Here is a 72,089-nt window from a genome sequence, read left to right as displayed (position 1 = left end):
CACTGAAGATTATGGAGGTATTGATCAGTCTTCTCATATTTTTAAGCCTCGATTTCTCCTTTCCCCCCCCCTCTAACATCACCAGAAGTCATCATTTAAGGGGTCATTTCTCGAAAAAAATTTCCGGGGGGAAACCCCCCGGACCCCCCGGGTAGGTCACTTACGGTACGTCAAGAGCCCCACCAAAAAAAAAGACCACCGGCCGCCACTGTTGCACATACTTAACTGCATTGCTGATTGCACCCAGGTGTGTGTTCCAAGATGGCAGCACGTTGATTTGTCTCTGTTAGTCTCATTCTCGTTGTTTTTTTCTTTTGGCATTAACTACCTCTTGTGCATACTGACATTTAAAAAGAATTATTTAGCTTTTTAGACCCGTTTTTAAATTGGTCTGCTGCGCTTTTAAAAACGTTTTAAAAGCTTTTAAAAGTTTTTGGGCTGTTTTGCGTCGTTTTGTGCTGGTGCCTCGCTGTGACTGGATTGTTTGCTCTCTGCCGGAGCTGTCGCTCTTTCGGACTGTGGATTGCTGTCTGTCCTGCCGTGCTGTCGGGGGCTGGTCGACCTGAGCTGCTGATCGACCTGAGCTGCTGGGACCTGAGCTGCGGATCCTGAATTGGGTGTGTTGCAGCTAAATGTTGCCTAAAGCTACCCTTATGTTCGCTTTTTTCCTGGGATTAATTGTCAGCCCGCATGTCGGCAAAACTGACGGATTGCCTCCCAGCGATGCCTCTGTTCACTTCGGACATTCGGATGGTGGAACCTCTGGAGCGCTGACTCCATCGGATAGTTTTTACCAAAAGCTGACGTTTCATGGCACGAAATGCGCTCTCCCGTATGCCCTTTTGACTCTGGACTCGCTAATATCGAAGGATCGGAGCAGCCCCGCCCCTCTGAGGAGTGACGCGTCCAGAGCACATGTGAAAAAATCATCTTCCAGACTGTTAATATTGTTACTGCTATTACTCTCTGGTAACGTTAACATTAACCCTGGTCCTGAGTGTTTCTCTGCTTCCTTGCATCATTTGCCAACTCCGAATGAGTTTAGCTGTAGGCAAGGATTGGGTTTTCTGCATGTTAATGCTAGAAGCCTAGTGCCCAAATTAGATGTTTTCAAGACCTGGTTTTTAGTTGCTAAGCCTGATATTGTTGTAGTTTCTGAAACCTGGTTAAAACCCTCTGTCACTGACACTGTTATTCAGATTGATGGATATAATGTATTCAGAGCTGATCGTAAGGGCAGAGCTGGTGGTGTTGCAATATACACTGCTGAGAAACTACAGTGCTCTGTCCTTCACTCAATTTCAATTCCAAGGCAATTTGAGTTGCTAGCAGTCCAAATAACTATAGCAAATGCTCCTCTCACTGTTATTGGCTGTTATAGGCCTCCATCGGCCATCATGGATGCAACTACTAGCCTTACTGAATTGTTGTCTAAGTTTTCTTCTGAAATCATTTTATTGGGTGATTTAAATTGGGACTGGTTAAGTGATAAATCCTCACAGTTTAAGCAGGTTTGTGATTCTTTGAACTTAACTCAGCTTATTGATAGTCCCACTAGAATAAACCCTGCCAAACCCAATAACGATACCCTTATAGATGTCATTCTAACAAATGCAGCTCATAAGTATGTGTCTGTTGGTGTTTTTCCTAATGATATCAGTGACCATTGCACTATTGCTTGCGTTAGGAGCACTAAGTTGCCCAAAGCCAAGGGCCTTATTGTGCTCAGGCGCTGCTTCAAACACTTCTCTGAGCAGGCTTTCCTACACGATCTGGCGGAGGTTAAATGGCACTTCACAGCGTTAATTCCATCTGTTGATGTTGCCGTCCAATTTTTTATTGATCACTTTTTATCGATTATTAATAGACATGCCCCCCTTAGAAAATTCAGAGTTAAGAATAGGAACACTCCATGGTTTACTAGAGAACTATCTGATCTCATTCATGATCGAAATAAGCAATGGTCCTTAGCTAGAAAGTCTAACACTAGTGATGACTGGCTTCTTTTTCGTGTCCTCAGAAATAAATGTTCTGCCCTTATTAAAAAAGCTAAAGCTGATTACTATCTGAGCTTAACCACTGATTGTTTTAATGACCATTCCAAATTCTGGAAAACAATTAAATCACTTCAGAACAAGAAGGTTTCTAGTTTCCCACAAAAACTGAAGGTCAATGATTCTTTTATTTCAGATTCAGATGGTATGTCTAATGCCTTTAATGCTCACTTCAAAAAGGCTGGTCACATTTTTGATGAGCAAAGTCATGACTCTCTAAATGGTCGTACTCACAGCCATAGTCAAGAGTTGAACTCCCCTGTTTTTGATTTAGCTTATTTCTCGGTCTCTGAAGTCTTACAGGGTTTGCACTCGATTGATCCTAAAAAGTCTGCCGGGCCTGACGGCCTTGACCCGTTCTTTTTAAAAATTGCAGCTCAGATGATAGCACAACCAGTAACTGATATTTTTAATCTCTCCCTGTCCACTCACACACTGCCAGCTGTGTGGAAGCAAGCTCTGGTATCGCCCCTCTTGAAAGCTGGTGATCCCACGGAGTTGAATAACTATCGTCCTATCTCAAATCTTTCTGTGTTATCAAAGATTCTTGAGTCCCTTGTTTCTACTCAGCTAAAACTTTTTTTAAATTCACACAACATCCTTAACCCTATGCAATCTGGATTCAGATCAAAGCACAGTACTGTGACTGCCAGTCTGAAAGTCTTAGACGATATTAAGGCTGCTTTGGATAAGAAATCAGTTTGTGTTGCATTGTTTATTGACCTAGCCAAAGCATTTGACACTGTAGATCACCACATTATGTCTAATGTTATGTTGGTGTCTCGTTTCGGTCACAATGCCATTTGCTGGTTTCAGAGTTATCTAACCGACCGCACTCAATGCGTCAGGTTGGGTAGTACTGTCTCTGACCCTGTCACCTTGGAGAAGGGAGTTCCACAGGGCTCTATCTTGGGGCCCTTGCTCTTTTCATTATATGTAAACACTATTTGTAATCAGATGCAATTTTCTACCTATCATATGTATGCTGATGACACTATTGTATACTCGTGTGCTCCTTCTCTGGATATGGCCGTTTCCAATTTAAAATCAGATTTTATCACGCTGCAGCATGCGCTTCTTGATTCTAAACTGCTATTGAACAGTAAGAAAACCAAAGCAATGCTTTTTGCTCCCAAGTCAGCGTCCTCCTCTTGCCTCTCCATTGACACCCTTGATGGCGTTTCTGTTGAATTTGTTGATACCTACAAATATCTGGGCTTTTGGTTGGACAGTAATCTGAACTTTAAACACCATATTGAAGTTTTAACAAAGAAATTGAAATTCACTCTTGGCTTCCTTTTCAGATTTAAATGTTGTTTTTCAATTTCATCCCGTAAAAGGTTGGTCTCTGGCTTATTCCTGTCCCAGCTGGACTACGGTGATACCATTTATAGATTTGCCTGTCCCACTGTTTTGGCCAAACTTGACCCACTTTACCATGCTGCACTGCGTTATATATCAAATGCACCCTATAGGACTCATCATTGCACATTGTATAGCCTAACTGGATGGTCCTCACTTACTATGCGTAGGATGCAGCACTGGTTTTTATTAATGTATAAAGCCATTTTAGGTAAGCTTCCACTCTACATATGTGTCAGATTTGCTCCAGTTTGTGACTCTTACAAACTCAGATCCAGTGCCTGGATACGGTTCCAGGTTCCTACTGTACGGACTGAGGCTGGAAAAAGGAGTCTTTCTTATTATGGTCCTTGGTCTTGGAATGACCTTCAATCACGCCTTAAACTGAGGGCACTTGTCTCTATTTCATGTTTTAAATTGAAGTTGTCTGAAGTCCTCACCACCAGCTGCTCTTGCAGTAACAAGTAGTGTACTTTTTTTTATTGTCCTAATGTGCACAATGTAGTGACTGCTTTTTCGTCTTTTGTTTTCTTTATGTTCTCTGTATTTTATATGTTTGTGTTATGTGTTATGTGTAACGTTGCTGCCTTCTTGGCCAGGTCAGCATTGAAAATGAGATTTTATCTCAATGTTTTTTATCTGGTTAAATAAAGGTTAAATAAAAAATAAAAAATGCAGAAGTATTATTTTAAGCAACACATTAAGTTGACGAAACACTCGAGTCAAATGTAATTAAAGTCAGATCCACTCGTGTCTTGGACGGGGCAGTGATATCATAAACCTGTTAATGTACGCATTCAAACACTTTTTCTTTTACCAGCTGTATTCACCTTGCAGGTGCAGCTATGTGGCTTTTATCCTGGATAAAGTGTTTAAGTCATGGATGTTTAAAGTTTAACTTCTTCATATTTGACTAATATTAAAGTTCACTTTTCATTCAGGAAGTATGACGCTGCGCTGTCAGTACGCTTGTCCATGTTTGAGATTGGTTGAATGCTCCAAATACCACCCCTTTCATGTGAACGCGCACCTAACTAGATAGGACATGGCTGGCTTGAGCGATCCACTTGATAACCAGCGCCGTAGTACAGCATAGCGAGAGCGCGTATGTTTTGGATTGGGCCAACCGGCTAACTCAAACATATCCAGGTTAGGTTGAACCAGCTTCGTAGTACAGGCCTCTGCTCCGGAGCAGGTTAGGTTGCAGGCTAAGAGATCAACTCAGTGAAAGCACTGCCTGCTGACCAATCAGAACTCAGTGTGCGGAGTTTAAAGCGATCAATTCATATTACAGGAGAAAGGAAATACAGAAAGACGGCCGGCAAAAATCAACTGACTGTGTGAACGTGAAAATGAATAGAATATCACCTCCCATCTTCAGAGCAATCTGACTATTATAACATTAGCGTTACGAAAGCTTACTTAAATATCTGCCACAACATAAGTAACTGGATCAAAGTAACATTAAGTACAGTCCGCGGCACTGAAGGCTCGAGGATTTCTTGTAAATCACGTTTTTCTGTCAATAGGGTCAGCAATTCAAAAGTTAATCAGTATCAAACCCTGATTGTCTAACAGCACCAGGCACCAGAAAGTAAGCAGTCACTACCTGGTTCAATCAATCAATCAGAATGCTTAATTTATTCCGGGGGGAAATTATGTTTTATTACAGGTGCACCATATTGGACTAAAGTCAATAACTATTTATACAAACATAGGAAGTAAGAGTAAAAAAGTGCAATGAGAGTAGCCACTGGGACTCGTCGATTTTACCAGCCAGTGATTTTTACATTACATGATGAGAGGGGGAGACATACATCTGGACCCGGCTGTCCTTCTTTTTCCTCATTGAGAGATTTTCTTCAGAGTGGGATCACACCAGCAATGATGCCAAATTAAGAAAGGGACTTAGGGGTCACTTCCCTCCCACTTACTTCTCGTGCCATCACTTAGAACTTAAAACCATAATTATTGATATTACCAGATATATATATATCAATCAGAATATATATATATAGAGAGAGAGAGAGATATAACGGTCGGCTTCGAGGGGACTCCTTTGGTCACGACACACACAGCTCTCTTCTTGGCAATAGCTCAGTAGATTATAGCATCACAGACCTCGACCCCTTCTGTCTGAGGGCATTCAGAGTCAGCCCCCTAACACCCTTATCTGATCATAGTAAAATTACACTCTACATTGAAAAGACAGTAACAGACCCTCACGCAGCAGAACCCAGTAAACTGAACTATACAAAACAACCTTATAGATGGACAAACAATAGCATGGACGACTACCAGAAAGCAATCAGACATCAAACAATTCAATCCCAATTAGACCATTTTCTATCCACCCCATATCCCCACAGTAATGATGGCCTGAATCAGGCTGTATGGGACATTAACAGCATCTTTGACAATGTGGCAGATTTATCCAATCTGAAAAAACCACAATATCATAAATCAAAAAAGTCAGCCAATGAAAAGTGGTTTGATACAGACTGCAGACATCTGAGAAAAACCCTCAGAAGTTTATCAAATCAAAAACACAGACAACCTGACAATCCTGAGCTTCACCTCCAATATTGGGAAACACTGAAACTATACAGAAGAACACTCAGAACTAAAAGGGAGCAACATGCGCAGCACCAACTTGAAATCATTGAAGAGTCCATTGACTCAAATCATTTCTGGAAGAAATGGCACCCTTTCAGCAAACCACACAAGGAAGAACTGGCTATTCAAAATGGGGACATTTGGAAAACACACTTTGAAAACCTGTATAGTAGCGTTACACTGAATTCGGCCCAAAATGATCTCCTCAACAAACTACAAATTCTAGAATCAGTCGTTAAAGACAACCAGAACCCTTTAGACTATAACATTACTGAGGAAGAGCTCCTGGCTAAAACCCAGGCCCCACAACCAAGGAAGGCCAGCGGTCCTGATGGCATTTTAAATGAAATGCTGAAATTTAGCAGCCATAAGTTCAACACTGCCATGTTGAAACTATTCAACCTGGTTCTGAGCATTGGACATTTCCCTGACATCTGAAGCAAAGGAATCATCACACCAATATTTAAAAATGGAAATAAATTTGACCCAAACAATTACCGAGGCATATGTGTTAGCAGCAACCTGGGGAAGTTATTCTGCAGCATCCTAAACAGCCGACTGCAAGACTTCCTCAGTGAACATAATGTCCTGAGCAAGAGTCAGATTGGATTGACACCCCACCATCGGACTACAGACCATATATATACCCTCCACACCCTCATTCATAAACATGTCCACCAAAATAAGAAGATTTTTTCTTGTTTTGTAGATTTCAAAAAAGCATTCGACTCAATTTGGCATAACGGTCTGTTCCTGAAGTTGATTGAAAACGGTGTAGGGGGGAAAACATATGATATCATTAAAACAATGTATACAAATAATAAATGTGCTGTGAAAATTGGCAATATGGAAACAGATTTCTTCCCCCAAAGTAGAGGGGTGAAACAGGGCTGCAGTCTCAGCCCCACCCTATTTAACATTTATATTGATCAATTGGCTAAATCATTAGAACAATCCGATATCCCTGGACTCACCCTCTCTGACACACAAATTAAATGCCTCCTGTTTGCAGATGATCTAATATTGCTAGCTCCATCTAAGGAGGCATTACAACAGCAAATGGATCATCTGCAAAGCTTCTGTCAGACCTGGGCCCTGACAGTTAATCTGGAAAAGACCAGGATTATGGTCTTCCAGAAAAGACCCAGGGGTCAGGGAAACCCACACCGCTTCTTACTGGGCTCCACTACACACACACAGCTACACATATTTGGGACTCAAAATTACTTCAACAGGAAATTTCAATCTGGCCATTAATGATCTCAGAGACAAAGGAAGAAAGGCTTTCTATGCTATCAAAAGGTCTTACCTGTTAGAATCTGTCTCAAAATATTCAATTCAATAATAGAACCAATCATACTGTATGGTAGCGAAGTGTGGGGTCCCCTTGGAAATCAAGACTTTGATAAATGGGACAAACACCCAATAGAAACCCTACATGCTGAGATATGCAAGAGCATCCTGAGAGTCCACAGGAACACCCCCAACAATGGATGCCGCGCTGAGCTAGGCCAATTCCCCCTTTTAATTAGGATACAAAAAAGAGCAGTCAAATTCTACAACCACCTAAAAACCAGTGATCCCAACTCCTACCATTACAAAGCCCTCCATTGCCAAGAGGAGAACATAGAGAGGAGTCCCCTCAACCAGCTGGTGCTGAGGCTCACCTCCTCTAACAGCACAAGGCCTCAGGACAGCCCTCACACAATCTGGCCCAACCAAATCATAGCTAAAGCAAAAGAAAATTAAATCAACTATTGGACATGTACCACGAAAATGATGCTCTGTACACACTTTTATTTTCCCCTTCTCCTTGTACAGGTGAATATTTTTGAGTACCTGCCTTATATCACACTGGGGACTCTGGCTGTTGTTTCTACCTTTTCTGTTATTTTCCTGGCAGAGAGTTTTGGACAACCTCAAACTATTCAACAGATGCAAAAAAGAGAAAGGTGGGTAGCTTATGGGGTAAAAGATACAGTCACCGTAGCTGAAAAAAAACAAACAAGGTATTGTACCAGAGGCCTGTACTACGAAGCTGGTTCAACCTAACCTGGATATGTTGGAGTTAGCCGGTTGGCCTAAGCCAAAACATACGCGCTGGCGCTAAGCTGTACTACGACGCTGGATATCAAGTGGATCGCTCAAGCCGCCGTGTCCTATCTAGTTAGGTGCGCGTTCACATGAAAGGGGTGGTATTTGGAGCATTCGACCAATCTCAAACACGGAGAAGCGTACTGACAGCGCAGCGTCATACTTCCTGAATGAAAAGTGAACTTTAATATTAGTCAAATATGAAGAAGTTAAACTTTAAACATCCATGACTTAAACACTTTACCCAGGATAAAAGCCACATAGCTGCACCTGCAAGGTGAATACAGCTGGTAAAAGAAAAAGTGTTTGAATGCGTACATTAACAGGTTTAATGACTTTAATTAGGAGAATTTGACTCGAGTGTTTCGTCAACTTAATGTGTTGCTTAAAAGAATACTTCTGCATACAGTATGTGACACTGTGAGTGTTGCACGGCCAGATACGGCTCAAGAAGCTGACTCAAATAAGGAAATATATGATACATTATGATGTGATATGCAGTGGCGTTTTTATATGTACAAAAGTGGTGGGGCACAAAAAACTTAGATGTCTATATATAAGCTTCTGCAGTGACGTGCAGTGAGGTTCATGGCTGGTGAGGCACTGGCACTGACTCTTCAGGTTTACAAATATTATATTTTGACCTAAACCAAAATATAATATTATTTTCAAAAGCTTTTTTTGTCTGATGCTTCGATTAATTTTAAACAGACAGTTCAACAAAAGGATACCCAAAAAATGTAATTTTATCATTTAAATATTGAATTGTTCTCTCTTAGTAAGATCCCATTTTCAATCAAATGGCAGTCTTACCTTGACTTGAAGATGAAGTCCATTTGCCTATCCTTCTGGACAAACATTTCTATTACTTTTTTGTAAAAGTCCTCCTTATCTTCTTGTAGTTTCAAAAGTCTATCATAAATCTAATCCATAGATTTATGATAAAAAAATTATAAAAGTAGGGTAGACATGTGGATGTTATCCGGCTAATCAAAACGTGCATTTATCTAACAGGTACGTTTCCCACAGATCTTATTTCGAGCTATTTTCTAAAATCCTCTGGAGAAATCTCATTGCTTTTTTGTGCTTACTTCCTGGTTTTAGGACGCGTCACTGCAGCTCTCTCGTCTCCTCTTCAAGCACCACACTTTTCGCGGCACACGTACTTACAGCCAATCAGCTCTGAATGATTTGAGATGACGTATGGTGGGGATGGTAACTCCGTGCCCCTCTGGTCATTATTTTTTTGCCACACACATTACATTACAAAATACTCTGAGCATGCGCAGTGTAGTTTTTACAGTCACCGTTGACTTCACAGCGAGAGGAAGGGGCATAATCAGGTTTTGTCCCACATGGCTCTAAACAGCTCAATAGGCACACACTGTGACTGTAGACACACTAATTAGAAGAACACAGACTAAAACAGCAATGTACAGACGAATCAGATGATTAAACATGATCTTAAAATATATTTTATATATTTTTTTATTTATTTTTTTGCATTTTTGTAATCATTATTTGTAATACTTTCTGCTGACACTAGGTGGGGCTGTGCCCCACCTGCCCCTAATGACCAGTCGCCACTGGTGATATGATATGAATGATAATGGGACACATCTACGTCTGCACTCACAGTGCCGCGGACTGTACTTAATGTTACTCTGATCCGGTTACTTATGTCGTGACAGATATTTAAGTAAGCTTTCTTAACGCTAATGTTATAATAGTCAGATTGCTCTGAAGATGGGAGGGGATATTCTATTAATTTTCACGTTCACACAGTCAGTTGATTTTGGCCGGCAGTCTTTCCTGCAACGGCAGTTTTTCTGTATTTCCTCTATCCTGTAATATGAATTGATCGCTTTAAACTCCGCACACGGAGCTCTGATTGGTCAGCAGGCGGTGCTTTCACTGAGTTGATCTCTTAGCCTGCCACCTAACCTGCTCCGGAGCAGGTTTGCCGCTCAGCATAAATTACCATGGAAATCTAGCCTGCTAAAAAGAGAACCAGCGTCGTAGGACCGGAAAGCCCGAGATTTCCCTGAATTTAGCCGGCTAAGCGAAAATCCAGCTTCGTAGTACAGGCCTCAGAACAACCACAGAACTTCCTGATACTGGATGTTCAGACAAGATAATGGCAACAAAAACTGCAACAAAACATCTCATATCATTCTTTAATATAGCCACCAAAACCAACCCCTCCTTATCCTCATCATCCACATGACGACTTTTTATAGTTTACGTACATGTTTATGAGGTTAAAAATACAATTTGTAGAAATTAAACAATATTCAAATATTTCCTTTTTGCTGACAACCAAATAATGGTTTCTTTATTTGCATTTTATCCCAACAGCTTGAAGTGCCCGTGCATAACAAGAAAACAACATTCATAACTTGCCGTCTTGACGAAAGTCGCTTGATTGTCTTAAAAATTGCTTATATAAACATTGTACTATTAATTGTATACAATGCATACCGGTTACTGTTGTTCCTAATCAACATTACCTTCTGGTAATTGCAATCTGTATAAATCGATTTAATTACATTTTTTGTGAGGAGTAACTTTGAAGCAATTAAAGCTCGACCAATACATTTGAGTATTTGTACATGCACTTTATGAATGTTATCACAAATCACATAGATATACAGTATACAACATATTAACATGGATGTGCTTTGCAACATGAGTGTTTGGTGCTAATTCTAAAAAAACAACACAATTGTGTTGTTTGAATAACTGTCAAACTCCATGGTGCAGTTGAAGTCAAATGCTTTCACTAATCTAGTGACATAAATGATTATTATTCTCAGGTATTATAAGTGGAAGGAGATAAGATGGTTATCCAGTTTTTGCTTCAGGCAGATAACAGTGAGGCTCCTTGTTCAAGGGAAAACTGGAGACTTCCCTTCTGCAACCTTTTCCTTTTCTTCAGTGTTTGTGAGTTTATAGGGTTTCTTCTTACAACATCTAGGGTTAATAAAGAAAACATTGATTCAGATGCGGTAATGGTTCACAGATACTGAACAGTGCTTTTGAGGCCTGAATGCACTGTGTGTGAATTACCACACACGTTTAATGTAATGTGTTGAGTTTGTGTGACTGGCTTACTTATGACCTACCAGAGGTGCAGTTTAGTTTCTAATTAAAGTGCAGTTAAGTCAAGCACTGTTAAGCAATGACTGACACTACTATGTGACACAAAGTTAAAATATCATAAAAAAAAACACAATCACTGCCAAGATTTTTGTTTATTTAAAGACTAATTTGCTAAGTCTGAGCAATATAATTATAATATCTATATCATTTGGAAATACATATATTTGCCTTCTGGTATTGATCTTCTCATCAGACTGTCAGAAAATAAAGAAGCGTATTTCATAAAATGTTTAAGTGATTCTTCATGTTAAGCTGGCTTTGCTATAGTGTGTCGTTTGCCTTCATCTGGTCACATATAATTATGGCTGTGGTGAGTATATCATTTTTAGTTTCTGTAATAAATGTCCCTGGTGGGTTGAAGCCGAGTGCAGGAATAAAGCAGGGACAATTATAATTTTGCTAGAATACAGACCTAGACTATTCTGCCTTTTTTCTTTTTTATAAAAGCAATTGATAACGTGAAAAGATCATTCTTGAAGGCACAAGAAAAGGAAATTACCAAGTGGAAGTTATATGGTGGCAATATGAGGACATATCCTAGCCTGCTTTTTTATAATGTTTGCCATCAAGTTTTAATCCAGCTTAAAGGTGGGGTAGGTAAATTTGAGAAACCGGCTCGAGATACATACACTTTTTGTTATATTCCATGGAATGCTCTTAACATCCCGATAGCAATGAATATCTTAAGTGCTTTGACGGCCCGGCTAAAATAACTGGATGGCCTACCTGCCTGTCAACCTTCCATCTGTGCACAAACTTATCTCGTGCCCTCATTGGTCATGTGCGCGTTCATGTGTGTTGGAGGAGGGGCTCTATAAGGAAGTAGCAGATTTTCTCCGGTTGTGTATTTTCAAATTCTAGCGATCTCGAGCCGGTTTCTCAAACGTACCTACCCCACCTTTAAGAGCATTCCATGGAATATAACAAAAAGTATTTCTGAAATAAATTACATACCCCACCTTTAATATGTTAATATATAATCCTCTTTATTATGAATCTGATGAATTGTAATTTATTATTATTTGTAGTAAATAAATTATTTGAACTGTTTTTATTATTTATTTATGGAGGCCATATGTTTTTGTTTTCTTATCTATTTAATTGTATTTTCTGTCTTTCATTCACATACAAATATATATTTCAGATTTAAAGCATACAGTTAGCCATGTTTCTTTCTTTTGATTTACTTGTAATGCCTGTAGACAAATGAGTTTTGAGCCAAGAACATATTTGCTTTTAAAAAAAGAAAATTAGAAAACCAAATCCAGTCAATTTTTATGTTAATTGTAATTAAAATACAAATGATTATTTTTAATAAATAATATCAATGATTTCTGGGAGATTTGGTGACAGGAAGGTGCAGTTTTACCCGGGGAAGTGTTGCATGTGACTGATGGTGTCAGGCAGAGGCATTCCATAGCTCTCGGGCAGCAGGAGGCTCAGCAACCCGGAAGCAACTGTAATGCTTCCCATAAGGATGTAAGGCAGTGAAACGGAATAGCTTCCTGTGGCAGCACATCAAAGAAGGAGACAGTGAAAAACGACCATGGCCACAGCAAATAAAAACAACAAAAAGACAAAAGGTATAGCGACTGTAAGGATTGTATCTGCATCAGTACTTTAAATCAAATCTTTAAATAGAAGCCTCTAAATTTGAAGAGAAAGAGTTAGGTTTTCAGCATAATGGTCTATCCGATGTGGTTGCTAATCAAGCCTGCTTTTAGATTCTTTGTTCTTGTGACTTTTGTTCTGTTTTGTTTCAGTGGAGGCACCAGCTTGTTCTAACAAGAGGTCAGTTGGGTAAGAAACAGCTTTGTGCATCCAAATAATTATATGCTTAGGAAAATGTGAGAAGTGTAAAATAAGGCAGAGGTGAGAGCCTCCTTACTTAAGTAAATGAAGTATGGGGCAATGATGCTGCCTATTCTGGAGGCCATGGAGCAGGCCCCCAAGGCCGTATTCCTCAACACTGTTGGGTAGAGTTCAGCTGTGTATGCGTACACAATAGCAAATGCTGTCGTCACCGCACACTTCCCCATCATCTCCAGTGTTATGGAGAGATAAACCAGGTCTAGAGCGGGTAAAGCATTCAATCAGAGGTTACATGTAAGTTGAGTTATATAAGATGCAAATTCAATTATCTGCAATTATGTTTGCTTGCAATTGAGAAATCAGACACATTTTGCATCTGAAAATACTATATAATGAGTGATCCTACATAGACAAACAAATAACAAAAGGCACAAAGCTTTATTAATAAAAAGTGCTTCCTCTAAGGGTCATACTTGCTGGCATGAGCTGTACGGAGAGTAGAAACAATCCTCCCATGAAGAGGGTTGATGAGAGACTCAGTCGTCTGGACCACCAGCGAAACATTACCCAAGACAAAGTGTAGGCTGGTATCTCAACCAAAGCCGACACGAAACAGTTGAAGTAAGCGTTACCGTGAAGGTTTGCCGTGTTTAGGGAAAGAGCAAAGTAAGCAATGGTCAAGGTGTTCCTGTGGGGATACATTTTAAACATTAATATCAATTTAGAATATGTTTTTAGTTAGTAGCTCTCAGGCATGACACAACAGCGTAGTCAGAAAACAAATTAAACTCATATTATTGGTGTTCCTTTTCTAGAAATTCTCATCTAGTGTTTCACAAATGTACCACAGCAAATTGGGGCCACTAAATATTACCAACCCATTCCCAGCGTTGATTTATTTTTCAAACGTAATTACAATGGCCCTTATAAGCCACTTGAGGTGTGATACAGTCTATGGTGATGACTGATACAAAAACTGAAATGTTAGTTCATGATTCTTATTTGGATTAGAAAGTGTTTCTTTTAGAAAGAATGTCCATGCTGCTTGTAACTTATCAACCTGCTATGATGAAGGATATGGAGGTTACGACTTATTTCCCGTCAGACTAAGTTAAACTGTTTCTAAATCAAACTGCATCGGTTTTCAGTAAGGAAGTGAGCACAGGATTAATACAGGCATACTGTGCAGTTATGAAACCTGATTTTGATCTGAGTTGCAGGCTTCACAGCACCTGACAGGTCATTATTTGTTGTTAGTTCAATGGACTGTCATTGGGCCTGAACAGTGTATGTGCGTTTGGAACAGCATGTGTTCAGTATATGTCTGTGTGTGTGTGTATTTGTGCATGCAGGGTCACTGTACTGAATGTGGGGGTCAGCAGGGACTCACCAGACCAGCCACAGCGTGAGGGAGATCCAGCGGATGTTTGGGGAACGGAGCAGGTCACAGATGTTGAGGGCCTTACTCTCGCATTGAAGTTCTTTCTGTAGGGCAGCAGAGCCCTCAGAATAACAAACACTTAGCAAGCAGAGGCATCGCTCTAGAAATAATTTCATTAGAGAGATGCTTGTGTATGAATGGCCACTTGCTGAGTGAACACATGCATGTGCACGTGTTCACACATGCATGTGCACGTGTTCACACATGTAGTACCCAAACGTCTGGATCAGGATTAAAGGCAAAAGTTAAATGTGCAATGAAGACTGGGGGGGGGGGGGATTCTTGTAGTAATTAGGAGTAGAGGTAAAGCAAACAGATTTCTCCAGTTTATGTTTAAATTGTAACATGTCCTATTTGTTATCTCCCCTTAGTCATAATTCTCTAAAAATACAAATCATATAGTGATTGGCAGTGTGATCATATTTCTTAATGTGAGTGTTGTAGTGTTGACAGTTTTTTCTGAGGTTGTCCAGTTCCTAAATTGTTGATAATTAACAACCCAACACAACATCTTTTGAGTACATTTTTACAAAAGTTTTAAGTATTCCAAAAAAGAAAAGAAAAGTGAAACAATCTTTGGGTTCATACCGGCAGAAAATGTTGCTCCATAATGTTTACCGGAAAACTGTAAATTATTACATCACAGGCAGTGAACCATTAAGGATGTTCTAACACTTTTAAGTAAACTCTGCAAGAGTATAGTAAGAGTAAACAAATATGATACTGGCTTATCATATTAGGAAAATGCCCTGTGCCCAGTTTTTATGCATTTACATGAACAGTTTTTTTTCAGTGAGATCTCACCTGCAAAGGACTAAAGATGACCGGCGGAGGCTTGATTTTGTTCTTTTTAGCAGCATCTCTCACTATGGCCTCTGCCTCCTCCACTCTGCCCCGAGACAGCAGCCAGCGAGGAGACTCTGGGATGAACCTGCCTCAGTACACAACAGAGAGAGAGACAGATGTTGAATCCCCCCAGAAGAGAGAAAATTATTTTACCTTATTCCGAGTCCTTTGACTGCTCAAATGATCCTCCATAAAAGTAAAACATACCTAACCTCAACCTTGATAAAGTTGAAAAAGGCTGATGCTGTTGCAATGCTGTTACTGTTATTACATTGTGAATATAGTGACCATATCTATGTATGACACTTTTTCTTAAATGTATACCTAATCCGAAAATTATGCATGCATTTTAATATGATAACAAATACATTAAAAATTATTTGTCATAATGTCATCGTCACAAGTTTAATGTCACAACACCACAGCCCTATACAATTTATATGTTATTATCAAAGAAGGACTGTATTTATTATGTTTATCAACTACGTGATTAATAGGCAAATTCTTTCAGCTTTAAAAAAAAAATCTGTTTAGCTTTTGACAGGAACTATGTTGATTAATTGATTGACCTTCATGAACGTAATACTTAAAGCAACGCTGTACTTTATACACCACTCAACACTGTAGAAAATAAAACACTTGAAATGAAACACAGCCAGAGATAAAATCAACTAGAAAAATAAGAACCCCACACATTCAAGCAAACACACACCTACCTACCACCAGAGAGGCACATAGAGGAAGCCAGGCAGGGTGAGGCCTAGGAGAAGCATCCTCCAGTCTCTCAAAAAGTAGGCTAACAGTGGCAGGAACATGTAGCCTGCAGCAAAGAAAAGACTCACACCTGCGGTGGAATAAATTGTCCGAACTTTTGGGCTCAATATCTCTGTCCCTGAAGCACAGGAGAAAAGGGGGGAGATTCAAAGCACAGGCAATGAATGACACATTATTTTTCATGGACAAGTTAGCAACTAAATACACCTGAAATCATCGAATAGAGGCAAACAAAAGTACCTAGCACAAACGCAGCCACATAATTAGAGATTGTTGCCATCCCGACAATAAAGAACAGGGCACAGAACACGGGCCAGGATGGAGCGAAGACCATGATGAATGTGAACACTGTCTGGACTGCCATGGTAACAAACAACACTATTTTTCTCCCATACCTAAAAATGATGCAAAGCACAGGTAAATGACCATGTAAGTAGATGCAAAGGTCAACCAATGGAACCCTCAAATCTACTGTATAGTATGATTCACTGAAGTCGACAAAACACTGAAAAATCCAGTAAGTACAACACAGTAGTAGAACTTGTTTACCAGAGTTTGCATAGCTGTTGAAGTTAAACATTTAGCCGAGAGTCAGCATTTGTGAGAAGGTCAACACATGACAGTTGGGAAAATGCTTTACTGATGCGGCTTCATTTTTTACTACTTTTTTTTCCATTTAGTGAACTGTCAGACTTTGATCAGCACTGACGGCTAAAAAAAGAGAAGTAGGTTCTTGTTGAGTTGTTTGAGTACGAGAATATCATTGTAACATTAATATCATTAAAACATCTATTCATTGACAGTGGGGCACACTTGTTGCTGTTGGAAATTTGACTTGGCAGATCATTTGTTACAATAAGTGCTTACTTAGTGATTAACGTTTTGAAAAACTAAAGTTAATCCTTCATCACCTGTCAGAGAGCTGCCCCGAAACGAAGGAGCCAGTGAGAACACCACAGAAGAAGATGGAAGAAGTTAGCGGGTTCTTCCACCTGTCGTCACACACCAGGTCCCACTGCAAACACACACACGCACACAAAAAGTAGCAATTTCTTAACGAAAAACTGTCTAAAAAGTACCACAGGAGTGCATTTGTATGTGTATGTATAATCATAACAATTATCATAGTTATATCAAAATAAACTTACTTTGCAGAAATTTGAAATGTTGGCTTTTTTTAACAATTATAACCTAATGGCTTATTTATTTGTTATTACTGGAAATAAAAAGTGTTTTCTTTATTATGTCTAAATATGCACCTAACGAGAGTGGAACAAATATTAGACACATCTTTGAAAATGTAATACATTATTGTTTTAGTTTCCCAATGATTGATAACTTGGTGGCTGAACAATTAATGTTATATGTGAGGCAATTTCTTGTGTAGATGTTGAAAATATCTCTGAATCTATTGCAACATCAAGATGAAATGTAGTTTTCGCACTTAATTTAAAAACTCTAAATTACTAAGTAGGCTACTGTACTTGAGTAAAATGTTGAGAATTTGACAATTGTATGCTACGTCGTACTCGTACTTCACTACAATTCGACAGTAAATATTGTAGGCTACTTTCACTCGACTACATTTATTTAATACCTTTAGTTACTACGCAGATTTTCATTAATAATGTGAAATAATTTATAATTGAGTTACAATTGGAGTAAATACAAAAGCTACCTTGCAGTATACAGAGTAATTACAACTAGCTGTAACTGTACCAGCTTTGATAACACTTTAATGTATCAATAATTATAATGAAAACATATGATACATATTATTCTGGGATGGGCCAATCTGCATAATGAGTAGGTACCACCTTAAGTATATTTTGAAGCTTATTATTTTTGTACTTTTACTTCAGTTACATTTCAAATGAAGGAATGTTCTTGTAGTTATCCTACACACTCCGGTTCTTTCACTCAAGTACAAGATCTGAGAACCTTTTCCACCTCTGCTTATACTTCCTGTATGAATATCATATACATTTCTCATGCGTCATCTCAGTGTCAGCTGCATCCCAGAAGCTATACGCAGACCTGTGCACAAACCTCCGTTATGATGGTAGAAATGTACACGCTTTGGTCATACTCCCACCCATCCAAGCAGCTCTCAGTCGGCACATTAGACATGTTAACATCGACCCCGGGCAGAAAGCCTCTGTCCGAGAAACTCAGCACATCTCCCAGCCTGTATCTGGAGCACTTGCTGGGCACCAACGCGCCGCTGTTGCTGTCCAGCTCCAGCGGGATGCTGCGGTTCCTCCACGCCGCCGTCAGGTTCACGTTTGCGGGAATGACGCAGCGGTGGGGCGGAGTGTCGGCGACGAAGACGATGAACATGCCGGTGAAACCGTTAGGGATGACGGTGAGACAGAGTAGGAAAAACACCTGCTGCTGGAAATGTCCCCATTCCCCGAGAAAGGCAGTTGCAACCTCATAGTCAGTCATGTTGTTTGTGTTGGCTTTTTGCTCCTTGCACACTAAGTGGAAGGATTTTGAAGTGGCAGTGGTTTTGTTACAGCTTCTAAACCATCCCACCCATCACCTGCTGTATTCAGTGTTGGCTGCGGTTTTCCTAATTAACCGATATTGAGAAGATTAACAGGTGTGATGCCCCTGTGGGATCATCAGTGGAGAAGGTGTGGCTGCACTGATTGCAGTGATTCAGGACACCTGGGTCTGGTGCCCTGGAGCTATTTAAAGCCTCTTTGCTCCTCTCTGGTTGCGGTCGAATAGTCCATTTAGCTTATAGATATTAGGAACCTTTACCCCTAGATTCCACCGGGTCCGTCTGCGGCGCGTTACGGACGCGTTACGGCTGCGCCGCGGTGCTCAAGGTGATCGCGGCCACTCTAGTCAATGGGTGCTATTCCACCACACGCGGCGCGTTACGGCTCAGACGCGTCCCAGAAGCGTCCCAGAAGCGGCTCGGCGCAGGGCTTTTCTAAAATTAGGATCGAATCCTATTTTTGTCGCGGCGCAGCCGTAACGTAAGGTCGGGCAGGCAGGAAGTGGAACGTTCAGAGCTATATAGACCTATATATATACACACACACAAACTAATTTTGCAGACCCTATCCCTCCGTAGTCTTTCAAGTAGGAGGAGAAATGCCAGCGTTCTCCTCCGGTTTACTGGCACTGTGTAAATTATATATATATAGAATAATTATGATGACGAATGCATTTTTTTGCCACTAAAATACAGCAACACATCTTTGATTCATGTCGTTTATAACTGGAATATTACAGTTATTATTAACTTTGTCTGTACAAAGTAGCCTGTCCAGGAAATATGCCCAAATCAACAAAAACTGCGCGGCGCAGACGGACCAGGTGGAATCTAGGGGTAACGGAGTGAAATGACCCGGAAGTCCCTCAGTGGCAGCCATGATAAGTGCCGTTCGAATTCTCTAAATGAAAGGAAAGGAGGTTTCAAACTTCCTTTATAACCTCCTTTAGCTTAGGAACCACTGGACCTCCCTAACCGAAAGGAGAGGAGAAAATGCTGCCCCACAATGCCTTGCGGCCGCGGCATTTGCCGTCACACAACAGTCGGCCGTTCACGGAAACAACCGATTATGAACGAGAAATGATATCATGAAAGTTACGGTGCTTATTAAACATTTTAAAAGGTATGTGGTAAGTTGCCAAAGTGCTTTGTTTTGAACGTTCATCAGTATTATAATCAAAAAGAGAAATATGAACGTTAGTTTTTACTGAAATGATCAAATAAAGTCAACATTTCACAGTCTTAACTGAGCTGTGTGGGGTCTTTTAAAAGATGTTTGAATGGTGATATACACAGTGATAGATGTTAAGGACTAACGTTTATAATAAATACATTTGTATTGATTTTAAGATCTTTTCATACAATCATACTTATTGGGATCATTTGTATTAATGTGGACCGGAGGGAGAGGGTGACGAGCATAAGTTTCACTTTCCTTTTTTATTTCAATTCCAACTTTGGTCATGAAGAATATGTTTCTCTGTTGTCCCCGTTCAGAAAGCATAAAACAACAGCATCAGAGCACGGTGCAGAGTCTCTAGATGAGATTACAGTAGTCCCTCGTTCTTATTAAACATCCATGTTGTAGTCCGCTGTATAGAAAACTGTAGTTTCCATAGTTTCCCCACAGCAGCAGACGCACATTTGTGACGTCCGCTGGCGCATCTTAAACACGTCGGATAGTGAAAGTGCAGTCGGATTCTCTAAAGTACCGCAGTCTCTTCTCCTAAATCCTTTTGAATTCTCCTATCCACTATCCCTTAACCCCATGACGTTTCACTCAGAGGTCAAGGAATAGACGATAGGGTTAGAATTTAGGAGCTGATTTTTGGATTATTCGACCGCAACCTCGGTCTCTCTCTGCTCCTCCCTGCAGGCACCTCACTTACTCAAATGTAATTAAAGTCAGATCCACTCGTGTCTTGGACGGGGCAGTGATATCATAAACCTGTTAATGTACGCATTCAAACGCTTTTTCTTTTACCAGCTGTATTCACCTTGCAGGTGCAGCTATGTGTCTTTTATCCTGGATAAAGTGTTTAAGTCATGGATGTTTAAAGTTTAACTTCTTCATATTTGACTAATATTAAAGTTCACTTCTCATTCAGGAAGTATGACGCTTCGCTGTCAGTACGCTTGTCCATGTTTGAGATTGGTCGAATGCTCCAAATACCACCCCTTTCATGTGAACGCGCACCTAACTAGATAGGACACGGCTGGCTTGAGCGATCCACTTGATAACCAGCGTCGTAGTGCAGCTTAGCGAGAGCGCGTATGTTTTGGATTGGGCCAACCGGCTAACTCAAACATATGCTAAACTCCGTCCCACACTCTCCCTGTCAGATGCAGAACAACTGGTCCATGCCTTCGTCTCCTCAAGGCTCGATTACTGCAACGCTCTCCTCATCGGGACTCCTAGCGGGAGCCTTCAGAAGCTCCAATATGTACAGAACAGTGCCGCTAGGATCCTGATGAGGGTGAGAAAATACAACCACATCACACCCGTTCTTCATTCCCTCCACTGGCGTCCTGTCTCATTCAGGATCGACTACAAGATCGCACTACTGACCCATCAATGCATCCACGGGAACGCTCCTCCATACCTGAAGGAACTTCTCACATCTCAAACCTCCACACGCAACCTCCGCTCCACAACCAACCATCTGCTTCGCCCCCCCAGGACCAAACTACGCACAATGGGGGATCGGGCATTCTGTGCAGCTGCTCCTCGCCTGTGGAATTCCCTCCCAGACCACCTGAGGACTCCACAGACCACTGACGCCTTCAAGAAAGCCCTAAAAACCTTTCTTTAAAAAAAAGCTTTTGATTAAAACTTTTGTTTGTTTTTATTATGCCTCCTGTAGCACCTTGGGATTGCTGCTAGCAATGAAAGGTGCTTTATAAATTGAATTTATTATTATTATTATTATTATTATATCCAGGTTAGGTTGAACCAACTTCGTAGTACAGGCCTCCGGTTTTGTTGAGTATGTTATGAGTTTTCTTAGTTGTTTCACTTTGTGCACTTCAACACTCTCACACATACATGTCCATACAATCCTCACCCTGCATTTACACGACTGATACCACTGATATTCACACCTCATGCCTTATGTTAGTTTTGCACTTGATTAATTTGGTTAATTTGAACTACTTGTTTAAATAAACATCTTTTTCTACCCGTGAACATGTTGTGTCTCCTCTTTGTTGTGGCCTTTTGAGCCAGGTCGCAACAACAGGCCACATACAGTTCCTGGATAAAAAAAAAAGAGTTACACAATGAAACAGGCCTACTGTATAGCCTACTGTCCACTTTGCGCCAAATAAACATAAAGTACGATCTACATCTACAGTATGTCAACATGTTAGCTTAGATACGTGTCAAAATATAGCTTTTTTCAGTTCCAACATAACGTTTAGCTCTGTCTCAGAATTTATAACGATGACCTATTGACCTGAGTGTGTGTCTGCACCTACTCCATAAAATATTAGGGTGAGCGGTCATCTTATATTTTTCCTGAGGGGTACTTTTATTGCTTATATCAAATCCGCTAAATGTGTCCCTGGAATTATAAATAATAAGATTGTATGTTGCATTGGTCTAATTAGAATTTGTATGAGATCATTTGGTCAATCACACAAAATCAGAAGCTCCAGTTGACCCATACAGGTGTATCAAAGAGCAAATATCAAATCGGATATTTGTGCTATGAGTAATTAATGATGATTTCCACTTTGTACTTGCCGCACAAGACTCTGCAGGAACCAGACAAAAGATCTGCACATATTTAATCTCCCAGCAACTGTAACTGTTCACATTTGATCTATCAGATACCTTTGTCTGGCATTTAAATCTCTGTTAGATTGAAATGTTGCACAGTAAAAATAGCTGGAAGCTTTTAATGAAGTGTGCTGATCTTTAGTTTGATTCCTGATCTTTTAATTCTTTCCTGAAAGGTTTTAATGATGCCAAACAACTCTTTACCCTTTTTTCTCTATAATGGCATATCTATTTGGTTTAAAGTCCAAATATAAATCACGGTCCAATCCTTTGTTACAACTACTTTAAGGTCTGCCCTCTGCTTTCCAAGAATAGCAGACCCGTTTGTCAAGGGTGTGACAATAACCTGAAACAATCTTGATCATGGTTAAACATTATCTCAAAAGCTGATTATATGTTACAATAAATATTCTGAGGAAAATTGTTTTGCCAACAGTAACACAATCCACCCACAATTAATTTCACTCCACTGACGCTTTTAAATTTGTATATCGTTCTCTCTCTGTGTAAGACTGTTACAACCTTATGTTGTAGTGGTGTTGTAGACCACCCAAATACTGTGCAAGCTTTTTTGATGATTTTACTGAACTGCTGTCTATAGTGTGTATTGACTTTGACCGTCTAGTCATTGTTGGTGATTTTAACATCCATGTTGACAACCCCCAGGACAGAGGGGCTAAAGAACTGTTTTGTGTTCTTGATAACTATGGACTGACTCAGCATGTGGCGGAGCCCACGCACAATAAGGGGCACACTCTGGACTTAATTATCTCAAAGGGTCTGAATATCTCAAAGGTTGTGGTGACTGATGTTGCACTCTCTGATCATTCCTGTGTTTTCTTTGAGAGCTCTATTTCGGTTCACAAAAATGTTCAGAAAGAGGTAACCACAAAGCGATATTTAACTGAAAATACTAGGGAAATGTTTACTCATAATTTTTCATCCACACTTGCCCCTGCTAACATCTCAGTAAATGAGCTAGTAGATCATTTTAATTCAAAAATTAAAAATGTTATAGATACCATTGCTCCAACTAAGGTAAAGGAAGTGATTGGCAAGAAAATATCTCCATGGAGAAAGGCCATGACCGTGAGAACAGAAAAAAGAGAGTGTCGAAAAGCTGAACGCAGGTGGCGAAAAACAAATCTCCAGGTTCACTTTGAAATCTATAAAGAGAGACTTGGCCTTTATAATTTGGAATTGAAAAACGCACAACAGTCTTTCTTCTCTGACATCATTACCAAAAACAAAAACAACGCACGTGCCTTGTTTGCTACCGTTGACAGACTAACTAACCCCCCAGTGTCAGTCACCTCTGAATTTCTATCCACCAGGGCATGCAATGATTTTGCCTCCTTCTTCACTGACAAAATTCAGAAAATTAGACAAGCAGTCAGTGCCTCTGCATCAGGTACAGCAAATGTGTTGTCCCTATGTCCACCTAATATCAATTCAAACACCATGACACAATTCCATCAGATTAATGGTAAAAACTTAGAGGACATTATTCAACTTCTGAAATCCTCCTCCTGCTGCCTTGATATTATTCCAACAGGATTTTTCAAAGATGTTTTTCATTGCATGGCCTCAGATCTACTTCATATAGTAAACACATCTCTTCACTCAGGTATTTTTCCAGAGGCCCTGAAAACTGCAGTCATTAAACCGCTCTTAAAAAAGAATAATCTAGATGCTTCAGTAATGAACAATTACAGGCCCATATCAAACCTGCCATTTCTAGGTAAAATCATTGAAAAAGTAGTTTTTCAACAGTTGAGTAACTTCTTGCATTTAAATAACTCTTTGGATGTGTTCCAGTCAGGATTTCGTCCAAACCACAGCACTGAGACTGCTCTTGTAAAGGTCTTCAATGACATCCACTTAAACACAGACAGTGGCAGAACTTCAGTGTTAGTATTATTAGATCTCAGTGCTGCGTTTGACACTGTTGACCACAACATATTACTAGACCGACTAGAAAACTGGGTGGGACTTTCGGCAACAGTTCTAAATTGGTTTGAGTCCTACTTAAAGGACAGAAAAAACTTTGTTTCTATAGGTAAATACACATCTGAGTTGACAAATATGACATGTGGGGTACCTCAAGGCTCCATCTTGGGGCCTCTTCTCTTTAACATCTACATGCTACCACTGGCTCAGATAATGAAAAACAACAAAATAAGTTACCATAGCTATGGGGACGACACACAAATTTACGTAACAATTTCACCAGGAGATTATGCTCCAATTCAAACACTGAGTAAGTGCATTGAACAAATCAATGACTGGATGTGTCAGAACTTTCTCCAATTAAACATAGATAAAACTGAGGTAATGGTTTTTGGAGCCAAGGCAGAACGTATAAAAGTTAGCGCTGAGCTTCAGTCTGCAATGTTCAAAACAACAGATAAAGCCAGAAATCTAGGTGTAGTCATGGACTCTGACCTGAGTTTCAACAGTCACATTAAAACAGTTATTAAATCAGCCTACTATCACCTAAAGAACATACCTAGGATTAAAAGACTAATGTCACAGCAGGATTTGGAAAAACTTGTCCATGCTTTTATCTTCAGTAGACTCGACTACTGCAATGGTGTCTTTACAGGTCTCACTAAAAAATCTATTAGAAAGCTGCAGCTAATTCAGAACGCCGTTGCTCGAGTCCTCACTGACACTAAGAAAGTGAATCACATCACTCCTGTTCTGAAGTCCTTACACTGGCTTCCTGTGTGTCAAAGAATAGATTTCAAAAATATTGTTGCTGGTTTATAAAGCTTTGAATGGTTTAGGCCCAAAATACATGTCTGACCTACTGCTAAATTATGAACCATCCAGAACTCTCAGGTCTTCAGGGACTGGTCAGCTTTCTGTCCCCAGAGTCAGAACTAAACATGGTAAAGCAGCATTCAGTTATTATGCTCCAAATATCTGGAACAAACTCCCAGAAACCTGCAGGTCCGCTGCAACTCTTACTACTTTTAAATCCAGGCTGAAGACTTTTCTTTTTGCCGCTGCTTTTAATTGAACTATTCACATCTTAAACTGCACTGTAACTTTTATCTATGTATTTTTTCTTTTAATGTTTATTTTATTATCTTTTCTTTTTAATGACTGATTTTAAATGCCATTTTCTTAATGTCTTCCATTTTTGTAAAGCACTTTGAATTGCCTTGTGTTGAAAGGTGCTATATAAATAAACTTGCCTTGCCTTGCCTTGCCTTATGTTGAGAGCAAGCTGTGAAAACCCCAGGTTAACGATTACACACGTTTGTTTCCCAACTTTGTTACATAATGGATGTTCTGTCATTGATTGCTTTACTCCTACCATGACAGATTTTTGTAAGGTTAGATAACAACAGAGAAACTTATCTGTGTTTTAACTATAAAATAGATATATGATTTACAGGTAGAGTGGTTTCTTAGTGTTACAGGGTCGTGCACAGACATTGATCGCGGACACTTTGGACTGACAGTGCTATATCGCCTGCCAGACAGAATAATTTGAACAGGTTGTGTTCAGGGTGGGATTGACGTGCGTGTTTCCTGCTTGTTTCCTGACTCAGGAGGAAGCCCTGAATAGATAGATAGATAGATAGATCGTACTTTATTGATCCCAAATTGGGAAATGGTTTTGTTACAGCAGCATAAAAGGCATTTTACAATAAAACAAAATATACAAGAATAGAAATAAAATAAAATAAAATATAAAATATAAAATATACATGTCGAAATAGAAAATATACATGCAGATATTATATATATATACAAATATATATATATATATATATTCAAAATATATGGAATATGGAGTATTAAATATGAAACAGTATGAGTGAAATGTACAACGTGGTTTTATTTCTAGAGAAACTATGGAGCAGAGAGTTCTCTTCCAGCCAGAGGTGATTTATTGTACAGTGTTATTGCAGTGGGCAGGAATGTTTTCCAGTATCTGTCCTTGTGACAGGGGAGCTGCAGCAGTCTGTTGGAGAAGGAGCTCCGTTGACTGTCCAGCTGCAGGTGGAGAGGATGGAATGGAGGGCAGGTTGGCGCCATTTCTTTCTGCAGTCCTCACTGTAAATTATAGTCTGTTCCCTATGCTGTTAAATGGCTGAACCAAACCAAACACTGATGCACAAGCATGGGAACAGACCGCATGATTTTAGATTGAATTTGCATCAGTATAAAAAAAGCATAATGCTGAAGGCCGGGCACTGAATTAAATATTTTCCATCTCCTGAATAATTGACATAAGCACAACCAATTTCCCTCCTTTCAATTATACAGTGTAGTGGTCAGTTCGGAGGTCAGTCCCCTGTATTGGTAAGCTTTTTATCCCTAGAGAAACTGTTGTTGGGTTGTCACATGACTATCATAACTTAATTCATTTAATCTTAACCACTTTAAAAACATGGTTTGGATGCAGTGACTACAATTGTGAGCTATTCACTTTTGGTTTACCTTTGGCAACCAATTATTTTCTTGCTTTTTGCGAGTAGATTATGTCTTCTGTTGACTTTTGAAGAGTCGTTAGTGAAAGCCATTAGGTGTCTTCACTGATTAAGGATGATTACCTAATGTTGTCATGCATAATGGCGCATTTCCACTACACAGCCTCGCTCTGCCTCGCTCGGTATGGCTAGGCCTCGTTAGGCCTTGTTAGGACCAGCTCACTTTATGCTGCGTTTCCATTACAGTTTAGGAACTGGGGTAGTAACTATAGTAACGCAGTGTAGGCGGAGCCGTGACGTCATCTTCAATGAGAACCCCAGAAAAACAACACAGCCGTTAGCTGTTAGAACTCAAGCTCACAGCTCCTCATATCTGTTCAGAAACTAGACAAAAGTTAAACAAGTACAAACCACAGACTGTCTGTGTCATGGCGAATACAGTCGCTGGTTTATTTATGTCTGTATAGGCCGTTGTTGTGAGTGTGGACGGTCGGAGCATACACTGCGTTAGCTTAGCCGATCTCCATTAGACAACACGCATTTTAAAAGGTTTTTCGCCTGCCGTCTGTCTGCAGACTTGTCAAAGCATTAATTCATGGTTTTTACTAACCGGTATCAGTATGTTGTTACTTCGGCATCATTTTGAAACGTGTATTACAATTAAATCACGGTCAAATATGTTCATTTTGTTGTAGTTGTAGCCCCCTTGCCAGCGATTCTCTCTCTAGTTTAGCATACTCAGCCCGACTCAGCCTGGTTGTTCCTGGCCCTAGAACCACGATTTTATGGGGCCAGAAAAACTGTGAATAAGGACCCGCTAGCCGGTACTAGGCCAAGTGGAAACGCAACCAAAAACGGGCCGCTGACGTCACAGCTCTCTTAAACGGGGCTCCGCGCTGCAGTGGAAATGCACCATAAATGGTCTAATGGTCATTGGAGCGAGGGGCGGGGCGAAACTCACGGAAGTGATTTCAAAACAAAAGCACTCGTTTGCTAAAATCACGCTTTGAATCACTACAGTATCCTGCTGAAGGAACGGTGATTATTATAAACAAGGGGAATTTAGCGATCACAATGAAAACGGCCAAGACACATATTGAACCCAGAAAATTGATGTTATTAAGGGCTGTAAATATAATAAGCCTATGTCTAAAATGTACAACATTGTTAGGAGATTTAAACTATACAGCGATTCTGCACTGCGGTCAACTCAGCCGCCTCTCGAGTTAGCTGCTCTTCATTATTCCTGCTATATTTGACGAGTGATACAAATATTTTTTACCACAAGTTCTTAAGGAAACTGACACTCTTGGACTCGGTACTAGTTTGACTTCTACCAGAAATAAAATGAAGTACTTTTACTGTGTACTATTGTGAGTAATCCTCTGTCAAAGTACCCTCCATAATGCATGTTTTTCTGCTATCTTTGATGAATGATAAAAATATAATTTTACCATTAGTTCTTAATGAAATTGATACTGTTTGACTTTGTATTAGTTAGCCTACTACTAACAATACATTGAAGTACTTTTACTGTGTATTTTTTGAGAAATACTCTGTCAAAGTCCCCTGCTGAGAACAAAATCAAGCCACTTCTGCTAAGTTTGATGAGGGAATTCTTTTTTGTTGCCATTAGTTCTTCGTGAGATTGATCCTGTACTATGAAGTACTTACTGTGTACTTTTCCAGTACTCCTCTGTCAATGTCCCCTCCTGAGAACAAGAATGCATGTTTCTCTGCTATTTTGAATAAGCGTTAAAAAACCTTTCTTCATGAGACTTATATTGTTGGACAGAGTATTTTAAGAGGATATGGTGAACATGATATCAGCAATACTTCCAGTCAGTACTCCGGCAGCAGCATTTTACACCTTGGAAAGTCTTTAGAGTCTGGCCTGGATAGCTGGTCTATCCTTCAGCACACTGACACACTCTGTCACTCTGGTTGGCCTCTTATGATGCTGCTGTCTTTTAATTTATGATTATTTCTCAGCCGCTAGTTCGTTCCTCGCAGATTCTTCAGTCTCATCAGCCTCATCCTTCCATCAGTCCCAGTCAACGCCTCCAGCACACTTCCAGTGTCTGACTCCATATGATATTGTCCTGATGCTGTAAGGGTGTGATGCCCCATGATCACAAAATGACCCCTCTAGAGTCTGAGTGCCAAGGACCTCATATTATGTATGTCATTAATGTTACATCACCCATTATAACAATTTGCTTTCCTTTTCTCTCTTCTCTTAACTGAATAGCCCTGTCTTTAAGTATAATACAATGTAAAGTCCTTTTCCTGCACCATTTTAAGGCTTCAAAACAGGCATTTTTACTGTGTGTTTTTGGAGAAATTACACAATAAATGGCCAAGAATTGTACTTTATAAACTCTGAATCTTGTGGTGCTTGAAGAAATACACTGGCTAAGCCGGCCAGGTTATATGCCTTTTTTGGAGCCCTTTTTTGCAATATTTATTCAAATGTCACTAGTTATTTAAACAAACCACTATCTGAGGATTATACAAGCAACCATAAAACACCCGTTAGAGAGCCATTGAAGCCCATGAATAATGTATCCTTCCACAAATCTTTTCAACTGCTTTATTAATAAAGTTGCCACATGTTTTCAAATTTAAAGGGGACCTATCATGCAAAATGCACCTTTGTACGTCTTTTATACATGAATATGTGTCCCCGGTGTGTCAGGGAACTCACCAAGAGTCAGAAAACACAACCCTCTCTTTTTTCCTCCATATCCAAATCTCTAAAAACGGGGCTGCAACGGATCTGATACAGACTGATACAGATTTGAACACTTTACTGACATCAGGACGGTGGCGCTACGGCTATTGGGCCAACTCCACCAATCAGGAGGAGACAGCCACGGCCATTGCCGTTCGAAAGCGCTGGAGACGCTGTAGTACATATGCTAGGCCTGTAGGTGGTGCTGTTCTCACAGAATCAGCCCTTGCAAAAACAGGGCTAAAAAAGTGCAAATTGAGCGAAGTGAGGCATGGCTAAAATGCATGATCTGTTTGGTATTTTGAAAAAAAAAAAGTATAAATATGCCTTATATAGGTATGGTCCTACACTATATTATTCAAATATAGCATGATAGGTCCACTTTAAGTTAAGGCACTATCTAGGTATTTTTTTTTAAAAGTGTTCAGAAAGACTGCATCAATGATATGCTATATATATATATATATATATATATATATATATATATATATATATATATAATATCAATATTTTTATTAACTAAACAAAGTCAATTTAAATAGCGGGCAAAAATGGGTTAATTGCCATGGATGTGGTGTTTGATATAGTTTACGTTCAATTTCAACTACTGTATTTTAGGCAGAAAAACGTATATTGACTAAACCTTTTTTAATAATTTACTATAATTTAGAAAGGTTTTTGTGAGAAATCATTTCAAAAGTAAACTTTTTTTTCATTTCATATTTAAATTTGAAATGTTTGCACACAACATTATTAAAGGTAGGGTAGGTAAGTTTGAGAAACCGGCTCGAGATCGCTAGAATTTGAAAATACACAACCGGAGAAAATCTGCCACTTCCTTATAGAGCCCCTCCTCCAACACACACGAATGTGCACATGACCAATGAGGGCACGAGATAAGTTTGTGCCCCGATGGAAGGCTGACAGGCAGGTAGGCCATCCAGTTATTTTAGCCGGGCCGGCTAAAATGATTGGTCGTACTTTTTACAGTATTACGGCTTCCACAGATGACATTTTTTTATGGATTTTTTGTCAAAGCACTTAAGATATTCATTGCTATCGGGATGTTAAGAGCATTCCATGGAATATAACAAAAAGTGTATCTCGAGCCGGTTTCTCAAACTTACCTACCCTACCTTTAAAGGTGGGGTAGGTAAGTTTGAGAAACCAGCTCGAGATCGCTAGAATTTGAAAATACACAACCGGAGAAAATCTGCCACTTCCTTACAGAGCCCCTCCTCCAACACACACAAACGCGCACATGACCAATGAGGGCACGAGATAAGTTTGTGCACAGATGGAAGGCTGACAGGCAGGTAGGCCACCCAGTTATTTTAGCCGGGCCGGCTGAACTTTTTTTATGGATTTTTTGTCAAAGCACTTAAGATATTCATTGCTATCGGGATGTTAAGAGCATTCCATGGAATATAACAAAAAGTGTATCTCGAGCCGGTTTCTCAAACTTACCTACCCCACCTTTAAGTGCAGATTTGTAACTTGATATGTTTAAATTCACATTGCATTTTTCAACTGTGCAGGACACTGTTGCATGTGTCCACCAGGTTTAAGAGAAGGAAAGAAAATAACCAAGATAATGTGAACTTGAATAATGAATCATAATTTTCTAGCAAAATGTATTGACTGGCTACTACTGCCAACATACATCAGTTTTAAGTTTGTATCTACTTTTTGCTAGCACAGCTATTGCTAGGCTTTTGTTTAAAAAGCGGCAAAGCAATCACAAAGATATCACTATCATCATATTGTATAAATGCTTCTCTCTGTGAATCACTGTTAATGATATAACATTATTTTTCTTCCAGGTTTGGGAGGAAGAAGGTGGTTTTCATCTCTCTCGTGGCCCAGAGTGTGGCAGTCATGCTTCAGTCCTTCTCTCATTCATGGCAGATGTTCTGCGTCATGTTCCTCTTTGTCGGAGCCTCACAGATTTCCCTCTATATTTCTGCGTTTGTGCTAGGTAAGAATCGTAAAATGATCCTCCTCCTATGTTTGATCTTTGATGTAGAAATGATTGTGCCTTGTGCATGAAAGGTGGGGTAGGTAATTTTGGAGAAACCAGCTCGAGTGCGCTAGAATTTGAAAATACACAGCCGGAAGAAATCTGCTACTTCCTTACAGAGCCCCTCCTCCAACACACACGAGCGTGCACATGACCAATGAGGGCACGAGATAAGTTTGTGCACAGATGGAAGGCTGACAGGCAGGTAGGCTATCCAGTTATTTTAGCCGGGCCGGCTAAAATGATTGGTCGTGCTTTTTACAGTACTACGGCTTCCACAGATGACATTTTTTTATGGATTTTTTGTCAAAGCACTTAAGATATTCATTGCTATCGGGATGTTAAGAGCATTCCATGGAATATAACAAAAAGTGTATCTCGAGCCGGTTTCTCAAACTTACCTACCCCACCTTTAAGTGCAGATTTGTAACTTGATATGTTTAAATTCACATTGCATTTTTCAACTGTGCAGGACACTGTTGCATGTGTCCACCAGGTTTAAGAGAAGGAAAGAAAATAACCAAGATAATGTGAACTTGAATAATGAATCATACTTTTCTAGCAAAATGTATTGACTGGCTACTACCGCCAACATACATCAGTTTTAAGTTTGTATCTACTTTTTGCTAGCACAGCTATTGCTAGGCTTTTGTTTAAAAAGCGACAAAGCAATCACAAAGATATCACTATCATCATATTGTATAAATGCTTCTCTCTGTGAATCACTGTTAATGATATAACATTATTTTTCTTCCAGGTTTGGGAGGAAGAAGGTGGTTTTCATCTCTCTCGTGGCCCAGAGTGTGGCAGTCATGCTTCAGTCCTTCTCTCATTCATGGCAGATGTTCTGCGTCATGTTCAACTTTGTCGGAGCCTCCCAGATTTCCCTCTATATTTCTGCGTTTGTGCTAGGTAAGAATCGTAAAATGATCCTCCTCCTATGTTTGATCTTTTATGTAGAAATGATTGTGCCTTGTGCATGAATAGATCATTAAGTGTCTCTTTTTATTCGCTCAACAACTTTGATTTTATCTCGGGCAGGAACGGAGGTTTTGAGTAAAACAATGCGAATACTCTTCACAACTCTCGGAGCCTTCCTCTTCTATTGCATTGGGTACATGACACTACCCTGGATTGCATACGGCATCAGAGAATGGAGGACTCTTCTGGCAGTTCTGTCCTCAACTGCTGTTGTCTACATCCCTCTGTGGTGGTACGTCACTCATAGTTCTCATTTATAAAGTCATATACTGACAATCTGCCAATAGTCAAACTCCTGGTTTAACAACATGATGTGATAATTCAAATATATATTTAGAAATGTAATGTTGAATCTGTATCGATTGTGCAGGTTCATCCCAGAGTCTCCTCGATGGCTGATCACCCAGGGAAGAGTGGAGGAGGCGGAGGCCATAGTGAGAGAGGCTGCACGGAAAAATAAGATTGAAGCCCCAGCTGTAATCTTTAAAGAATCTGAGGTACAGTTCACATATTGTCTGTAAAAAATATGACTGAATGTTTGTGACATGTTTAATTATAATGTCCGTTTGCCCCCAACATTTGTCTTTTTACACATGGAGACAGTAAATAAAGTGTCACTTATAAATGCTAGCTGTTGTTATGTCTGCTTCTGCCTAGCCTAAGCTGTTTCAAAATTACAAAAAATGAGTGACATCCCTCTGTCAAGTTACTAATATTGCAAATTATTGCTTTAGACAAAGACGTTATTCATTGATTTCTTGACCCTGGCACCTTAGTTAGTAATGATTAAAATAAAAACAACAGTTATCACTAAAACAATGTTGGATAGGTAATCCCTATACCCTGAAAGAATACAAATAATTTAAATGGACTATTAACATGTTTAATATAGTCTTTGTTCAAGTCAGTATAATGTAATGTAACCACATTAACTCTCTCGTTGCAATTCTTTCCGTCACAGGCATCGGCACAATTTAAGAAATACACCATGCTTGACATCCTAAAATCCAAGAAAATCAGATGCATAACTTTGATGTGTCTCATTCTGTGGTAAGTGTTAGTTGTTTTTAATAATTTTTCAATTACATAACGGTAACAAAATTACTACTGCTATCTAATTATGGGAATATGCATGTAGTGAGTTAAAAACTCAAAGTGACATAAAATGTACAATCTAACCCTGCATGTTATGTGTTTTCTGATCATTTGTTTTTTTCAGGATGGCAATAAACATCGGGTATTTCGGATTGTCCCTGAACACCTCCAACCTGAGCGGCAACCCCTTCATGAACTGTTTTTTATCAGCTACGACTGAAGTCCCTGCATATGTCGTTTCAACTGTGCTTCTAAAGAAGTGTCCGAGAAGAGCACTTCTGTCGTCGTTCCTCATCATCGGAGGAGGAGTTCTTCTTCTCATCCAGTTCATCCCTGAAGGTAAGATTTCAGACTAACAACCAAGCTACACACACACACACACACACACACACACACACACACACACACACACACACACACACACACACACACACACACACACACACACACACACACACACACACACACACACACACACACACACACACACACACACACACACACACACACGACTTATCACACATTAGAATTGCCTGTCTGTCATCATAAAATCTAAGATAAGATAGAACTGAATTTATCTCTGTAAGGAAATTGTGCTGCAACAGCTAGTGCAAAGTAGGAAGGGGTACACATATTTCACCTAAATTACATACATATGTGATAATTTGCTCAGTATTCCCTGGAAAGCTCTGCTGCATACCATATTACTGTAATTGAGTAGAATTTGCTTGTGGACCTTAGAGCATTTAAAAGTAAAACTTCAACAACTTCTCTTTTCAGACATAGTGTCTTCGTTACTCTGGGTAAACAGCAACACACTATGTATAGGTTTTTCTTTTTTTAAAGTGTGGTATGTTGACTATCCAGAGTACGAGAAACACATGTCCCTGTTGATCTATTAAAAATGTACAAAAACAAAAGGAGAACAAATTATAAATATAGAGTAATACATACATAGATTGCTGTATGAAATAATTTGTACTTTGGGTGAGTTGACTCTAATAGAAGCTGCTTGTTAGGTGGCGCATTATGTGTTTAGAGCATTCTCCCACCTCTTAAGCTAAATCAACAATTTAAACCCCTGTTGGATTAGCTTGAAACTGCATCATCACAAAGTTAAACCAGGATTGTTCTTCTTCTGAGCCCATACAACTTATATTTTTAAATACTTCAAAAGATTCGAACAGGACTGCAATGCTACAAAAATGTTATAATTGTATTGAAATCTACATCACTGCGACCTTTGTTCAGTCATAAATGTCATCGTTTCCTAAGAGGAGATCATGTTCAACGTGCAACACAGGGTATAGGTTTATATAAGAGGGGGCTGGTTGTGCAAGATTATGTCATGAACCAGGGGCATTTCCTGGACCTGGAAACATTCGGGGCTTAGCCCACAGTGGCGGCGCCAGAGACTTTCTTTTGGGGGTGCTGTGGGGTATCTTGACATTTCATAGAGTGTGCTCAAACATGTAGGGTTTCCCATTAAGGTACCGGGCGCTACAGTGGAATTTTCTACTGCAACACTCCCCACACGCACATACACAGTACACCCTCGATAATCAGCTCACGGCATATAGGTGTAAGCAGGGGTAAAGTGCTATTTTTTACAAGTGGGGGGTGGACCTAACATCCTCTAGGGGGGTCCGGGGGCATGCTCCCCCGGGAAGATTTTTTTTTTTAATATTGAAGTTAAATGCATCAATCTGGTGCACTTTGAGAGCAAAATGAAGAGATCTATGGATACATCTCTCAACACAAGTGACGCTATGCAATTCAGATTTTTGCCGTACCTGCGTACCAGTTATGTGCACCCCTGATTATATTATTGAGGGAGAATTGTCCGGGGCTACAGAAAAAACATTCGGGGCTTTAGGCGACACCACTGTCATGAACTCAGAAATGTGCAGTTTGCAGTTTTATCACATGTTAATTATTCTCTAAGCACCTAGAATAGTGGACTCTGGATTAATACATAAGTCACATCTGGAGAAAGTTGCTGTGTTACTGATGTTCCCTTGAGACAAGCAAAGAAACATCTGAAATGTACTTTCTGTCATGTTTTTAATATTCATTAGTTAAGTATTTTAGTGCTTAGAGTGTGCTACAGTGCAGTAAAGAATGATTTTATCATGTTTGTGTTTCACCAGATAAAGTGAAGCTACATATTAAACAGACCCAGTTTCCTATAGGCTTAGCAAATTGACCCTTGCACAATCACCAAACTGACCTATGGGTTCAAGAAGGTTCAAATAAAGAATCGGTGCTGATAAGATACCAGAAAAGACAGTATTCAGGCCCTTTATTGTCCCTCTTTCCCAGAAGGGACAATAAACATCTGAACTGAGGTCAAATTGCACAGTGTTTAGCTAGTTATTCCCAAATGAGATCATTTATATTTCTTTAATGCATAAGACTTCTGTTCGCTCTGCTTGGGAGAAACTTGATGATTTCATGTGACCCCTTTTTTAATATGTCATGTATTTAAAAAATATAGAAATTAGAAAATTCATTCATAACTCACTTCCAACATCCTCTCTTTCTCCTCCTCAGATCTTCAATATGTTGCTCTGGCACTGGAAATGACTGGAAAGTTTGGCTTCACCATGGCCTTCAGCATCATCTACATTTACACCGCTGAGGTTTACCCTACTGTACTCAGGAACGTGGGCATGGGGATGTGCTCCTCTGCGGCACGCATCGGCTGTCAGGGTTGAGCGAAGCAGGCAGGACCCAAATGCAGATTTAACAGAAAATACCTTTATTTCAAGCTCTCCCCCGTGAACACAGTCAACAACAAACAAGGATCTCACAAAGACTAACAGAAACGATAGTTACGGCTGTAACTACGGTTCTATGAGTCCCGGATGACCGCCAGAGGCGGTGCTTTTAGCACTGGATATGTCCATCGTGCGCATGCGCAGCTCGAGTACCAATAACAACAAAGTCACCTGTGACCCACGTGACACCGGCTATATCAGCCGGTGTCGTCAGAGGATCTGTTCCCAGAATCTTCTCGCGAGCACACAAGAGTTCTGAGTGGACAGGAAACTCTGGCGGTCATCCGGGACTCATAGAACCGTAGTTACAGCCATAACTATCGTTCTATTTCGTCCCTACTGACCGCCAGAGGCGGTGCTTTTAGCACTGGATGACTTATACCAACCATGTCATGAAGAATCCAAGCCCTGGCTCACTACTGGAAGCAGCGGAGCTCGGCAAAAGGACCACGCCCAAAGAATGGGGAGTGGCGACATTAACCCGATAACTGGAGAATGTGCCAGAAGACGCCCGCGACGCCGCGGCGCAGATGGTCTCCAGGGGCGCCCCTCTCAGGGCAGCCCAAGATGTTGAGATGCTCCTTGCAGAGTGGTATCTCAGCCCAGATGGCAAGGGGCGGCCACTGGCCCCGTAGGCATGTGAGATGGTATCGACAACCCAGTGGGATAGCCACTGGTAGAGGGCACACCTCCTTTAGTGCCGCTATGGCAAAAACAAGAGTTGCTCCGACTGCCGTATACAGGCAGTAGCCTCGATATTCGCCCTTCTGGCACCCACAGGGCACAGCCACTTCGACGTGCCGTTCTCCCGAATGTCAAAGCGTGCCAGCTGGGCAGGCTGATTGAAGTGGGTTTGTGGAAGCACCCTGGGCAGGAATGCCAAGGGCAACACCTGAGAGTCCCACCTCGGGCATGTATCGTTTATGGAGAGGACATGTAACTCCCCAACTTGCCTCCCTGAGGCCATGGCAAGCAGAAATGCTGCCTTCGTGGGCAGCCACCAAAGCCAGGGGCTCGAAGGGAGGAGATGATAGGGCATCCGGCAGCAGGAGCAGGTCCCAAGCCGGAGCCCTCGGGGTGCTAGGGGGACGCTGCCGTAAAGCCCCTCTTCAGGAAGAGGGACACCGACCTGAGGCACCCCGCCGTGGTGCCGTCGACCCGAACATGTCGGGCAGAAATAGCAGCCACATAAATTCAGAGTGGAGTGAGAACGTCCACTATCTAGAAGGGACTGCCGTCTGGGCAACAGTGTACCTGCTGTCCCAAGGAACATGCATATTCTTGCCCCTCAGTTGGGGTAGAAAGTACGTGAGTGCAAGCTGCACAGCCCGAAGCTCTAGCACGCTGACATGGCGTGCACCCTCCTGGGCAGACCACTGACCCTGAGCGGTCCTGCCCTGCCGCACTGCACCCCACCCTAAGAGACATGCACCTATGGTGACGGTCTCCTGGCAGGATGGGATGGCGCCCATGGGCACGCCCATCAGGAGATAGACCCTGCCCCTCCGGCGTGACAGGGAGTGGAGACAACGCTGCAACGCTCTGACTTTCCTGTGCCTGTGCCACTTGGCCTCCAAGAGAAGGCTGATCAGCCACATCTGCATGGGGCACAACGACAGCGGGCCTAAGGGCCCAACGGCTGAGGCAGCCGTCAGTCTGCCCAAGGGCCGGAGGAACTGAATATCAGGCACCCTCTTGCCCGGCCCACGAGGAAGTAGGCATCCCTAAAGTCCACGGTTGCAAACCACTCCCACTGTGCATGTGCTGCGGTCAGCATATGGAATGGCAGCACCTCCAGGAATCTGTCGATTCCTCTGAGGTCCAAGAGCAGGTGAATTCCGCCGACTTTCTTGGCCACGAGAAAGTACGCAGAGTAGAACCCCCTGGGCTAAGCAGAGGGTCTACTGGCTCGATTGCCTCCTTGGGCAGAAGGACGGACAACTCTTGGCTAGAGCTAGGGCATCTGCCGGATCGCTGACGACTGTCATTTTGGCCCGGCCGAAGGCTAGGGGCCGGAACTGCAGTTCATACCCCTGGGTTAAGGTGAAAACCACCCAAGGGCCGGAAGTACAGACAGCCCAGTAGCTGAGCTGCTGCTGGGGGGAGGCCGGTAAGGCTCTGAGGCACGAGGCCGCCTAGAAGGCCGGCAGCCGGGGGCACAACAGATGAGTGGGCCGCTGGGACCTGCGCAGACCACCACTGTAAGCTGGTGGCTGAGTGCGGCTGCTAGAGGGGCCCCTGGGCCTGCTGGGAGTGGGCACAGGCCTATAAAAGACCCGAGAGCTGCTGCCTGGTCTGCCTAGCTTGGGCAGCACGCTCCAGTGCCTACAGGGCAGCTGCCCCAAACAGCTCCCCTGACTCGACTGGCACACCCCGGAGGACATGTCTCCGACAGTGGTGACTAAGCAGGCCAAACCTGGCGACGAGTCTGCACCATAAGGACATGACTCGTCCCAATTCCCTAGCATTAGAGCAAAGGCTTGCAGTGATGCATCACTGAGGCCCAGCAAATAAGGCTCAGCCGGAGCCTGCTGCAGAGAGGTAGAGACAGCCAGTATCAGATGGGAGAGGGAGTTCCCGTGCCGCTGTGTCGTAGGCCTTACAGAGCAGCTCGTTTGTGACCCTGCACTGAGGCCGAGGGCGCCTGGCATTCGGGGCCAGAATCGGGGAGGTGATGGCAGGCTCAATGGATGGCAAGCGACCCAGCCCCACCCTCGCCGGATCCTGCATGGCAGCAGAGTGGGAGAGGGCCCTGGTGTGTCTCTAGCATGCATGGAGCTCCCTCAGGTACTCCTCTAAAGGAGGAACAGTGGGAATGAAAGGGGGCAGGGTTATGCCTGAAGAAGGCGCTAGCCTGGGTCGGCCTGCGGAGCCTGAAGCTGCAAGCGTACCAGGGCCGCACGAATAATGGCCGCCATGGAGCCGTCCTCCGTGCCCTGCAAAGAGCTCTGAGCAGAGGAGTGGGGAGCCTCTTCGGGGGTGAGCGGGCCCCTGCCCCCCCCCCCTTTCAAGAAGAGGTTCAGCCGGAGCCGCTAGCGACATGGCATCCTCAAGCAGAGGTGTGGCAACCGAAGGCGGGCCAGGCGGCAAGCTAGTAACCCCCACACCGGCCCCTGGCTGAAGGGCCAACAGGAGCGGCTTTGTCTGCTCCATGATGGCAGCTAACCGATCCACCTTAGGGGACAGCCCACATGAATGAGCCATTCTGTGGGTAGCCAGATGCAGCGTAGCCGGGAGCGGGTGCGGGAACACAGCCTAAAGATGTGTCAAACAGTGGGGTAACATGTTTCAAATGACAGCACACTGCTGCTTGTTGGCAGGCTGACTCACTTCACTTGTCTCACACACACCCAGGGGGAAGAAATATAACACTTGTACCCAGGAATAAGTGTTTGAAAGGCGGGGAAAAGTTGTTTGAAATAGTATAATATCTCCAGGGCGCATAACTGCACTTTACAAGCCAGAAATAATGTTTAAATGGTCGGGGAAAGTATTTTTAAATGTCTGGAAGAGAGTTTTAGACAGTCATTTTGCACGAAATCATTTAACATTGACGCTTTCCTGAAAATGCACAGAATATGTGCTTTTTCAGGAGACCGTCAATGTTAAATGATTTCGTGCAAAATGACTGGCTAAAACCCCGGAATAAGTGTTTGAAAGGCGGGGAAAAGTTGTTTAAAATAGTCTGATACCTCCAGGGCGCATCACCAAAAATGTACAAGCCAGGGAAGATGCCTGAATCCCGGATACTTTAGGTCTGTCACTTAGGGTGACCGCACCACTCCGACGCTCCCGAGAGCGGACGTCCATTGTTTGTAAGGCACCTAAGAGGGACTAGAGAAGGGAAATGAGAAGGGATTTGAGAAGGGACTTGAGAGGGGACTTGAGAAGGGACTAAAGAGGGGATTAGAGAAGGGACTTGAGAAGGAACTAGAGAGGGGATTAGAGAAGGGACTTGGAAAGGGACTTGAGTAAGGACTTGAGAAGGGACTTGAGAAGGGACTTGAGAAGGGACTTGAGAAGAGACTAGAGAAGGGACTAGAGAAGGGACTTGAGTTGGGACTTGAGTAGGGACTAGAGAAGGGACGACTTGAGTAGGGACTGGAGATGGGACTTGAGAGGGGACTTGAGAGGGGACTTGAGAGGGGTCTTGAGAGGGGACTTGAGAGGGGACTTGAGAAGGGAATTGAGTAGGGACTAGAGGAGGGACCATGGCTGCTGGGGCCGGAACCAGGGCCTGAACCATGGCTTCTGGGGCTGGGACCATGGCTGCTGGGGCCGGGACCATGGCTGCTGGGGCACGGGCTGGAATCATGGCCTTGCATTTCCTTCCATGCTGCCTTGAAGCCTTGTGGAGGCTCAGAGGTCCTCCAAAGGCCAGACGAGACCCAGCGAAAGGGTCCTTGAAAGGAGCCTTGTTGGGAACTGTGGCAGGCAGGGGGCTAGCATGCCAGGGGCTAGCATGCCAGGGGCTAGCAGGCCGGGAAACCGGTTTGACCTCAAAGCTACCGAAAAAGTCCTCCACCCACTCGGGTAGTAACTCCCTTAACAAGGGCCTCAAGGTTACTTCTTGGCGTGCCGTAGAGATGATAGACTGCCTCTCTTCTCTACTGGAGGCGTATCGACAGTCAGCAGGCAGGACCCAAATGCAGATTTAACAGAAAATACCTTTATTTCAAGGCTACAAGTAACATACAGAGCTCTCCCCCGTGAACACAGTCAACAACAAACAAGGATCTCACAAAGACTAACAGAAAAAACAGAACCTAAATGCACACAGGACTAATGAAACAAACAAGACACAGGTGAGGAGGGAGGAGAAAACACAGGGGCACCAGGTGAACACAATCAGGTAATCAGGTAAGAGGGAACACACAGACAGGAAGCAACAGGCAAGACGGGGGGGTGAACACTTTTCAAAATAAAACAGGAAACCAAAGACAGATCTAGACAAGACAAAACACAACACAGACAGATCGTGACATCGGCAGCATCACAGCTCCTTATGTCATATATTTAGGTGAGAAGATGAGTATATTATCTCACAATGTATATAAGACATCACTGCATTGACATTCTTTATGAGTCCAAAAGAACATCTGCTTTGGATAACATCAACGACATGTACACATTTATTGAAGTTTTATTTATATTCAAGTAAAATGGTGTCTTTTTATAATGAAGAATTTTGCTCCTTTTTTATTTTCAGGTAGTTATAATAAGGCTCTTCCTTATATCCTCATGGGAAGTCTCACAATTGCCTCATCTGTTGTGAACCTTTTCCTTCCGGAGACCCTCAACAGAGATCTTCCAGAAACAGTGGAGCAGATGCAGGAATGTCAGGGGTAAGTTCATTCCACTTAAAATCCTGTGTTTTTCATGTTACTATTACATATTTATTTTTGAATCAACTTTATTATTATTATTTGTATTATTTATTTTTTTATTTTTTTTATAGCAGGCTATGGTTTTCTTAAAAAATGTACATTTGGTTTTAAGATGTTTTTTGTATATATTTTAATACCCTATATTTGTGGTAGCTGTGTTGCTTAACTGCTTTTCTTGCAGGCTCCGTAGATGTTCTCAATGACCTAGTTTCCCTTAAAGAAAGAAAGAAACAGAAAGTGACAGTAATACATTTATCATGCATGACGGAAATCTGACAGATCCAAAAGTCCACTGGCAAGAGTTTTTTTTTCATCCTGTTTTCTCCTGTTTTGTTTTCAAACAGTTTTTTTTTGTACTCAGTTGATGCTTGCTAATTCGAAAAAAATGTTTTGGCAAAATTCCAAGAGAAAAGTTTAGGTTCTAAAATGTATGTATGAAATTGAAGTACATGTTTGATTGGTATGTGAGTCTGTGTTACACAATACTTGAGATTAAAATATAAACATTTGAAACCACCATGCCATTATCAGTTGTTTTTTATTTAAACATAAATAATTATCTTAAATGTTTGTTTCTCAATGTGTTCACGTTGTTGCTTTCAGTGAAAAATAGGTTTGGAGCATGCTGTGGTTGAAACACTGGGAACATATGGGAACAAAAGCACTCTCACATGCCCGAATGATACATAATAAAAGGCAGCTAGAAACAGCAAGCCTCGCTCTGTCCAAAAGGAACAAAATACAACCTCTACAGCTCAAAAATCAACATGTATTACCAAACTTATTTATCAATTATAATACAATTTACCTTTATGTAAACTGGGACAAGTGTCCAAATATATCAAATTAAAAAGACGTTATATGTCCGAGTCTACCATGCACTGACAAAAATAGTAGAGGATTGATTCCCAGCAGGAAGGTGTTCTGAATACTTTGGAAAAGGAAACATTTTATACCTTTAGGAGTTGACATGCAAACTAACACTGATCTTTATGGTTGTGCCATTAAATAATGTCCTATTCGGCAGTGACTTTAACCTGTTAAGCCCAAGAGACCCCGGTACCGGGGCCCTCCCGCAACATCTTGCAGGAAACAGTGTCTGAGGGCATGTTCATTTAATAGACTATGAATGTTTTATATCCATGTAATGGGAAGACACTCATCTTACTGATCATTTGTATTTTTTTTTCAAAAAAAAACCCCACAATGCTAACGCTGAGCCTCTGAATTAGCAACGAGCGAAAAATGCTAACAGATTACTGCACCGAAAATCACTCATAAAACCTTATTATTGATCTTTTCTGCACATCCAACACATCGATTCACATCGTGATATGACACAGAATCGATGGGTACATACATTATCACTCTATGATACGAACTCGCGACTTTATAAACAAAAACAGACATCAAAACATGTGGCGCTAGGTAGCTAAAAACGCTAACATGGCTTACCTGTGTCGTAGTCTGGTCAAAAGTGGTCTTCAATGGCATTAAAACGATAAAAACGCTGCTGAAGTTAATCCATAGGTTAATCCAATGTGTCTGTGTGCCTTTGAAATGATTTCTGATAATCCATAAGCAATAAAACTGCTTTTCCGTTTCCAGATGTTAGAGCTAGAGTATAGGTTCGCTCTGATGCAAAACTGCATGCGCGAAGCCCCCACCTTTTTTTTACCATGTGTGTGTGTGGGGAAATCCCCCTTCGATTCTATTGGCTCTAACGGTCAGAAAGAGGTGTCAACCATTAAAATCGACCAAGGGGGGCCAGAGATATGGAAAATCCACCCAAATGACCCCAGAAGTGTTTTTTTCAACCTGGTCTCACCAGAATGCGTGACTCCACCACGACTCCTTAACACCGCATTGCGTGGTGGAGTCACGAACTTTGCTACATTTACGTGTCTGCACCACGCAAACAACCCCAATGTAAAGTGAATGAGGCTCCTTTGTCGTGGTGCACACACGCATTTCTACAACGTCCAGCAGTGAGCTTTTATTCTATAAAACGTTTTTTAAATCTACTTTATAGCTTGTAGTAACTCACAGGAGGCTTCTTTTATTTTATTTGTATTCATAATCATTTTTATTTTTCGTCAGAATGTATTATGGTGCATTATTCACCAATGTTTGTTCTCAAAAAACAATGCATTGTGTGTAATACAACTGTGATTTTTATTAAATTAGTTCGTTTTTAAGGAAGGCCAGAGCTTCAGCTGTGTCAAAGATATTGTTCCCTTTAGTTAACGTTATTTAAAAGATAATTATATTCCTATTTGATTAAGTCCCCTTTATTGTATTACGGACCCAAAGAGCTGAGCGTCCATTCCCATTGGATAACAGAGCATTTTACACCCGGAAGTAAGTATTCTCCTTACTGTCCATTGATTTTATTTACAGTGATATCTGCACTACTCATCAACTCAAAAACACCAGATTATCCTTGTTAATTACACAACATTGATTGGTTTAAATTGTGTGCAATGCTTTTGTATTTTCCCCTTTCGATTCGGAGAAACAAATATTTGTTCGTAGTGTGTGGATGGCAGAAGGCACTACACTACCCAGAATCCTCAGCTATAGGACTACACCATGTGCTTAGAACGTGTCCTATCCCCCCCCTTAGGTCACAGGCTCCTCCAACAGTGCAACACAATAAAACAGATAGGCTACACAGAACAAATAGTGCAAGTAAATACAAAAAGAAAAATAGTAAAATAGTAAAAAGTGAAATAGTGCAATAAGAGTCTATATACAAGTGATTGGAATATGATATATTAGATAAATAATTTCTAAGTAGCAGCCAGATGAATGTTATGGATGTTGTTTCTAAGTTCAGGTGTTTAATAGTCTTATGGCCTGTGGGATGAAACTGTCCCTGAGTCTGGTGGTTTTAGTCCGGATGCTGCGGTACCGCCTGCCAGACGGCAGCAGACAGAACAGTTTGTGGGGTGATGGGGGTCTTTTATAATCCTGAGGGCTTTCTTTAAGGTTAACCTGGTATTTTTACTCCACTACATTTATTTTAGTTACTTTACAGATTTGGATTAATGATGTGAAATATAAACAACCCTTAAATCAGACTTTAGTTACACCGGAGTAAAATTCAGTGAATTCAGCCAACAATCAGGCGAGATATTTGGTAGTGGGTGCTTGAGAAGACTAAATATGTATCTGCAGATCCCTAAAGCATATTCATTACTCGTTATTCTCTACTAATAGTTCATTAAAAACTGTATATAATGGCTATTTTGCACATCCCTTTCAAGATTTCAAGATTTTCTAAGGTTTATTGACATATCATATACACAACTACGGTGTAGTTATGCAATGAATGAAACACTTGGGTCACAGGTTCATCAACAGTGCATCACAAGACATCTATCGATATCTGTGTACCTCCACCATTAAACATATTCTGCACATTTCTTATACTATCTACATACATCTTATAAGAGTATAATTAATATGTATAATATCAGTTAAAATAAGTGCTTCAACATAGTTAACATTGAAGGAAAGTTGATTGTCAAGTTCCAAAACAAACCATGCAATATATTAGACGTTAAGTACTTTGTCAGGCTTAATATCTGTAGATACCCCCAAAGCTTTTTTCTTATTTAAAAGACGACCTTAACCTAAAGTATTCTTTAATGTTTAAATAAAGCCTTATAAGTTTGTCTGTTTTGCACATCCTCCTATCAGGCACTAAACTGTTTTATTGTAGAGATCACTTACAGTATCTTCTTGATATTTTCTATTCTATATTATTTATATCATTGACCTTCCACTTTCCCACTATATTAAGAGTATGTACTCTTAATATTGAAATGTTTTCATCAAATATAACACATTCAAAAGTGCTTTACAAAAATGAAAGACATTAAGAAAAAGGCATTTTAAAACAGTCAATAAAAAGCAACCCAATCTACCTGCATTGCATTACTCTAAACGTGTAATAACGTGCTTTAACCAGTAGGAGGTGCGGGTTAAAAAGCTGTCAAGTTTACAGTGTTAACAAAATAAAATATACTGCTGTTTCTGGTTTAGTTTACGACGGATATATTCTGTTATTGTTTTGATATTTGTAACACAAAAGCGATGTAAAAAACCCACAGCAACACAGAAAAGATGGTCTTAACATGACCCAGCGGTCTAGTAGTTAATAAAAAACAATAATATCAAAACAAATTATTACTACTAACTTTATTGTGAAATTAAAATAGAACGGTAAAAGAATAGTTTCCGGTCCATTCTGAGGCCCGATCTCTGTAGATAAATAAAGAACTACGACAGATGTGTAATGTTTAATGCAGCCAAACCATTCATTACAATGCATTCATGTGATGACTTTCAAAGAGTAAAGCAAGCACTGCTGAATAAAGTATGATTTGATCTTTGACGAAACGTTTTTTTCATTGGAATGCAGTTGGAGGTCAGCTGAGGATTCTGGGTAGTGTAGTGTCTTCTACCATCCACACACTCCGAAAACATATTTGTTTCTCCGAATCGAAAGGGGAAAATACAAAAGCATTGTACACAATTTAAACCAATCAATGTTGTGTAATTAACAAGGATAATCTGGTGTTTTTGAGTTGATGAGTAGTGCAGATATCACTGTAAATAAAATCAATGGACAGTAAGGAGAATACTTACTTCCGGGTGTAAAATGCTCTGTTATCCAATGGGAATGGACGCTCAGCTCTTTGGGTCCGTAATACAATAAAGGGTACTTAATCAAATAGGAATATAATTATCTTTTAAATAACGTTAACTAAAGGGAACAATCTCTTTGACACAGCTGAAGCTCTGGCCTTCCTTAAAAACGAACTAATTTAATAAAAATCACAGTTGTATTACTTACAATACATTGTTTTTTGAGAACAAACATTGGTGAATAATGCACCATAATACATTCTGACGAAAAATAAAAATTATTATGAATACAAATAAAATAAAAGAAGCCTCCTGTGAGTTACTACAAGCTATACAGTAGATTTTAAAAACGTTTTATAGAATAAAAGCTCACTGCTGGACGTTGTAGAAATGCGTGTGTGCACCACGACAAAGGAGCCTCATTCACTTTACATTGGCGTTGTTTGCGTGGTGCAGACACGTAAATGTAACAAAGTTCGTGACTCCACCACGCAATGCAGTGTTAAGGAGTCGTGGTGGAGTCACGCATTCTGGTGAGATCAGGTTGGTTTTTTTTGTGCTAAATCTCTCTAGAAAGGTCAAATGTCACTTTTGCATCAATCTTGATACAGGGTACTTATTATATGTTGTACTTTGGATTCCTAAAGCTTTTAGTCTACTAACCCATCATCCAAGGGTAGTTTTCACAACACACTCTCACTCCCTAAGCGTCCAGGAGCGACGCTTGGTCAGGGTCCCGTGGCGTCCAGTTGTGACGCGCCGAGGCTCCTTCAGCTTCATAAACGGACGCAAAGAGCTTTCAACTGATTGCAATGTATTCCCATCGGCGGCGGTATTTGACGCTTAGGGAAGCACGGCATTCGTTTGTGTTTTGAATTGTACACCCGGAAGTAAGTATTCCCCTTACTGTCGATTGATTTGACAGTGATATCTCCACTACTCATCAACTCAAAAACACCAGATTATCCTTGTTAATTAAACGACATTGATAGGTTTTAGTGTGTGTACAATGCTTTTGTCACGTTTTCCCCTTCAATTCTGAGAAACAAGTCGTTTTCTATGAGTTTTGGATGGCCGAAGACATTACTTTACCCACAATCCTCTGTAGCAACCATAGACTGTATAAAACAATTAAATAATACATTATTCCGAGTGTGCTTGCTTTTCTCTTTGAAAGTCATCACATAACGGCATTGTAATACACGTTTCGGCTGCATTAAATATGACATATCTGCCGTAGTTAACTCTATTTATAGAGCCCTGATGACAAGACTTCTAGACAAACAGGAACTGCTGCCAAAACTGAAAACTTGACGTGGATCTTAAATATATAAGCAATTAAACAACATCTTACATTTCTTTTCACACAATACGGCTGACTTTTATATTTGATCCAATTGGTAGATAGGCTGTATTTACGCCATAACGGTGCACAGCTGATAGAAAGGGATACCTACTGATTAAAGCACGTTATTGCATTTTATTATTTTATTATTAGATATTAATAGGATCCCTATAAAGTATATTCTTTACTCGTTGTTATTTACAGTAAGAGATCCATATGTTTGTCTGTTTCACAAAGAGGATAGGTAGTTGGTAAAATGTTAAGTACTTATTATTTTACTATTAATATAGTCTTAATTAAAGACTGTATATAATGACTATTTTGCACATCCCATTCAAGATTTCAAGATTTGCTAAGGTTTATTGACATTAAAGACTGTATATAATGACTATTTTGCACATCCCTTTCAAGATTTCAAGATTTTCTAAGGTTTATTGACATTAAAGACTGTATATAATGACTATTTTGCACATCCCTTTCAAGATTTCAAGATTTTCTAAGGTTTATTGACATATCATATTATACACAACTACGGTGTAGTTATGCAATGAATGAAAAACTTGGGTCGCAGGTTCCTCAACAGTGCATTACAAGACATCTATCAATATGTATGTGTACCTCCACCATTACATTGTCATATTCTGCACATTTCTTATACTATCTACATACATCTTATAAGAGTATAATACATATGTATAATATCAGTTAAAAATAAGTGCTTAAACATAGTTAACATGGCAGGAAAGCAATATATTAGACGTTAAGTACTTTGTCAGGCTTAATATTTATCTGTAGATACAAATGTCACTGTGTGTGCTGTGTGCTCTGCATGTGTGACCATCAAAGAGGGTTTCATCCCTCCATATTCATCTTCTATACCCCCAAAGCTTTTTTCTTATTCAAAAGAAGACCTTAACCTAAAGTATTCTTTAATGTTTAAATAAAGCCTTATTAGTTTGTCTGTTTTGCACATCCTCCTATTAATATCTAATAATGAAATTATAAAATGCTATAACGTGCTTTAACCAGTAGGTGTCCCTTTCTATCAGCTGTGCACCGTTATGGCGTAAATACAGCCTATCTACCAATTGGATCAAATATAAAAGTCAGCCGAATTAGTGTTGATACTGCAAGGAGACGTATTGTGTGAAAAGAAATGTAAGATGTTGTTTAATTGCTTATATATTTAAGATCCACGTCAAGTTTTCAGTTTTTCGGCAGTTCCTGTTTGTCTAGAAGTCTTGTCATCAGGGCTCTATAAATAGAGTTAACTACGGCAGATATGTCATATTTAATGCAGCCGAAACGTGTATTACAATGCCGTTATGTGATGACTTTCTAAAGAGAAAAGCAAGCACACTCGGAATAATGTATTATTTAATTTTTGTATACAGTCTATGGTTGCTACGGCGTGTTACAACTGGACGCCACGGGACCCTGACCAAGCGTCGCTCCTGGACGCTTAGGGAGTGAGAGTGTGTTGAGTTTTCACTATAAGTAAAAAATAATCTTTGGACGGACACTATAATTTACAGTTTTTTACTATGTTCAATCTGAATTTTCTTTAAAATAATAAACATCTATATTGATTCTGACTTTTCTACATCCAATTCACAGGATTATCATTACTTTGAGAAAAAAGATTATTAATTTAACCCTTTTAGAAGGGAAGATATGGTCATTTGTTCTGGGAATGTCATTTTCGAGCCTGAGACCTGAAAAACAGGCTCAGGGCTTAACAGGTTAACCTCTGTTTGGCAATGATTAACTCCCCTGTCAAGGATTCTTTTCGTAACATTATATTTTATAATATTACTCAAATGTTCTTATTACTTGAGTTTGATAGAATACATCCAAATTAAACTTACTTATATTTGAAATGATTTTCTAGCACAACAAATTTAGAAACCCTACGATGTAGAACCTTTTACTTATTTCAACCATTTATCCATTAAGGTTATGCATTATTGTTTATAAAAGGCGTTGTGTTTATACAAGTGGAAGAAGTTCACATGGTTTCAGAAACGTGTGATATGGTGAAATATGCAAGGCTGCAATAACACGTTGTTAAACCAAACCCAGATTAGTGTGTAACTGTGTAACTGCAGCTCAGGTCACACTGCCATAAAAAGCCTGAACTCAGCTTAATTGCTCATATGTAGAAAGTGTGTGCAGTAGAGCACACTCTCTTGCATCTATCAGTATTCACTCAGTGTCTGCTTACCTTTTTCCTTTTTTAAATGCCAATGACTAATGAAGTAATGGACAGCTCGGAAATTAGAGATTATGACACAATCACGTCTTTTCTTGGATCTTGGGGACCCTTTCAGCTAAGGATTTTCTTAGCAATGGCCTTCAGCATCCTGCCGAATGGATTTATTGGCGCCTATATCGTATTTGTAGGTGATACCCCTCCACACAAGTGCTTTATTCCTGATAACTACAGTATCAGCGAGGTGTGGAGAAATGAGACGATCCCTTTGGAAATGGTTGATGGCATCTCAAAGAGCAGCTCTTGCTCAAGACTTAACCTGGACATTGTCAGAAACTACTCTCAGAATAATATCATCCCAAATGTGGATGTAAATGTGAGTGAAATTCCTCTGGAGAAGTGTCTGGATGGGTGGACATACAGCAAAGAAATCTACCAGTCAACCATTGTCACAGAGGTGAGTGATAATAAGTCATCAATTATTTTCAATTTGAGCATATTTTCGTGGTTTCCACAGAGACATGGTCATATCATTTGTTTTCAACACACTCTCACTCCCTAAGCGTCCAGGAGCGACGCTTGGTTAGGGTCCCGTGGCGTCCAGTTGCGACGCGCCGAGGCTCCTTCAGCTTTATAAACGGACGCAAAGGGCTTTCAACTGATTGCAATGTATTCCCATCGGCGGCAGTATTTGACGCTTAGGGAAGCACGGCATTCGTTTGTGTCGGAGGCTGTTAAAGGCAATGTGAGCGTCCATTCCCATTGGATAACGGAGAATTGAACGCCCGGAAGTAAGTATTCCCCTTACTGTCGATTGATTTGACAGTGATATCTCCACTACTCATCAACTCAAAAACACCAGATTATCCTTGTTAATTAAACGACATTGATAGGTTTTAGTGTGTGTACAATGCTTTTGTCACGTTTTCCCCTTCAATTCTGAGAAACAAGTAGTTTTCTATGAGTTTTGGATGGCCGAAGACATTACATTACCCACAATCCTCTGTAGCAACCATAGACTGTATACAAAAATGAAATAATACATTATTCCGAGTGTGCTTGCTTTTCTCTTTGAAAGTCATCACATAACAGCATTGTAATACACGTTTCGGCTGCATTAAATATGACATATCTGCCGTAGTTAACTCTATTTATAGAGCCCTGATGACAAGACTTCTAGACAAACAGGAACTGCCGCCAAAACTGAAAACTTGACGTGGATCTTAAATATATAAGCAATTAAACAACATCTTACATTTCTTTTCACACAATACGTCTCCTTGCAGTATCAACACTAATTCGGCTGACTTTTATATTTGATCCAATTGGTAGATAGGCTGTATTTACGCCATAACGGTGCACAGCTGATAGAAAGGGACACCTACTGGTTAAAGCACGTTATTGCATTTTATAATTGTATTATTAGATATTAATAGGATCCCTATAAAGTATATTCTTTACTCGTCGTTATTCTCTACTAATAGTCAGTGGCGACTGGTCATTAGGGGCAGGGGCACAGCCCCACCTAGTGTCAGCAGAAAGTATTACACATAATGATTACAAAAAATGCAAAGAGATGCAAAAAAAGAAATAAAAAAAAATATAAAATATATTTTAAGGTCATGTTTAATCATCTGATTCGTCTGTACATTGCTGTTTTAGTCTGTGTTCTTCTAATTAGTGTCTACAGTGCCGTTTTGAGCCATGTGGGACAAAACCTGATCATGCCCCAACCTCTCACTGTCAAAGTGAACGGTGACTGTAAAAACTACACTGCGCATGCTCAGAGTATTTTTCAATGTAATGTGTGTGGCAAAAAAAAAGACCATAGGGGCACAGAGCTGCCATCCCCACCATACGTCATCTCACATCATTCAGAGCTGTAAGTACGTGTGCCGCGAAAAGTGTGGTGTGTGAAGGGGAGACGAGAGAGCTGCAGTGACGCGTCCTAAAACCAGGAAGTAAGCTGCAAAAAAGCAATGAGGTTTCTCCATAGGATTTTAGAAAATAGCTCGAAATAAGATCTGTGGGAAACGTACCTGTTAGATAAATGCACGTTTTGTTCAGCCGGATAACATCCACATGTCTACCCTACTTTTATAATTTTTTTATCATAAATCTATCGATTAGATTTATGATAGACTTTTGAAACTACAAGAAGATAAGGAGGACTTTTACAAAAAAGTTATAGAAATTTTTGTCCAGAAGGATAGGCAAATGGACTTCATCTTCAAGTCAAGGTAAGACCGCAATTTTTTGAAAATGGGATCTTACTAAGAGAACAATTCAATATTTAAATGATAAAATTACATTTTTTGGGTATCCTTTTGTTGAACTGTCTGTTTAAAATTAATCGAAGCATCAGACAAAAAAAGCTTTTGAAAATAATATTGTATTTTGGTTTAGGTCAAAATATAATATTTGTAAACCTGAAGAGTCAGTGCCAGTGCCTCACCAGCCATGAACCTCACTGCACGTCACTGCAGAAGCTTATATATAGATATCTAAGTTTTTTGTGCCCCACCACTTTTGTACATATAAAAACGCCACTGCTAATAGTTAATTAAAGACTGTATATAATGACTATTTTGCACATCCCATTCAAGATTTCAAGATTTTCTAAGGTTTATTGACATTAAAGACTGTATATAATGACTATTTTGCACATCCCTTTCAAGATTTCAAGATTTTCTAAGGTTTATTGACATATCATATTATACACAACTACGGTGTAGTTATGCAATGAATGAAAAACTTGGGTCGCAGGTTCCTCAACAGTGCATTACAAGACATCTATCAATATGTGTGTACCTCCACTATTACATTGTCATATTCTGCACATTTCTTATACTATCTACATACATCTTATAAGAGTATAATACATATGTATAATATCAGTTAAAATAAGTGCTTAAACATAGTTAACATTGCAGGAAAGCAATATATTAGACGTTAAGTACTTTGTCAGGCTTAATATTTATCTGTAGATACAAATGTCACTGTGTGTGCTGTGTGCTCTGCATGTGTGACCATCAAAGAGGGTTTCATCCCTCCATATTCATCTTCTATACCCCCAAAGCTTTTTTCTTATTCAAAAGAAGACCTTAACCTAAAGTATTCTTTAATGTTTAAATAAAGCCTTATTAGTTTGTCTGTTTTGCACATCCTCCTATTAATATCTAATAATAAAATTATAAAATGCAATAACGTGCTTTAACCAGTAGGTGTCCCTTTCTATCAGCTGTGCACCGTTATGGCGTAAATACAGCCTATCTACCAATTGGATCAAATATAAAAGTCAGCCGAATTAGTGTTGATACTGCAAGGAGACGTATTGTGTGAAAAGAAATGTAAGATGTTGTTTAATTGCTTATATATTTAAGATCCACGTCAAGTTTTCAGTTTTTTCAGGCAGTTCCTTTTGTCTAGAAGTCTTGTCATCAGGGCTCTATAAATAGAGTTAACTACGGCAGATATGTCATATTTAATGCAGCCGAAACGTGTATTACAATGCCGTTATGTGATGACTTTCAAAGAGAAAAGCAAGCACACTCGGAATAATGTATTATTTAATTTTTGTATACAGTCTATGGTTGCTACAGAGGATTGTGGGTAATGTAATGTCTTCGGCCATCCAAAACTCATAGAAAACGACTTGTTTCTCAGAATTGAAGGGGAAAACGTGACAAAAGCATTGTACACTACACTAAAAACCTATCAATGTCGTTTAATTAACAAGGATAATGTTTTTGAGTTGATGAGTAGTGGAGATATCACTGTCAAATCAATCGACAGTAAGGGGAATACTTACTTCTGGGTGTACAATTCTCCGTTATCCAATGGGAATGCACGCTCACATTGCCTTTAACAGCCTCCGACACAAACGAATGCCGTGCTTCCCTAAGCGTCAAATACCGCCGCTGATGGGAATACATTGCAATCAGTTGAAAGCCCTTTGTGTCCGTTTATGAAGCTGAAGGAGCCTCGGCGCGTCACAACTGGATGCCACGGGACCCTGACCAAGCGTCGCTCCTGGACGCTTAGGGAGTGAGAGTGTGTTGGTCTGATAGGGAATTATTCATATGGCCATTTAGTTTATGTTCTAATCGTTTTAGCTTTTTGCTCTCCTCTGAATTCTCTGTCCAAACACAGGCAAACAGCCTTGGGAGAGTTACCGGTGTGATAAGGAAGGCCCTTTCTTTGTACTTGGCATTTAACCACAGCTGTGGCCTAGACATGACCATAAAATAATCACTTCTTCAGACGATAACAGGGCAGTCATGAAGTATAATATTGATTATGTTTTTAGAAGTGGTTAACATGTCAGTGACATGGGAGAACGTCAGAGTTGGTTTTGGCAGAGGCTGTGTCAATATGGTGTCTCAGAAAGTGTTTTTGTCAAGTCTACAGCCGTAACTTTCAATTAATCTTCAGTGTCTGACATCAATTCAAAGCTCTGAAGTGTAATTTTTGTGTTCCGGTTTCATCAAAGTGTCTAGTTTTCAGGAAGCTAAAAGTTGCTAGAATCAACAAAAGAAGAATAATTATTATAATTAAAGTTTACAACAATGTGATTACTACGACTGCTGCTTATAATGATGCTCACACAAAAGTGACCTGTTGTGTGTTGTTGCGGCCACTATTACTCATAATAACATTTATATGTGTTTGATATTTTGCATCAGCTACTTCTTCTACTAGGCTTTGAATATTACTACTGTTATATGATATACATTTGGTTATTGTACAGCTTTATAACTGTGATTAAACTGTGTCTTAGTTATCATAAAAATGGGACGCATATGAAATAGAGGTGATTCATTTTCACACAGCTATGCCCTAAAGAAAACGTGTTGTTTTTGCAGTGGGACTTGGTGTGTGACAATAAGTACAAACTTCCACTGTCTACCTCGATCAATTACATCGGTGTGCTAGTGGGAGCATTTATCTCAGGCCAGATGTCTGACAGGTTGGTACTTCATAGTCTGAATACTTTAACAATCAATTATAATATTAGAATTACAGTTACTAACTCACTAAACTGTATTTCATTCACAGGTATGGAAGGAGGCCAGCCCTCTTTCTCATGATGATTCTTCAGACAGTGGCGATCACTGCACAGATATTCTCTCCAAACTGGGAGATCTTCTGCTTCATTTTCTTCTTTGTTGGTGCTGGCGGGTTCTCCAACTATACCATTGCATTTGTGCTAGGTATGTTTTCAAGTCAGGATTTGGAACATGTTATATTTGATACTCATGGGCGGCGCCAGGATTCTTTTGCTGCAGTAGCTTAGCAGTTGCTATATGACAGCACGGTGTTGCTAGTTAATTTTCAAAATAAATAAACAAACAATACCAGTGGGACAAGCACGAGCCTGTTCATATTGTCGCGTTCACCGCTATTCAAGATCACAGATCACGAGCCTTCAATGTCGAAAATGTTCTCTTTATTTTATGGTATTGACGGCCACAGCCACGCCTTACAGAGCCAATCAATAGTATAACACTCATTATGACTTTTCCCCACACTCGAACACAACTCCTACCGTCTCGTACTCCCTCCACACACACCGGAAAACGCACACACACACCTGGAAGGGGCGGTCTCTCCCTATCTCCCACCAACAACATTGCCTAAATAACTTTACAAATGTACTAAACTGTGCACATCTGATAACTGAAATAACTATTAACTTGGACACGCTACAATATTATCATTAATATTTACATTAAAACATTCCTTTGACACTTATAACATTACTTTGCAAGGTAAGCACAACCAAAATAAGTTTGTAAAAGCAGAATTTGAACACTGTTTCTACAATATTTGTGTATAATACCATTACACCCTAAGCGTACAAGTGCACAATAGCGATCGTTCACTGTTTCAACTGGCATGCTGTGGCATTTAACCTCATCACCACACCGCAAACAGACTGACACACACACACACACACACACACACACACACACACACACACCACACACACACACACACACACACACACACACACACACACACACACACACACACACACACACACACACACACACACACACACACACACACACACACACACACACACACACACACACACACACACACACACACAGGGTTGTCCGGCTGGACCGGCTCCGTTGGAGATGGCGGTCGTTTACGCTGACTTGTAAGAAATCTTTCCATTTTCGATCTGTGTTCACACACTGAGAATTATAACAACATTAGCCAAGTAACAGTTCACGCTTTAACTTACAACAACCCCTGATAGATCTCGCGAGAATGTGTATAAATATATATAGATGCATTTTCATAACAAAACAATGGGGTTGCTAAGCTGTTGCTAGGCCAATTGTTGGAGTTGCTATAGCAACTCCAAGCTACCCCCTGGCGCCGCCCCTGTTAATACTGCTTGAGAAGTTTGTAGATGTCATGTTGTTCTCTCTAACCTGGTAGAGTAAAACACAAGTTTGTGATAAAAACTGTGGTGTATTCAAGTGTGTAATGCAATCTTTCAAAACACAGATCAATGTAGTGATTCTGATTCTGATTGGCTATTGATCTCACATAAAGTCCCCCAACAGAACTGACCGGCAAAATCACTCAGAAACTCCAGTCTCAGGTTTTTATTGATATTCTCTCATTTATTTTGGTACAGGAACTGAAATACTAAGCCCAAAGTCCAGAGTGATCTTCTGCTCCATGGGTGTGTTTATGAGCTCAGCCATGGGTTACCTGGCAATGCCAGCTGCAGCCTACTTCCTCCGTGATTGGCGGATGCTGCTGATTCCCATGGCTGCCTCTGGACTGATCTACGTCCCTATATGGTGGTAAGAATTAGGGAGGGACATTTAACATCAGGTCTGCATCCAACACTTTCAGAATGTGTAGTGTCTGTAGAACACTGACCTTCAACTGTGGCTCTGAATTAAATAAAAGTCTAAGAGCTTTTTGCCAGTCTGTGGTTGAAGCTATCTTTTCTGCACTTTGCGGATCAGCCATGAAATGTAACTGAACTGACCTAATACATCTTATTTGCTCTCATATGTGTTACTTCGGATCAACAGACACGATCAGCTTGTGTAAGCGTTCGTCAACAAAGCATATAAACAGGAGCATATCTCCTGCAAACTGTTCAGATGTTCATAGATAGCAGTAGCAACACTGCGTCCCATTCAAAACATTGAAAACGTTGGTAGAGAACAGGGTCAATTTATCATTGTATTTATCAATAAATAAGTGTGTATATGTAGCAAAAAAAGTGCTGTTAAACAGTATAAACTCATGGCAATCCCTAGTAAGTAATTTCTATGTATTGTATTAAAGCTTGCTCTCTCATACAGAAACCGTACGTTGCTTGCATGGTGAGAACACATTTATATTGAAAGGAACTTGTAAGTAGAAACTTTAAGAAAGTAGCATGTTCCTGTGAGATACAGTGGTGATCGACCAGATGTGTATTTGCTAAACCAACTAGTTATTCATCACTAAGGCTTTCTTTTCTCTTATAGCTAATATAATGGCTATCTCCATATGTTTTAATCTTATAGGTAAACAAGGCTTTCTTTTCTCTAATAGCTAATATAATGGCTATCTCCATATGCTTTAATCTTATAGGTAAACATTGTCAAAATGTTTTGCATTTAGTCCAAATGGTAACTATGTATGTAAATGTGCTGATATTGTTGTTTCCCTGTTCTACAGGTTAGTCCCAGAGTCTCCTCGCTGGCTGCTATCTCGGGGCAGAGTGGAGGAGGCGGAGGCCATACTGATAGGAGCTGCTAAGAGCAACAATGTAGAGCCTCCAAAGGCCATTTTCACACAAGCTGAGGTAAGCTGCTAGTTTATTTTTAACAAGTTATACAAATAAACCATTCCTGACTCAGAATGTTAGTAAAAGTAAAAAGAGTTTACTTATTGTGTTTTTTACATAGCATAGTCTTCCTGTTGTAAGATAAGATAAGAAGTACTTTATTGATCCCAAGTTGGGAAATGTTTGTGTTGCAGCAGCATAAAAATACATGGCATTGTACAATAAAAATTAAAAGAAATAAACATTCCAAAATGCCATCTCAATAGCAATAAAATAGCATTAAAAAGTAGAATATATACATATAAATATAAAGCAGGATACTATATATATATATATATATATATATATATATATATATATATATAAATACATATATATATACATACATACTTATATATGTATGTATATATATATATATACATATATAAGTATGTAAGGAATGGAATATTAAATATTACATTGGATATAAATGTAAAATGTACAGTGTGATTTTAAGTCCATGTCTTGAGAGTATTGCATTTCAGGTCAGCAATTTCATTAAGGCAATTGTAGTCAAGTATCAACTCAATATACTATTCTGTATTCTGAATTCTGTACTTTTTACTCAACTACAGTACATTTGACTGATTCTAACATCCAACTTTTTTATTTTAAAAACTGCCAGTGTCAAATGTGTGTTACATGAGTGGCAGGGCTATTTTCACAGTTTAGGATTTGATGTTTTTAATTGTTGCAAATGTATTTTCTTCTTTTTCCAAGATTGACGATGCAATGTCTAGGAAAGACAAGAGATACAACTTTTCAGTTATTGTGAGCAGCTGCAATATGTTCTCCATTACAGTGCTGTGCTCAATGCTGTGGTACGTCTACAATCTTCTCTTTAACTCAAAAAAATCACTCTACAAAACAATGTAAATATTACAGATCCATCCCAAATGTGTGTCTCCCATCCTGTGTACTCAATTTGTTGTCTTGAATGTCTCTGCAGGATTGTTGTCACCATTGGCTACTATGCGTTAGTCCTTAACACTTCAAACCTGAACGGCGACCCTTTTTTAAACTGCTTCCTGTCTGGCTTAGTACAATTGCCGGCTTACATAATAGCCTTGTTACTGCTCCAATACTGCTCCAGGCACTTGTGCCAATCTTCTACACTCTTCTTCGGAGGCGTGATGATCCTCTGTGTTCACATCATCCCAACAGGTAATACTTTGCTTTCTATAGATCAATAAAACTGTTCTGTCACACTTAATGGATGGAATGCTAAATCTTGGCAGCATAACATGAACAACAACATGTACATAGTTCTGGTTGACAACAGTTGTGATTTTAAATATATATATTAAAAAAATACCATCTTCTATTACAATGTGTATTTATATAAACGTGTTAAGTCATTTTCGCCAATTGAGATAAAATAATGATCAACCCTTGCATTTAAAGTGTTATAAATTGGATTTGTGTGGCGACATTCCAAGGACGAATCACAAGCAGCGTACACTGTTAGGATCCAAATAGATCCAAATTGTACAGCTTAGACTGTTAGGAATTTCATTAGTTTTGCTGGTGATAAAAGTATTGGACTATAGCAGAGGTGGGACCAAGTCATTGGTGTTCAAGTCCAAGTCGAGTCGCAAGTGTTTTGTGATTTTGTCAAGTCGAGTCCAAAGTCATCAAATTGGTGACTCGAGTCTGACTCGAGTCCAAGTCATGTGACTCAAGTCCACACCTCTGGACTATAGTAAAACAATTAAAATATATAATTTTCACAAGTCAGAAGGAAAAACAAGGCTTATTTAATTGGCTTTAGATGTGTTGGATGTATCGTATATTTCATATGCCTCTTCTTCTTATTGCCTTATAGATTCAGAGATTGTGCCTGTGTTGTTGGAGATTTTGGGCAGATTTGGCATGACATCTGCATTTTGTGTGGTGTACACGTTCTCATCGGAGCTCTTCCCCACCGTCATCAGAAGCACAGCGATGGGCTGCTGTTCCATGGCAGCTCGCATTGGAAGCATCGTCTCCCCTTTTATCATTTACCTGGGTAAGTAATACGTTTTATATTTTGAGCATTTAGCAAGTGTGAGGGCATGTCTTTCTGATCAATTCAGTTTATTATTATTTTCTTATTTCTGTAGTGTAGAGCTGCAGCTGTTGTACAGTTGAAGAGTTGATTTGTCCAGCCACTAAGAATGAATCGATATTCAAACAATTGATTCTGCCTTTTTGAAGCAAAAAGCCAAATATTTGATGGTTCAATCTTCTCAAATTTGACATTTTTTATGACATATGGAAAGCGTAAGTTGAACATCTGAAGCTTAAAGGTAGGGTAGGTAAGTTTGAGAAACCGGCTCGAGATCGCTAGAATTTGAAATAACACAACCGGAGAAAATCTGCCACTTCCTTATAGAGCCCCTCCTCCAACACACACGAACGCGCACATGACCAATGAGGGCACGAGATAAGTTTGTGCACAGATGGAAGGCTGACAGGCAGGTAGGCCATCCAGTTATTTTAGCCGGGCCGGCTAAAATGATTGGTCATACTTTTTACAGTATTACGGCTTCCACAGATGACATTTTTTTATGGATTTTTTGTCAAAGCACTTAAGATATTCATTGCTATCGGGATGTTAAGAGCATTCCATGGAATATAACAAAAAGTGTATCTCGAGCCGGTTTCTCAAACTTACCTACAGTACTTAAGGTATACGGTATACTTACTTTTTTAATTAAAAGTAAAGAAAAGTAAAATATGTTTTTCTCTAGCTTTAAGGATTTAATCAGACAGAATAAGCAAACCGAAGGCATTTTTGTAGCCTATGACGCACTGTGAATCACTATTGTTCACTTTTTTAACATTTCATAAAAAAAAAGTTTAAAAATCGACATCTTTAATTGAAGCCCTACTGCATTAAGAACGCCCTGGGTCTCTTCTCTTTACTTCAAGCTTTAGTTTGCTGAAAATGTGCTGAAACAAGTTTTTCTCTCAAAAATAATTGTTCAGAAAGCATAGAACCGTTGTTGTTTTTTTCATCTAAATTACAATACACACAGTCGTACAAATAATTATATTTGTTTAATGAGTCATTCCTTGCCTTTATTGTGGTATTTTCTGCTTTTTTGCAGGACAATACAACAAGGCATTACCATATATATTGATGGGTGGGTTTGCCCTTTGTGGGGCCCTCTTGTGTTTCCTGCTGCCAGAAACTTTTGGAAAGCCTTTACCAGAAACCATGGCACAAATGCAGCCGATATGCGGGTGAGCATACACGACAGCAAGTTGCACTACTCACATACTGCATGTCTACTCGTCACAGTGTTTCTTTATACACGTCTCTACTACAGATGTAGTTCCAAGTCCTCTTGATCACATTAAGATTCTGTATCATCATAGTTAAGGGGAAACTCTTTATACCACTCTCACTGATTCATAATAATCATAATAATAATAATAATATATTTATTTTACAGGTGCTCAAAGACGCTTTACAGATATAGTGAAAAGAAAAGAACAACAAATACATATATATAGTTAAAGTCAAATTAAAATCAAGCAATACAAAAACAATCACACATTAAAAGCGAAATTGAAGAGGTGAGTTTTTGTAAGTTTTTTGAAGGTGGTGAGGTCAGTGCAGTTGGCTTCTGATGAGCGGAGGCAGCAGGAGGGGGTGTGGTGGTGCAGCAGGTCTGTGAGGTAGGGGGGGCAGGGCCGTGGGAAGTAGGGGTGCTGCAGCACCCCCTGGTGGAGGACAGGGGATCTGCACTTCCACAAGATTAAATACAAATATAATAGAGAGAGAGAGAGAGAGAGAGAGAGAGAGAGATTCTACAATAATGTGGAGGGAGAGTTCTCTCTCCTGTCAGACTGAGAGGCTCAGTGAGGTAAAGGACTCTGAGTGTTTAGATAGTTCACTTTAGTCTTAGTTATCTCAGTGGGTCTCAAACGTTTTGATCACAATTTATGTAAACAAATATTTCCAAGGCACACCTTTATAATTATTAGGATAAATAACAACAGGTTTGAAATCATTCCAATCAGTGGCGGCCGGTCCATAGGGGCGCTAGGGGCGCCGCCCCACCTCTTCCCATATTGAAAAAAAAAAATTAAAAAAAAAATTAAAATTAAAATTAAAAAAAATATATATGTTTAAAAAAATATATATATTTTTATTTTTAATGAACAAGGTAAATATTATATAATTGGTATCAGTAAAATGTATAATCTACAATAAAATCTCGTTTAAAATTGTGTTACGATGTCTAAAGTTACTGATAAGTCACATGTTTCCTGCCTGGCCTTGCCCATGCACCTTCTCTCGTCTGGGCGCTAATAGAGGAGCCTTCAACCAGTGCAGCAGCAGCCACTAGCAGCTGACTGTTGCTATCTGTAACGTGTAAACTATGCCGCGAAAATATAATTTCAGCCAATCAGCGTCGTCAAAGATGACGGTCACCGGGCGCCAATGTCAGCGCCCAGTGCAGTCTGTGAGTAGTTTGGACAGTGACTCGTATCCGGTTGACGCAGTAGTTGATGAGGATGGCTTCGTGTGCAGGTGGAGTCTCCGGACCTCGGTCCCCGCCTAATTCTGTTCAAGAGCTAATCTCCAATCCTTTCGAAAGGAGAAGTTTGGCAGATAAATTGTTGCTTAAAGACCTTGGACCGGACCAACCCGATTTGAATATATCGCAGCAATCTCGTGAAAAAGACAACATTTATACACGAGGCTTCACAAGTAGCTGGTACACAAGAAAGGCTTGGCTAGCTGGATGCAAACAGGTAAATGCTGTCTTTTGTTTCCCATGCTTGGATATCACTTTATATGTAGAGAGGAGGTTTCCCATGGTTGTTAGAAGTTTATTAATAAGTGGGCATTTATCACAGAAGTGATTGTTCTGTCTCCACGTTTGTTGCATTGTCTGTGATGTATTTTCCAACGGTTCCTGGTAAAGTAGTAGATGTTCAGGTTGATAAATAATATTTTCCACACTGAAGATTATGGAGGTATTGATCAGTCTTCTCATATTTTTAAGCCTCGATTTCTCCTTTCCCCCCCCCTCTAACATCACCAGAAGTCATCATTTAAGGGGTCATTTCTCGAAAAAAATTTGCGGGGGGAAACCCCCCGGACCCCCGGACGGGTCACTCCCGGTACGTCAAGAGCCCCACCAAAAAAATAGACCACCGGCCGCCACTGATTCCAATGTATACTATAGGACGGTAACCAAACATATCGTTTAAAATTGGAGAGAATAAAAAATATGTATGAATAAATAAATGTTAATAGGTAAAATAAGATATAAATGAACCACAAAAATAAAATAAGTTTGAACATTTATTTGTTATTGGCTATGGTAGGTTGTTGGTTATGTTCATATACTTATTTGATTAATAAAATGCAAACCGATCTTTTTCATATGGGTGTTTAGAGTTGTACCCCCTAGATCAGTCTCTAGTAATTGGGTGCTCAAAGTTCACCAGATTGAAGCATTTTACTTTAAAATGTTAACAAAAATCTTCGCGGGGGGACACCCCCGGACCCCCCGAGGATGTGACGACTACCCCCCAATTAAAACATGTTCATATAATACTAAATACATTTTAAGCCTTTTTATATAAGTTGTCCACCATGTCAATACGTTTCTCTTTTTGTAGTGTATTGGTCTTTTGTAGAGGTTTTTCATTGCCAGCTAAAATCTTTTTATTTATTTTTTGTCTTGGGGAAAATTTCACATTTTTATTTTGAAAGTCCGATTTTCTAACGCTGTGCATGCAGTAGGCTTGGACTGGAAGTACCGGAGACCTTAAACGGTTTTGAAAATTTCTGTCACGTAGTGATCATCTTCTCAATAAAACATCTTTGCTGATGTTTTTTCGAGTCTTCTGGCCAATCAGAATCAAGATTGTTGCCGGAAGTCAACTATTCTTTATACATCCATGGGTACAACTTCAGATACAAATGAACACATAATGAAATATGACCCCCGGTTTGATGATTGACAGCTCACAGAACAATGGGGGCTATCTACCCTACCCACAATTTAAAGTAATTCACACAGACAAGTTCAGCTGTCAGAACAAAGTGAAAAACAAACAATGGCATAAAAGATTATTAATATGTCGGGTAGTAATAGATTTATTTATTTTCTTCTCAGAGTGTACCAGAATGTGTAGTTTATATGTTAGTATTTCTAAAAATCTCCCCCAGAGCCCCTTCTGGGGTTGGGTTTTCAGCATGTCTGCCTTTTTATGTTATACAGTTCAGCTTTGATTCCATCATCTCATTAAACCTTCTTTAAAAGCATACTTTAGTTCTGTGAAGGGATATAAGGGATATATGCACTGTACTTCACTTTAATTAATATTGTACGCTGAAAAGCGTATATATTACAGCACGATTTGTTGTTGAATAGATTTGAGTGGTTCAAATTTCGGGTCGCGATTTATTGACAAAGGAAAAAGTGGGTCCCGAGGCCTGACCAGTTGAGAACCACTGCCGTAGAGGATGCTATTGCAGTAGTCGAGTCGTGATGTGATGAATGCATGAATCAGGGTTTCAGCAGCAGAGGAGGAGAGTGATGGGCGGAGACAGGTAATGTTTTTGAGGTGGAAAAAGGCAGTCCTGGTGATGTGATTGATGTGGTGATTGAATTTGAGCTGACTGTCGAAGATGACTCCGAGGTTGCGGTTGTGAGGGGGGGGGGGGGATAGAGTGTTGCTGTCAATGGTAAAGTTGACATTCTGGATGGTTTTGGTACGGGATGGGGGGCCGATGATGATGATGTCTGATTTGGCACTGTTCAGTTGGAGATAGCTTGTTTGGATCCATGCTTTTATTTCTGAGAGACAGTTGGTGAGAGTGGAGTGTGTTGTGGGGATGATGGTTTTTGTTGAGATATAAAGTTGGATGTCATCGGTATAGCAGTGAAATTGAAGGTTGTGGCGACGAATGATTTTGCCAAGGGGGAGCATGTAGAGGATGAAGAGGAGGGGGCCAAGCACCGATCCCTGGGGGACGCCTTGGGACAGAGGAGCAGTGGAGGAGGTGCAGTTATTGATGTTGATAAACTGATGTCTGTCGGTAAGGTAGGATTTCAGCAGGAGAGTGCAGTGTCGGTGATGTTGAGTGATGATTCGAGGAGGGACAGCAGGATGGTGTGGTTGATGGTGTCGAATGCTGCGCTGAGGTCGAGGAGGATGAGGATGTTCAGGTTGCCGGAGTCAGAGGAGAGGAGGAGGTCGTTTGTGATTTTGAGAAGAGCTGTTTCGGTGCTGTGTTTTGATCGGAAACCGGATTGAAATGACTCAAAGTGGTCATTGGAGCTGAGGGGGGATTTTAGTTGTGAGGCAATGACACGTTCACGTATTTTTTGTGATTGCTTTTATCTTCAATGTAAATGGACGTCGAAATTGGTTACTATATTGCCGTTATTTATATTTTTATGTTACAGTATATGATGCATGTTGCACGTTTGAAAGCTTTGTGCTCTTTCACATGCAGCACAAAACTTTTTGTAGTGTCAGGAGAAATGTAAAGTCCAACATGACCTTTAATAGCACTGCTGTTAAACTGTTGCTAAATCTTCTGTTAATGTTTAAACAGGGGAAGACGGAAGAAAGCAAAGGAAGATGAAAATGGAGAGAGCGCGACTGATTATCAGAATAAAGAATCCAGGTTATAGTTGTGATTTGTATTTGTATTTTTCTTTATACTCACATGATTGCTCAATAAGATGTTGTTTTAAATAAAGTTACTTTTATCATTTATTGCGTGTAATTCTGTTTGATATATTATTGTATGAAATGTCCACCTAACTTATTGTGAAGCACGATGTCAAGCCATTTTTATAAATTTAACATTTTGACACAGGAAATTGAAGACTGCATTAAGATTGAGGAGCTTTGTTGTGGTTGTGAAAGCATTCTCTTCAAATAGCCTTTATAAATGGTTAAGTATCAGATCACTGCATGGGAATCCATCATAACAACATTCAATGAGACATAAAGATAATGCATGTTTTAGCACAGATGTTGCAGTCATGAAACATGTGTAGTCATCTCATTCATTCAGGTAGATTGATGCCAAGTCAAATATAATGCATTAGTCTTGAATTATATGACATCTCCTCTTGTTTATCAGCAAAAATCCAGTAGACACACATGTTTAACACCGGAGAGCCTATTTTGTGACTGCTGGTATTTATTCTTACATTTTCCCCAAAAAATATGTGTTTTCACATTTACATTTACATTTAAAATGATGTAAAATAACATACACAAATTGCTAGAAAGTACAATCATACTTTTATCAGTGCATCACCAGAGGCTGTTTTATAAAAGTAATGCTTAAAGGTGGGGTAGGTAAGTTTGAGAAACCGGCTCGAGATACACTTTTTGTTATATTCCATGGAATGCTCTTAACATCCCGATAGCAATGAATATCTTAAGTGCTTTGACAAAAAATCCATACAAAAATGTTATCTGTGGAAGCCGTAATACTGTAAAAAGTACGACTAATCATTTTAGCCGGCCCGGCTAAAATAACTGGATGGCCTACCTGCCTGTCAGCCTTCCATCGGTGTGTTGGAGGAGGGGCTCTATAAGGAAGTGGCAGATTTTCTCCGGTTGTGTATTTTCAAATTCTAGCGATCTCGAGCCGGTTTCTCAAACTTACCTACCCTACCTTTAATGATGTTTTGTAGAATAACTCACAATTTATAATTTTAATTATAATACCCTGAAAATAGAATGTTACTGGATTATTATTATTAGAAATGATGCAATGAGGCATACAAAATGTTTGTGATTTTGTTTGCATGTGTGCTAACATTTGTTTGTCCTCTCTGTTTGAAGGTTTTCAACCTGATGAGATTCTGACGAAAAGTGTCATATAAAAATAACTGCTGAGCAGAAAATAAAGACAAAAAGAAAGAATCCGAGTTGTCCAAGCGTCCTCTGTTTCCCTCCAGCCTCTCAAGTTTGGGCATAACACTGAAAACAGGCCAAAACCCAGAAGAACTTGACACTAGGGGTGACTAAGCTTGAAGCTACTTTTGATACTTTAGCACACGAATATACCTGTTAACATTTAAGTCACGTTTTCTATTATAATGTATGTGTATGTCATTTTCTACTCGGGGTTAATCAACTAAATCTATCAGATTTCATAAGTGTTCAGATACCATTGTTGTTGTACAGCTTTAGATAAACACTGTACCATGAACAACCACTAGATGGTGCCAAGGCCTTTAATATGAACACCATAAACTTAACTTCTCTTACCCTCTGTTGATGGCATGTGGAAAGGGAAGTAGGCTATCAGGTTTCATTGTTGATAACTAATAGGTTGCCTGACTTGTTTATTTACTTACCTTGAAACTTTACCTTCCTGCTGACCTGATCACATATATCTTTGGAATTTGCATATGTCTGTAGAAGAGTTGACCTTCATAGTTTACTATTACAATATATATATATATATATATATATATATATATATATATTTGTTTTCACAATTACCCTGCAGAGCTGAATAAGAGTCATGGTTAACAGACAGGAAAGTCATCTTCTAAACTAGGGCAGTGACTTTTGAACTACTTTGAACCCTGCCGGCCTTTTATATAACAGGATTGCGAACCTTTGTTCTGAACAAGTATCACCACCATATATCATATACGAAGATTGACTTAAAGGGGACCTATCATGCAAAATGCACTTTTGTACGTCTTTTATACATAAATATGTGTCCCCGGTGTTCCAGGGAACTCACCAAGTGTCAGAAAACACAACCCTCTCTATTTTCCTCCATACCCAAATCTCTAAAAAAGGGGCTGCAACGGATCTGATAAAAACTGATCCAGATTTGAACACTGTCCTGACGGTGTCACTACGGCTATTGGGCCAACTCCACCAATCAGGAGGAGACAGCCACGGCCATTGCCGTTCGAAAGCGCTGGAGACGCTGTAGTACATATGTCAGGCCTATAAGTGGCGCTGTAGTCTGCCACAAAAGCAGCGAAGAAGACTTGGTTACCATGGTTACCCTTCTGTTTATTCTCCGCTGTGGCTTTCTTTCTCCCTCCCCGAGGCAAGCGTTTGCTCCCGCTGCAATGCAATCCCTCCCCGTCGAGGCAAGCACTGTAATTCTCTCCGGTTAGTCCACCAGCAGATGACAAACACCCACCTCTCCGCCTCTTCCAAGGAACGAGGGGACCGTGCGGCAGAGTTTCAGTTTCAGTTTGTTTCGCCGGTCAAGATGTCCGTTAAAGTTTAAATCTTCCGGACAAAATTAGAAAAGTGCCGGTCAAAGGTCTTCTTTGTTATTTATTGAGCTTTAAAACGAATGAATAACGACTCTATATAATAAAACACGGAGGACGGAGATCTCTTTTTCTCCCCCTCTTCTGACAGCCCAGCAGCTGATCAGAGCACGTCTCCCCTCTCCTGCAGGGGGGCGTGGTCAGCAGAATCAGACCCGTAGACAGAAAACAGCACATAGAGCGAAATGAGGCATGGCTAAAATGCATGATCTGTTTGGTATTTTGAAAACAGAAACGTATAAATATACCTTATATAGGTATGGCCCTACAATATATCATTTAAATATAGCATGATAGGTTTCCTTTAACCTATAAAAAACGTTCCCACAGAAAAAGCCCGCCAAATATAAAATAGAAGGTGACTTGTGAAGCGATTTGAGTTACAGCATACGGATGCTTGAGCTTTAGGTATGCATTTGTCTTGTTCCTTGGAATATGTTTTGATGTTTAATGCCTCTGTTATCATCAGTTACCAGACAAGATGTGTACTGTATCACAGTAAGGCAAGTAGATAACCCCCAATTCATTGTTGAGTTATAAGGCGCGTTCCAGAGGTGGGAGTAAGTCCTACATGTGCAAGTCATGAGCAAGTCTCAAGTCTTGACCTACAAGTATCAAGCAAGTCCCAAGTCACTGTGGTGAGAGTCAAGCAAGTCAAGTGAAGTCATTGCTCAGGTCAAGTAAGTCAAGTAAAGTCATACGAAATTCTGATGAATAAGCCCAGTTTCCGCATTTAAATCAGTTAAAAGACAGTGGTTATGAAAATGGATTTAACCCACACTATGATCTTCATTACATACACAGTTAATCATTTGAAATCTAATTTAGACCGATGACAATCATATTAGATTCATATTAACCCCAGAACTGCAGACAATATAGCTAGGACTCAATCAAAAAGTTTGTTCAAAAAGGCAGAATTCCAGGTAAGAAAATCATATATGGCATTTGCCATTACACATATTTAATTTAAATTTCTGTAAACACTAGAACCGCCAACAGCATCAGCACCTACATAGATATCATTTTCAAATCATTTAATTTGTTCCTCTTCATAATTTCCTTATAAACTAAGTAGGACGATTTAAAACTCACTTAATTGGGTTAATTTAGAAATTGCTTCAGTTTATCATCATAACAGATCAAAATGTTCAGATTCATTTTTACAATAAATCAAGGAATGATGCACTTCTACAAACAAAAACAACATAATTAAAAGATTTAAACAAACTACTAAAAGTAGATGAACTACATTATTCAACAGTTTACAGTAACTTCTGATAATAACACAGGGGAAATAAACGAGGCATCTCTTTTCCTCTCTCTCTCTCCCTCCCCTGACAGCCCGTCAGTATCGGGGTTAGTCAAAATGAATCCCTTGGAGGTTTTAGTGTTAATTTACCGTTTTGTCTTCTCTTTGTCATGCTTAATCGATTTGAAACCAAGTCTAACGTAGCTTAAACTTAACGTTAGCTTTCTAACTAACACAACACATTCACATACCTTTCTCTGTGGGTTTTTTTGTAGTGACGAATGAAGTTAGATGTTGTGGTGGTCGTGTCACTGATCTTTATGCTGCAGACCCTGCATACCGCTGTTCTCTTCTTATTAGCGTCATCGACAACATAATCCTTGAATCCAACTTCACTGTTTTGGAGTAACGCTAGCCGCTGCCATGTTAACTGACACTCCTGCCTTCTAGTGGGTTGCCAGGTTTGCGCGCATGGCGCTATAATCACCCAATCACGTTTTCGAAAAAACTAAACGTAATATCTCACTACAAAAACAAACGCAAATATTTAATTTTAAACAGTCAAGTCCTTTCAAGTCATCTGTCTCAAGCTTAAGTCAAGTCTCAAGTCATGAATACCAAGTCAAAGTCAAGTCAAGTATTTTATCAATGTTAGTCAAGCAAGTCTCAAGTCAAAAAATATGCGACTCGAGTCTGACTCGAGTCAAGTCAGGTGACTCGAGTCCCCACCTCTGGCGCCTTCACACCGCAGTACTTTTCCCACTTTAGTTCATGAGAACTTAGTTCATGAGAATTTAGTTCATGAGAACTCTTTAGTTCTCATGAACTAAGTACAGATCGCGTTCACACCGGAATAAGTTCCTGGGGAAGGATTAGGCAAATGAAGCCGCTGACGTCACTTCAGCGGCATGTTTTCTTTTGTGTTGCCATAAGTTAGTCTCTCTGCGTTTCTGTGCTTGGCTAATGCTAATGCTAATAATGCTAATGCGAGGATAATTAAAATGGCGGCTTCACAAAACTTTTGGGAGTTTTACGGGGCGTGGTTTGCATTCCGCCCAGCCAATCAGACATAGGAACCTTTTCTCCCACGAAAGTACCTGCTCTCTAGCAGGGACGGAAAAGGGGTAAAAGGTTCTGATTAACTATTTTAGTTCCGGCTCTTTTTGGTGTGAACCGCGACATTTCGGAACTATATCGGAACTAAGTGGGAAAAGTACTGCGGTGTGAAAGCGGCTATTGCTATCAAAAGCAAGTTGGAAATTATTTTCCTTTGCAATATGTTTTCTATGGGGTATAGTGGTTGATGCATTAAAGAGAACTGAATAAGTCATTGATTTTGTGTGCCATAGGCAGGGGCGGATCTAGACAAATATTCATGGGGTGGGCAAAGAGGGTGGCAGGAGATTTTGAGGGGTGGGCATCCCCTGGCAGAAGTATATGCTGATTTAATCGCAGTCATATCAATCAATGTTAACTAGGAAAGCCACAATATTAATATTTTAACTCAATAACATAGGTGACATTATTGTGGCACATCAGTAAAGTCTTACATATAAATATATAAAGGTGGCAGACGTAATTTAACTGAACAATAACTGTAAAGTCAAACAGAGCCTAAGGCTTTAATACATATAAAATAAAAAAACAGATTACAAGTAGTTGAAAAAGAATATATATGGATACATATCAATAACAAAATAGCTTAATTTTAATCCGAAATTAAATCATTAGAGCTACAAAATATGTTTCATTTAAATACACAATCACTATTAATAGGGATAAGACAACAGGTGTGTAATGATCGCAAGGTGGCCCTGCCTCCTCTGGCAAGCTGGTGTAATCACCTACAAGTCAGTGGCGGCGCCAGGTATGGCTGGGGTAGGCTACAGCCATACAAGAAATGGCTTAGCCCACCTTAGCCCCACTATGAAAAATGATGTTAAAGTAAGCTAAAATAAGTCCGTCATCTCGCGCGGAGTAAATTGCACAGACAGCAGTTAGTAAAATTGATTTCAGTAGCCACTTGTCTGGAAATACCGAAGACTAGAAACGGTTTTGAAAACTTTTGTCACGTAGTGATCTTCTTCCCAATAAAACATCTTTGATAATGTCTTCTGGCCAATCAGAATCACGATAACGGCGTGCAGGAAGTCCCGACGGAGAATACTTTAGCGGTAGTACATCTCTATATACATAGATACAACATTACGTGAAATAAGACCCCACGGTTTGATGATTGATAGGTGTGTGGGCTGTCTTTCATTTTGACACACAGAACAATGGGGGCCATCCACCCTTATCCACAATGTAATTCACACAGCCTCGTCCCCTTTCTCTCTGAGGAGCAGCAGGTTCAGCTTTCAGAACAAAGTAACAAAAAACAAAAATGGCATTCATTTTTTAAATATGTAGTAATAGATTTATTTATTTTTCTTCTCAAGAGAGTACCAGAATGTGTATTTTATGTTAGTATTTCAAAAAATCTCCTGGGGGAGAATCCCCCCAGACCCCCCTGCAGGGGTTGGGTTTTCAGCATGTCAACTCTTTCACCTGTGGGGAAATTGCAGGATTGGCTCCAGGTCGCCCT

At 40.0% G+C, this 72,089-nt stretch overlaps 3 protein-coding genes across 5 annotated transcripts; 2 read left to right on the top strand and 1 right to left on the bottom strand.

Annotated features, from left to right (window-relative positions):
• Positions 1-10,342: 10,342 nt before the first annotated feature.
• LOC117490636 (solute carrier family 22 member 5-like) lies at positions 10,343-18,685 on the bottom strand. 3 transcript variants are annotated; one of them, XM_034140394.1, is made up of 10 exons: positions 18,211-18,685; positions 17,073-17,176; positions 16,402-16,556; positions 16,108-16,279; positions 15,346-15,472; positions 14,491-14,585; positions 13,574-13,788; positions 13,177-13,359; positions 12,658-12,793; positions 10,345-11,099 (listed from the first exon to the last, which is right to left on the bottom strand). In XM_034140394.1, the coding sequence occupies exons 1-10, from the start codon at positions 18,607-18,609 to the stop codon at positions 11,015-11,017; spliced, it is 1,671 nt and encodes a 556-aa protein (XP_033996285.1). In that variant the 5' UTR covers positions 18,610-18,685; the 3' UTR covers positions 10,345-11,014. The 3 variants fall into 3 exon arrangements, with proteins under 3 accessions (XP_033996286.1, XP_033996285.1, XP_033996287.1); XM_034140395.1 differs by lacking the exon at positions 12,658-12,793 and having other exon boundaries at positions 10,343-11,099; XM_034140396.1 differs by lacking the exon at positions 16,402-16,556 and having other exon boundaries at positions 16,100-16,279.
• Positions 18,686-31,448: 12,763 nt separating this feature from the next.
• On the top strand, positions 31,449-41,953 carry LOC117490605 (solute carrier family 22 member 5-like; the record flags this gene model as incomplete). Its single annotated transcript, XM_034140365.1, has 8 exons — positions 31,449-31,611; positions 32,695-32,866; positions 33,005-33,131; positions 33,596-33,684; positions 33,854-34,068; positions 36,283-36,428; positions 41,493-41,529; positions 41,719-41,953. Coding segments are annotated over 8 exons (1,089 nt in total), but the record flags the coding sequence as incomplete, so codon positions are not given.
• An 8,205-nt stretch (positions 41,954-50,158) lies between these two features.
• LOC117490604 (solute carrier family 22 member 4-like) lies at positions 50,159-65,657 on the top strand. Its single transcript, XM_034140364.1, has 10 exons — positions 50,159-50,566; positions 54,975-55,078; positions 55,168-55,322; positions 56,768-56,939; positions 57,814-57,940; positions 58,682-58,782; positions 58,911-59,125; positions 59,787-59,969; positions 61,054-61,189; positions 65,535-65,657. Exons 1-10 carry the CDS (start codon positions 50,159-50,161, stop codon positions 65,611-65,613), a joined length of 1,680 nt encoding a protein of 559 aa, XP_033996255.1. The 3' UTR covers positions 65,614-65,657.
• The last annotated feature ends 6,432 nt before the right edge of the window (positions 65,658-72,089 follow it).

Source organism: Trematomus bernacchii, unplaced genomic scaffold, assembly GCF_902827165.1.
Source record: "Trematomus bernacchii unplaced genomic scaffold, fTreBer1.1, whole genome shotgun sequence".
NCBI classification, from domain to species: Eukaryota; Metazoa; Chordata; class Actinopteri; order Perciformes; family Nototheniidae; genus Trematomus; species Trematomus bernacchii.
The sequence above is the reverse complement of the archived record's forward strand: the minus strand, read 5'-3'. Positions and strand labels throughout refer to the sequence as shown.

Coding starts and splice junctions, on each gene's coding strand:
- LOC117490636 (XM_034140394.1), bottom strand. CDS start 18,609: ATGACTGACTATGAGGTTGCAACTGCCTTTCTCGGGGAATGGGGACAT. Junction 13,360..13,573: donor CGTACAGCTCATGCCAGCAA/GTATGACCCTTA, acceptor TACCCGCTCTAG/ACCTGGTTTATCTCTCCATA. Junction 11,100..12,657: donor CACATGCAACACTTCCCCGG/GTAAAACTGCAC, acceptor TATTAACCCTAG/ATGTTGTAAGAAGAAACCCT.
- LOC117490604 (XM_034140364.1), top strand. CDS start 50,159: ATGGACAGCTCGGAAATTAGAGATTATGACACAATCACGTCTTTTCTT. Junction 58,783..58,910: donor GTGCTGTGCTCAATGCTGTG/GTACGTCTACAA, acceptor ATGTCTCTGCAG/GATTGTTGTCACCATTGGCT. Junction 59,126..59,786: donor TGTTCACATCATCCCAACAG/GTAATACTTTGC, acceptor ATTGCCTTATAG/ATTCAGAGATTGTGCCTGTG.